Source organism: Engystomops pustulosus, chromosome 5, assembly GCF_040894005.1.
Source record: "Engystomops pustulosus chromosome 5, aEngPut4.maternal, whole genome shotgun sequence".
NCBI lineage: Eukaryota > Metazoa > Chordata > Amphibia > Anura > Leptodactylidae > Engystomops > Engystomops pustulosus.
The window spans coordinates 35,859,482-35,931,151 of record NC_092415.1 but is presented as its reverse complement, the minus strand read 5'-3'; the positions used below and the strand labels follow the sequence as shown (position 1 = coordinate 35,931,151).

The window sequence follows — 71,670 nt, the reverse complement described above, 5'->3', positions numbered from 1 at the left end:
ACACTCCCCGTCTGAAATCTTAAGATTTCATAATATACCAAAATTGAAAGAATGTCGTATGAGTCCAAAGGTTGTTCTTAAAACCTGTAAACAAGAGAAAAAACAACATGCAAACAATAACAATAAGTCCAAATCTTGGGGTTGAAGATTTGAAATCCTGATGCGAAACTGTGAAGAAGTTCAAGTAAACCCATCTTCGGATTGGGGAAGACGCAATCAGCAAAACTTCTACCAACCCACACTGTAATCCACAGGTGATATCATAGTCTATGGCGGTATGCTCCCCGCCATAAGCTAAGTGGGTATCCAAGTCACTCATGTAGCTTCTTCTTTTGGTAGCAGAAGCACTAGCTCATGGATAGGACGGAAGAAGACCCTTGCGGAACCTCCCTTTGTTACCTTGACTTCTACTTTGCGAATCTTTCCATCGTCGCTAGGCATGACTTTAGTGATGAGACCCATGGGCCATTCATTACGATGAGCTTCTTTATCCTTTAATAGAACAAGATCGCCTTCCTGGAGGTTAGGTTTTGGAGTCTGCCACTTTTGACGGCTTTGAAGCATATGTAGATACTCTCTCTTCCACCTATGCCAAAACACATTAGACAGATGTTGGACCTGTTTCCACTGGCGTCTGTAGATGTCACTGTGGTCAAAGGTGCCTGGAGGAATATCAGCAGTTCCGATCTTCTGAGTAAGAAGTGTTGCAGGAGTGAGAATGATTGGAGAATCAGGGTCTGAGGAAACTGGAACTAAAGGCCTTGCGTTGATTATAGCAGATACTTCAGCAAGGAAAGTGACCAATGTCTCATGAGTGAGCAAGGAAGACTTGTTGTCCATTAGCATTGATTCAAGTATCCTGCGTGCAATTCCAATCATGCGTTCCCAGGATCCTCCCATATGGGATGAATGTGGAGGGTTAAACACCCAAGTACATCTATTGTTGGTCAAGAAGTTTTCCAATTGTAGTTCCTTGCAAGCTCCCACAAAGTTGGAACCGCAGTCGGACCTCATCTGTTTGACAGGTCCACGAATGGAGAAGAATCTTCTAAGAGCATTGATGAAGCAAGAGGCATCCATGCATTCAATTACTTCAATGTGTACTGCTCGAATGCTGAGACAAGTAAACAGTACTGCCCATCGCTTGCTATTTGCAGCTCCACCACGGGTTCTACGAGTAACTACTGGCCATGGACCAAAGACATCGACCCCAACATAAGTAAATGGTGGATCAGCACTTAGACGGTCTGCTGGTAGGTTTGCCATTTGCTGCTGTTGCTGTCTTCCTCTTAACTTGTGACACTTAACACATTTGTGGAGTACAGAGGAAATACATCTCTTCATGCCCACAATCCAGAAACCAGCTGACCTGATGACACCTTCAGTAAACTGTCTGCCTTGGTGCTGTACTAGCTCATGATGGTGTCTGATCAGCAATGTAGCAATGTAATGTCCACCTGGTATGATGATAGGATTTTGTTCCTTGTTACACAGGTCAGATCTCTCTATCCGGCCGCCCACTCTCAGTAACTGGTGGTGATCGAGCACTGGATTGAGTTTGTAGAGTGCACTACTCTTGGACAAACTGATGTTTTTTGTGATAAAATTTATCTCCTGATGATACACTTCTTGTTGAACACAACAGATGATGACTTGTTCAGCATGTTCAAGGTCTGAAGCAGTAGGGTGTTCCTTACACATATGCCACCCATGACACTGTGATGGTGTGTCCTTAGCAAAGCAGCGAGAGATGTGAACCAATCTGGCAATAGCTCGCACAATGGATGACCAAGTTGAGAAACGCTCGAAGCGATGTGACTTCAGCTTGACCTTTGAAGTTACAGAAGTGTACAACGTGGAGGCTGTGGGCCTGATTTCCTTATCAGACTCAGGATCAATTAGCTCAAAGACATCATTGGATGGAGTCAGACAAGTTTCCTCACACAGAAACTTTGGAGGAGATAACCACATGTGATCTAAAAGACGTGCAATTGGTGCAGGTCTTGTTCCTCGATCAGCAGGGTTAAGTTCCGTGGAGATATACTGCCACTGTTCAGGCATAGAAAAGCTCCTGATGCGTTCTACTCGGTTGCTGACATACATGTAAAACTGTTTAGTCTGGTTATGTATATAACCGAGCACAACTTTGCTGTCAGTGTAAAATGTAAACGAATCAATTGAAATGTCTATTTCGTCTCGTATTACTTCAGCAATTTCAACTGCTAGTACGGCTGCACAAAGCTCAAGTCTCGGTATAGAGTGTGCAGGTTTTGGAGTAAGTTTTGCCTTACCTAAGACAAATCCGCAATGTGTCTCATTGCTGGCTCCTGTGGTTTTCAGATAGGCTACTGCAGCTATGGCTTCCACCGATGCATCAGAGAAGATGTGGACTTCCCTTCTGATGGCTGTTGAAAGGGAGCTGGTTGAATAACAACGTGGAACTTGGAGTTGCTCTAACACTTCCAGAGACCTTTTCCATTTTTCCCACCTTAGTTGTTTCTCAATAGGTAGAGGAGAGTCCCAGTCCGTATTTTCAGTGGTAAGTTGTCTTAGCAGTATCTTGCCTTGGATAGTGATGGGCGCAATGAACCCAAGAGGATCGTAAATACTGTTCACAACAGATAAAACTCCTCGCTTGGTGAAAGGTTTATCACAAGCAGACACTTGGAAAGTAAAAGTATCTTGTTCAATGTTCCAGAGCAACCCTAGGCTGCGCACAGGATTAGCATCAGATCCGAGATCAAGACTCTTCAAGTTGATGGCATGATCTTCTGAGGGAAAGGCTTTCATTACCTCATGGTTAGTGGAGATGATCTTGTGAAGTCTGAGATTCGCTGCAGACAGCATCTCTTGTGTTCTGGTAAGAAGATCGACTGCCTCTTCACTTGTGGGTAAAGACTTAAGTCCATCATCAACATAGAAATTTCTCTCAACAAACTGACGAGCATCAGAACCATACTCCTTCTCACCTTGTTGGGCTGTCCTTCTGAGTCCATAGATTGCTACAGCAGGAGATGGGCTGTTGCCGAAGACATGCACCTTCATTCGATAATCTATGACTTCCTTGTTGACGTCGTTGTCCTTGTGCCAAAGAAACCGAAGATAGTTTCTGTTGTCTTCTTTAACAATGAAGCAATGGAACATCTGTTGAATGTCGGCCATTATTGCAACAGGTTCTTGTCTGAAGCGCATTAGGACCCCTAGAAGACTGTTGTTGAGGTTAGGACCAGTGAGGAGCATATTGTTGAGAGACACTCCCTCAAACTGTGCGCTAGAATCAAACACCACTCTGATTTGGTCTGGTTTCCGAGGGTGATACACACCAAATGATGGCAGGTACCAACATTCTTCTCCTTCCTTTAGTGGTGGTGCAGGTTCTGCATGATCTCTATCAAACACCTTCTGCATAAAGTCTACAAAGTGTTTTTCCATCTCTGGCTTTCTCTTTAAGGTACGCTTTAAAGATGAAAATCTTGAGGCTGCTTGCTGCAGATTGTTTGGTAGTTTTGTTCTTGGAGTACGGAAGGGTAAAGGTGCTACCCAGCTGTTGGAATCATTTTGAGTAAATTCCTTATCCATTACTTTGAGAAATTCTTTATCTTCTCTAGCAGGTGCCAACTTATTGTCATCACTTGTGGTGTTAAAGACTGTAGATCCAAGGCTATCATCCCATGGAAGGCAAATGTTCATGTCATCTTGCTGATCATGCTGCCCCTTACAGTTACTCATCTTTTCTTTCACCTGGTAATGACATGGGCATGGCTGAAAATAAGTGCTGCGACCATTTGGCAATATATGAGTCTTAAATGAGGATATCTTGGTAGGCCTTTTCATTCGGTCAATGCAGACGTTGCCTATAATAACCCAGCCTAAGTCAAGGCGCTGGGCAAATGGTGCATCATGTGGACCATTGATTTGCTGACGTATTTTGTGCACTCTGAGAATGTCTCTTCCCAGTAAAAGCAGGATCTCTGCATTTTTGTCCAGAGCTGGTATTTCACTGGCTATGGTCCTTAGATGAGGATGATGGAGAGCAGCTTCTGGTGTAGGGATCTCCTGTCTGTTTGATGGTATCTGGTTGCATTCAACAAGTGTGGGCAAAGGTACCTCTAGATTTCCCATTAGAGAAGCTACCACAAGTCCACTGGCTCTTCTCCCTGAAACCTCTGTAATGCCACTACAAGTGCCCAAGGTATATGGGTAAGCATCCCCCTTTAGGTTAAACAGATCAAAAAGTTCTGACCTTGCAAGTGATCGGTTGCTCTGGTCGTCCAGGATGGCATACACCTTTAAAGTCTTTTCTGGCTGACCATTTGGGTACACCTTGACCAGGCATATCCTTGCGCAGGACTTGTCACAAAGATCTTCTCCGCAGACTTCTGTACATGAAGAGGATACTGTAATAGGCCTTGCTGCTTGATCTGTGTTCTCCCCGCCATGCTTTGCCGGAGGAGGGAGATCTGCAGGTGGTGTAGGGCTGGACTGAGAGGGGTGAAGAGCTTGTACGTGGTTCTCACTGTCACATTCTATGCACTTTATAGTGGATTTACAGTCCTTAGCAACATGTTCAGTAGAAGCACAACATCGGAAACATATTCCAAACTTCTTTAACAGCTCCTTGCGCTCTTGAAGTGGCTTCTTTCTGAAGCCAATACACTTCTTGAGAGGATGCGGCTTCTTATGAATAGGGCATAGGCGATTGGGGTTCTCAATCTTTTCACCTTGGTTGTTCTTGCAGCTGAGCTCCTCAGAAGCTGATGAGGTAGTGGGAAGAACATCAGTCTTTTTTACTGACACTGGACCTCTGTGTTTTCTGTACTCGGAGTGTGGGCTGTCATATTTAGAAGGTGGTGAACTGAGGCCGCTGGACTCACCGTAGAAAAAGCTTGGGTCATTCTTGGACTCTGCAATGTTGCTGACAAACTGACAGAAGTAGTCAAATGGAGGAAAACAGACTTCATTCTCTCTTTTGTATCTTGACCCAACTGTAGCCCATTTTTCTTGGATGTTAGGTGGCAGTTTGGCAACTATTTGGTTTACCCCACGAGAAGTATCCAGGTAGCTGAGACCAGGTAGGTGAGGGTCTGTCTTGGCTAGTTGGAGCTCTGAAAGTAGGTCACTAAGCTCTTGAAATTTTTGGTTGTCCTTGCCAGATAGCCTTGGGAAACTTTGCAACCGTTTGAAGAGAGCACTCTCAATTGCTTCAGGACTGCCATAGGTTCGCTCTAGTCTCTCCCAGGCAGCTGTAAGACCTGCTGCAGGATTACCAATGTGAACAGACCTGAGTCTCTTAATACGTTCTGTGGACTGTGGGCCTAGCCATCGGATCAACAGATCTAGCTCTTCAGCAGCAGTGATGCCGAGGTCACTAATTGCAGATTTGAAGGCATATTTCCAGCCTCTGTAGTTCTCAGGCTGGTCATCAAACCTTGTGAGTCCGGTCTTAGTAAGTTCACGGCGTAACATGTATCTTGCAAACTCTGACATGTCTGTTCGCTCTGAGCTTGGACAAGGAAATGCTGGCTGAGTAATGTTGGTCACGTTGTTCTCGGCGTTCTGGCTAAGAAACACGGGTGTAAATGAGGCTGCATAGGCGTTTAGCCCAGGAGGTGGCTTACTGTCCATAGGATTAGCTGTGGCTTGGTATGATGCAAGGCCATTGTTAGGGTTTGGCGTTTTAGCTTGTTGAGCGTGCTGGGGTGTAGGGCCGTGGTGATTTATGTAGAGTGAAGAATCAGGATGATGAACAGGCAGAGTGTTGTACTGACCTTGATTTTGGGATATTGCAGGAGGAATTATGTGTTGTCGCTGTGAAGACACATCTGCTTTGTCAGGGACGGTAATAGCAATCTGGGGTTCACTGCCTTGGCTTAACACATAGTCTCTAGTACGCTTGAGAGGATCCTCTGCATCCATTCCGCTCAAGGCAACACTGTCTCTTTCACTCCCACTGGCTGCTTCTTCCAGGACCTTCACCTTTGCGATGGCTACAGCATGCTCACATTGTTTCTGAAGAGCTTCCATTTCAGCTTTCCTTTGCGCGGCCTCTGCTTCCATTTCAGCCTTCCTCTGCGCTGCCTCTGCTTCCATTTCAGCTTTCTTTTGCGCGGCCTCTGCTTCCATTTCAGCTTTCTTTTGCGCTGCCTCTGCTTCCATTTCAGCTTTCTTTTGTGCAAAGGCGGCCTGAACCTTAGTCGCCTCGGCTTCTGCACGCGCCTTTATAAGCTGCTCACTGAGTGTTGAATATTTTGAAGATCGCGACCGAGACGTGCGTTTAGAACGTCTTGTGGACTCAGAAGTACAAGATGTTGTCTCTTGAAGTTGCACAATTCTTGCCCTTGTTTTTGACAAAGTTTCATATATTAAGCCGTCTCGTTCAGCATTAAGATGCTGGAAGTTTTGCAGTTCTTCTAGACTATCTTGTGTATTGATTCTTTTCAGAATGCTTTCATATTCTTGACACTTCAGCATGTAATGCTCATGCGTAGTGGACAGTGTCTCTAGGGCTCCCTCTAGAGGCAATACATTATGTTCAGGCAAGGAAATGGTGAAGACATGTGCCTGTAAATTTTTCCACAGTTTCATAATGTCTGATGAAAGTTCATGCTGGAGGCTTTCAAGGTTCTTTCTAACCTTCCATGTAGGCTTAACAGAGCGTTTGTCCTTATCACTGGACAGCAGACAGGGATCCATGCCTCCCTGTACTGAGTGTCCCTCAGCCATGATGATGCAATACACACAGGATGGATTACACTGAGGAGGGATGGCTGCTATGACTGTAGCTGTAGCTGAGTCTCTGTCCCCACGGCTGGGACTGGCAGTCTATGATCCTTTTCACTATTCTGACTCAATAACCTGGCTGTAAGCAGGTGTTTATAGATAGTCTTATATCTTTGCTTTAACCAGTACTTACACCGAAATCACTTTTTGTCAGACAGTGTCAACTCCATCGAAAAAAGCATGTGGGAAGATTCCAGCTTTATTTGGTGCAGAAATCTTGAAGAAATGCTGGTTACAACGGTGTGAAAAGGATATAATTTGCCAGGGTAGCAGAGACATTCAGATATACACTTTTCCTGACAAAGATGGCTGCATACATGAGGGAGAGGGGAGGAGTTACAATACTGCAGCTAGAGGACAGGAAGACAGGAGGGTCAAAAGGCAAAGCAGTATAACACACATACATGTCAATGAATAGAAACAAGTCCTGGGACATGACACCCAGCCAGGGCCGATTCTAGCATATTTGCTGCCTGAGGCAAATATTAAAATGCTGCCCTCCGCCCGCCCCCATGGCAGATGCGGCCCTGCCCCCAGCCATCACAAATTTGATGACACTGTCCTGGATTTCGTCTCTGTACCGGGCAGCAAGATTTATTTACTCCACTGGATGCCATTAGAGTTGAGTACAGTGATAATGCAGGCAGCTGTCAGCTCCCTTTCACTATCGCTGTGTCTCTGCTGTTGTGATGATAGGACATGATCCTGCTTCAGGGGGACACACAGCCGGGGAGAGGGGAGCTTCTGTGTCTATTATTTTTATCAAGCAGCAACAAGGAAATGAGGAAGTAAAGGGGGCACAAAATGATAGGGGGGGGGGGGGGAGTATAAAATTCAAGGTGGAGATGCTGTGGGTGGAGTACAATGTGAGGGGGAGCTTCTGGGGGCACAACATGAGCCACAGGCAAAATATGATGGCTGACACAGGCAAAATATGATGGGGACATGAGGGGGATTAAGGGGAGTAAGGAGCAGGGCAAAAGGGATAGAAACAGAGAGTTGAACTTAGATGTCACCATTGCACGGAGATCCAGAGCATCCAAAAAATTAGTTCTGCCCCTACTACACTTCTAGGTTGATTTGCATATCCATGAAATTATGAAAATATTTGTATTGCTTTATCAGTTTGTGGCCACAAAAAGATGTTTCTCCTTCTTTTAAAGTCCCCCAAAATAACATTATTGCCCTGGAAGGTATTTTGAGCCAAACAGACCCTTTAAATCTGAATTCATTACTATTGTTCAGATCTGCACAGGTACACAATGCGACCATAGCTTGCCCAAATAAAACAGCAAATTTTACAGAATAAATATTGTCATTGATGGAATTGCTTGCTCATCCATAATAATCTGTACAATTATCAGTCCCCATGTGGAGGTTTATTATTCCCCTCATGAGGTGTGGGCAGAATAGTGACATGACATTGGGGTAGATGGGGCTTTCATATACTCCTGAATTGCATTTCTTGTTGATTTCTAATCCTTTGCATGCATATTTTCCGCTTTTCTCTCCACAATACATGCCGCGCCATTTTGCGGCTATCAACAAAAGCTGATTTGTTTCAGGTTAGCAGCTAGCGGATGAATAACCTACTAGGAAACGTTGGCAGTGTCGCCGTCTCAGGGGATTGGGCTCCACATAGTGTAAAAATTCCTAAGTGCTGTCAAAAGGAAGATAAGGCGCTCGGTGGGAGCAGGAGGAGAAAAACAACAGGGAAATCAAATTAGTGTCTCCAAAGACAAATGTCTCCTGAATGAAATTACAATGGCTGCAGATTATGCGCAATGACGAACACAAGGGGCTTCACGCTGATGCAGAAGTGCAGAGATTGTATCTGGCGGCACTGATACAATGGATCTGGCGAGACGAAGAATACAACATCATGGTAGCTGAATTACAGCTTTTAGAATGTGCTTCTAATGGTTCAGAATACAATACATCATGGAAGGAAGATACTGATGAATCTCTAGTAGTGGATTATAATAAGGACAGTTTGGTAGGCAGCCTAGGGCCCAAGGCTTCTAGGGGGCCCAGAGCCACAAAGTTTGATATTGCCCTGTAGATATAATAAAGCCCCGAAATCCTCAAAACATGTTCTCCAGCTCTTGTTTACAAAAGTAAACAAGAGACCTTTCAGGACCTTTAGAGGTCCTCTACAGGTCCTTAAATTGCATAACTGAAAACGTTCTCCTTTCCATAGAAACCTGGTAGGATATGAGGGCAGTAAATGCCAAACCAAAAATAGACTTGTGGGAGGGAAGCTCTTAATTTCTGTATAGTCCAGGACCCATGGCAGTCTTAATCTGAGAAGGCAGTCTGATAACATTTCAGTGTTCCCAGAATAGCATTCTGTGAAATCTACTGGTAAGCTGGAAAAAAAATTCCAAATGCTTTGAAAATGTGTAGAAAATGCATTTGAGACGTTTCGTCAAGAGCATTGCTGTTACTGCTTTCATGGTGTGGTCCAATTGATACCTCTAACATAATTGTATATACCGTATTTTTCGGCCTTATAGGCCAGTGCGCCTTATATATGAACTTATACAGAAATGTACTACAGACAAGATGTACTGTACATTTACCAGTGTTTAATAGCTCCATCCCCAGAAATTTCCTGCACCTTCCCACACAGTATACAGGGTCCCTAGCTCCTGATGTGCCCTGGCACCACAACTAACATTGTGCCCATCCTGCCCTCCCCGAGCTGCCATAGTGCCGACCACAAGGCAATCATCATCATCAGTAACCAATCCCCCATACCTGACAGCCCTGTAACAGGGGAAAGAGAAGGAGCCACAGGGAACCCCACAGGAATAACACCCTGGCTGAGGAGGGAAGGAGAAGGAGCAGAGGGAGACCGCTTAACCCCTGCTGCATCACCCTGCATTAACCCCCAGCAGCCCATACCTCTGAGACCGGAGCTCTCTGACACGCTGAAGACAAGTTTCCCGGGAAGTGTAGCTGGCTAAAACTGTGCACAGGTCTGCCACCTGCTGGTCATTTTTAGGTACTGCATTTGATCCTGCGCCTTATACTCCAGTGTGCCTTATATATGAACCTAGATGTCTTAGCAGGCATTTATTAGAGGTTCGCCTTCTAGTCCGGTGCGCCTTTTATAGGCCGAAAAATACGGTACTTCGGTGTTATTAAGTAAGGCTGCATTCACACAGCTGTATGGGGGACATATATTCGGATTGGCGCACGGCATGTCCTATCTTTCCCTGGAATACGTCGCCATGTCCCATATTTCTCTATGGAGGGGGGCGGGGGTGAGCAGCTCCCCTCCTCCTCTCCCCAGTGCTGACGTGTGCCCGCCATGCTACGATTTGGCGGGCACATGTTAGTGTAAATGCAGCCTTAGGTGTCTTTTTTTTCTGCGGGACAAGCTGATGTTCTAATTGATCCTAAACTGAGAACCCTATGACCTTTTGATCACATTTTATTGAAATTTTATGGATTACAAAATGATGAAAAACATTGTTTTGGGCATTTAGATGAGTTTTTCAGTTCCGCAGTTCACTGTATGGGTGATCTATCAATCATCTCTCCATCTAATCAATCGATGAATCTTCTCTCTTCTACCCTATCTATAATCTTCTTTATATTTTTATGTTTCTTTATATTTCATCTTTCATATTTATCTTCTATCTCCTATAATATTTTCATACAGTCCCATATTATACATTGGGGGTCATTTACTAAGAACCCAAATTGCGTTTTTCCGACAGATTATCTGAATATTTTCGATTTGCGGCGATTTTCCCTGAATTGCCCCGGGATTTTGGCGCACGCTATCCGATTATGGCGCATTGGTGCCGGCATGCAAGCTACGGAAATCGGGGGCGTGGCCGTAAGAAAACCAGAGGGATTCGGAAAAACTGCCGCATTTTAAAAAAATAAAAAGTGTTGCTTGACACGTGCTTACCTGCACCCAGCGTAGGACGGTGAACTTCAGTGTACTCCGATGAACTTCAGTGCAGCAGCGACACCTGGTGGACATCAGACGCACTACCTTAGTGAATCGCCGGAAGACCTGAATCCTGCACAGAGAACGCGCCGCTGGATCGCGAATGAACTGGGTAAGTAAATCTGCCCCATTGTCTTACACTGCTTGTAAACTACAAAGTGTTATTATTGTGCAGGGCTAAAGAAGCCTCTTACTGACTGTGACTGTCCATAAAATAGATTGATTTTGAGGTCCAACATTTAGTTTTGCCCAGGGCCTCACTAAAACCGCCCCTGACTGCCGCTATTGGTGCCAGGCATCAGTTAACAGCAGGTGCCTCCTGTATAAGGCTGCAGACACCTGCCCTATAGCTGTAAGCCCTCTCTTTACATCCTGATTTTCTTTATTTTAGTATCTGCGGATGATTAAAGGGGATGTCATTTTGCTAAATCATTTAGACAGCAAGACCCATGGCCCAAGACAGAAATTGTCGAGGGATGATTCATTGACGTCTTTCAATGTATTAGTGTAGATAGCTGTGATATCATCTATTATTACATCACTACTGAAAATAGTGTTTTCTATGGAGGAATTATCGTCTATTGTTATCCTGTGGGTCTTGTATATTCAAAGAAATCCCCTCCAGAGTTAGCGAGTGTCCATCTCTTAGGCTTATTACTGGCAAGCCTGAAAAAGTCAAGATTTTAGGACAATTTTTTAAATATAGATCGTGACATAGAATTTTTTTGAAAATGAAACAAAATGTACAGTATGTTTCAAATAAAAGTATGTCTTCCAAATTAATTCCTTTATGCTCTTTACTTATATTATTGATGTATGTTAATGTATCAGGGGGTCCTGAGCCCACAAAACAATATCATACAATCTTGCAGAAAGGAGTTTGACAAATATTAGCTTTCCTTGCTTTTTGATCCCGTAACAAAGAGCGAGATATTGTTTGCTGTAGGTAGTGAAGGAGCCGGTGATATGTCAGTCAGTATGAGCTATTAGTAAGGTGTGAGATTATCTCCCAGGTATTCGGCTACGTAAGAAGTCACTTGACTGTGTTCTTGCTCGCCCCACCCATTACACCAGGTGATTGTTGGAAGTTGTCTTTCCAGTTTTACTTGACAGGAAGTGACAGGTGTCTGACTTGGATCTCCGATCTCTGTATTTTCTCCTGGCAGCTCACGGCTCTTCCTGAGGAATATCTTACAGCACTGGATGGATTTTGGTAACTGAAGCTTGTCAGAAAGTCAGAGACAACAATGAGTAAGATCACAAAGCTTTTCAAGCCCTCTGGAGGGTCTGGTTCCTCTTCTAAAAGTCGTAAGGGGGGTCCGAGTGCTCAGGAAGCTCTATTCAGACTCCGAGAAACTGAGGAAATGTTAAGCAAAAAACAGGAGTACTTGGAAAAGAAAATCGAACAGGAGCTGGCTACAGCGAGGAAGCATGGGACCAAGAACAAGAGGGGTAAGTGGTGAGGACATGGCTGGAGCCTAACCCTTCTCTTCTCAGAAATGATGTGTACGGCACAACAACATCTTGTATCCAGCTCTACTTCTCAAGACAACAAGTTTTACATTATTATATCCTTACTTGTATCTCATCTTCAGAACTTGGGCCAGTGTTTCCTCACACAATAGCTCAACTCCAAAAACTTTGATTGTAAAGTCCTTGTCCTTGAATTGTTTCCTTGCCTTTAGTGGTCAAAACATATACAGGCAGTCCCCGGGTTACATACAAGATAGGTTCTGTAGGTTTGTTTTTGGTCTCTGTAACAATTGGATTTTAAAAATGTTGGATTGTCATAAGAACCAGGATTAACAATAAAGCTTCATTACAGGCACCATTAATAACTGTTATAGCTGATTATTGTAGCCTAGGACTAAAGTACAGTAAATTATCAAAATCCAGAGGTCCATTTGTAACTAGGGGTTGTATGTAAGTCAGGTGTTCTTAAGTAGGGGACCGCCTGGACTTAGCAGTTTGCTTGAGGCACAATTTTATAGACCAACCATTGAACAAATTATCTTCTTTAGGAAAGGCTGTTCCGGGACCTTGTCATCATTGTTGTTGGTGGCACATCCCTCCATATGAACAGGGGATATGCTCCTATTTACCGACATGTCATAGTAATAGTCATTTGTCCCCATATTGGTCTTCCTTGGCCCTTTATTGAGACACCTTAGATCAGCTCTCATTCATCGGCCTGTGTAATGGGACCTTGAGTTATAACTGTTCCTGGATAAGACAGATGATAACCAATATGGCCGCCATTAAAGTTACCTCAGAATATCTTCTATAGCTTACTCTGGAATAGCATGTATGTAGTCAGAAAGAATTATTGTCTCATGTGCTTCCCTTGTAAAATGGAAAATACAGGGCTAAGAGAGTTCTCAGAAAAAGTAGATTTATGTTCCAGGTTTATTCTTAGGCTCCAGCCACAGGAAAGGCGTGACTGGTTTTCCTTCTATTATTATGTGACCATAGACATTGTATGATGTTTTCTATCATTACCTGCTCTGTGTGGAACATTGCCTTTAAGGTTAATGTTTTAAGTAGTTCAATTTGCGAATGTCTTCTAATGAATTATTAATGGACATAGTTTGCTCAAGGAGAGAATTGGGAAGTGAAATAGTATCCTCGACTGAGGCAGCTGATGTTTTGTCTAAGGAGGTCGAAACTTAAAACCACAGAAAGATCTGAGTGTTGATGAGAAAATAGTATCCCTATCATTGTACTCATTGGTTTAAGGCACACGCCTCTAGTCACACCTGAGGTACACATTCATACCATTGCCTCATCTAGAAAGCTGAGGGTCTAGATGACAAGAAATGTGAATAAAGCTACATTCACACGATGTATGCCCACAGTACCGTAGTACGGCGGGCATTAATCGGAGATGTGGAGAGCAGCAGCTTACCACCGCCCCTCTCCACAGGAATATATGGCGCACGGCGCTGTATTCAATAGAAAGATAGGACATGTCCTATTGTTCTACGGGCTACGCAGCGGTATGGTGCCGCAAGGCCATAGAAGTGTGCGGGGGGGGGGCGATATACGCTGTATATACGTTGGCCATATATACGTCCCCCATACATTCGTGTGAATGTAGCCTAAAACAGTATATCAACTGTAGGGTAATTATCCCCCGCAAAGTAGTATTTCTATCTGTTTTGAAAATGATTAACTCAACAATTAATCCTTCTCCACCAACAATCCTCCAAAAATAGTTTAGTTCTAAAGTGTACTGTGTTATCAGAGTCCTTATAACACATTTTAGGTGCAAGGACAAACTCCAATTTCATCCCTCCAGACAGGAAGCAGTAGAGACAGGAAGTGACATCACACTGACCTTAAACATTGGGTCAGATTTATCAAAAGTAGTGCAAACTACTCACAAGTGTGCAGGGTGTGCCAGATTATTGAATACTGGCGGACAGTCTTCAATTATCTAGCGCCCTCTGCACTGCTCTGTGCACCATGCAGCGTGTGACACAATTCTGTAGAGTCGCTGTATTAAATGTGTCTCAAATGCTGATCTAAGCCCCTTGCTGACTAAGCCCCTTTAGGTGCACATTTTTTCTGTCTTGTCAACACAGTGCAGCCGCGACACAAAACTGGCACAAACGCTTCTTAAATACATGTGCAAGTTCCAAAGACGTTCTTTTTAGTGCAAATTATGACAGAAAACTGGTGCTATTGATCTGGGCTATTATGTCAACATTTGGTCAACCTTCTACATGAATTTATTAGACGGTACCCAAAAACATCCCAGAGTAATATCTAAAGTTGGGTTGCTCTATTCCTAAATTACTTCGATTTTCTTGCAGTGTGTAAACAGTTTAATAGGTATTCCAATTTCTACAAGTAATGGATATTTAACCTATTGTGTCCACACTAGGTGAACAAACCAAAGCATAACACAGCCTAAACCGAAACAAGAATTGCTTTCTTACCCATATTTGGGTTTGGATTGGTGTCTGTGCCCGGGGTGACTCCAGCCCCGACGCGCGTTTCGGCCGGGCTGAGCCCCAGACGAAGGCTCAGTCGGGCCGAAACGCGCGTCGGGGCTGGAGTCACCCCGGGCACAGACACCAATCCAAACCCAAATATGGGTAAGAAAGCAATTCTTGTTTCGGTTTAGGCTGTCTACCATGTTATACTACACACAGCGAAGCTATTCCAGCTTCAATTGGCACATTGCATATTTGTAACATACACAGTAATAGCCTTCACTAAGATATGTATATGTATTGGTCTGGTGTTCTGTTATGCCCTGTGGGCTGACTCCCTTGTCCGCGTATTGATACCTGGTGGCTGCTTATCATTATTTTACGCTGTCCATTAATATTGTTTTTGGATGTTTAATTAATAAAGATTTTTTCATATTTTCTTATGTATGTGTTATGCTTTGGTTTGTTCACCTAGTGTGGACACAATAGGTTATGTATGATTTATTTTGAACCTTAGCACCCTTGGTGGTTATACTTAAGAGGCCATATTGAGTCCAAGGTGACCGATAGGTGAGACGTGTATACACGGTGTGCCTCAGCTAGCAGTTGCATTGTAAGCGTGTAAGTAATGGATATTGTTTGAATAATGAAAAGTTATACAAATTTCCAATATACTTTCTGTATAAATTCCTCACGGTTTTCTAGATCTCTGCTTGCTGTCTTGCTATAGGAAGCGGAAATAAATCTGTCCATGGTCGCACAGGTGCAAGAGCCGTTATATCACATGGTTCTGATTAGGGTGATGCCACACATGGCGCTTTGAATCCGTTTTTGGTCCGTTTTTAAGCAGTCCGTTAAAAAACGCATCCGTTTTTGACAGGTTTTACCTATTATCTTAATTAAAACTGGTCAAAAACGGATACGTTTTAAAAAAAAACATGGGTTTTATAATGCATGCGTTTTTGGACGGACTGCTTAAAAATGGACCAAAAACGGGTTCAAAACGCCATGTGTGGCATCACCCTTACCTTCTCTGATACTTACGATCCGTGCACCTGTGTGACCATGGTCAGATTTCTATCCACTGAAAGTAAACATATAGAAGCTTCCTATAGAATGACAGCAAGCAGAGATCTAAACCGTGAGGAATTGATACAAAAAGTATTTTGGAAAATTGTATTATTTTTGCATCATATAAACAATAATATTAATTTGACAAAGTGGGAACATTCCTTTAAGGAACTGGCATGGGAGAGGAAGGGGAAAAGATAAAGGATGGGATAGCAGAGCAGCAGAGTAAAGTTTGGATTGGAGGAGCACTAGAGTGTAAGATGGAAGCATGGGACATTGTAGAGAGACATGTTGGATAACTTTAGGTGACGGTGATGTATGAAGGTTTTTGACCAAAGGACAATTTTTTTAAGTGATTGTCCCACAAATTATCAAAAGAATAGAGAATAAGTTTCTGATTATTAAAGTACCAGCTGCTGTATTATCTGGCGTACACAAGAACTGAGCTCTCCGATCCGAGCATCTATGTAAATAGACATCCACTTCTATGACACTTGTATCAATATTTTGTCAGTCCCATAGACCAAACATCATATAAGGTGCTCCAGACCAGAGCCATTTCTACCACTAGTGAACACCTGGTGTCTAGTGTCTTCACCCTCCACCCTCTCCAAATAATGCAAGAATTAGTAGACGTAATACTGGATCTGGCCATGTATCAATGTAGTAATGTTCGTACTGGTAGTGGACCTATGTAGTAGATTGGTTCCAGCGCTGTATTTATGTAATAAGATTGGTTTTGGTACTGTCCCCATGTAATATAATTGTTTTTGGGCATGAAAAAGTGTCTTTGGAGCTTGCACATGTATTTGTTATATTTCAGTGCCACAACCGTGTTGAGGTTGCGTTTTTTGTCAGACACTTTTTAAAACTGTGCACCTAAAGGGACGTGGTAGTGTGAGTTGCTAGTGTGCGCCACATTTATTACTGAGATGCGCCACAATTCTGTTGCATTAGAATGGAGCAAATAGCACTAAAAAAAGTTGGTGCAACTGTTAACACATCCTGAACGCATCAAATAAGAGTGTGCAACACTATGGGGCAGATGTATTATCACCTCTGCGCCTAAAAAATGCCAGGAATTGGGCGCAGAATTGTTGTGGATCATCTTTAATGAGTTTGCGGCAGAAAGAACTATCCCAACTCCTCTGTCTTTTTTTGGCGCAAGTGGGCATGGCCTAACTTTTCCACCTCATCCATCACATTTCTGTATATTTTTATGCGCAATTTTTGGCGCACAATAGACCAGGAAAAAAATGGTCAGAGAGCAAAATTATCCATTGTCCATGTAAGATTTTGGTGCACATCTATTGATGTCGGTATTTTAATACCACTGCCACTTTAATACATCGGGCTGTGCTTTCCGGAGACTGATCTCCAATGCCGACAGTCGTGCTTGCGCCATAATTAGTTAACCCCCCCTCCCTATGTGGCATGTGCAAACAAAAACTAGACACACTGCACCAGTTTTTATATACAGTGGACCACATTTATTAAAACTCGTGTAGTCTGTGCTATGTGCAGTTGCCTGTGGAGTGTGCAGAGTGCGCCAGATTCATCAAAACTGGTGCATTGTGTTCATTAATCTGGCGCCCCTTTTATTAATCTGGCGCTGCTCAGGAAGTGTGCACCAAATTTTTTTTGGTGCACCATTAACATGGGGCGTGCGCCACAATTCTGTTACAGTTCTGTCCAGTTACAGTAATAAATTGTGGTGCATGGTCCAACATCGGAACACCACTTTAGGTGCAGAATTTTGTGGTGTGTCAGGCACAGTGGAGCCGCAACACAAAACTGACACTTTATAAATACATGTGCAAGCCCTATGCATGTTCTTTTCAGTGTAAAGTCTGACTGAAAACCGTGGACCAGTATCTGGATCATTGGGCACATTTACTAAGAGACATGCACCAGTTTTCTGTTGGACTTTGCACTTTCTTGTAAGTGCCAACTGCCTGCACAGGTATTTAAGAAGTGTCCGTGCCACATATGTGTCGCACCTGACTGTTTTGTGGTGCGGCTGCACTATGCTTCACAAATTTCTGTACTGAAGGGGCGTTCAGGTGCTCAGACGGCCCGCTCGGCAGATTGGCAGCCCCGGTTAGTACATGTCCTCTCAGAAGTCTAGGTGACTCTGACCACAGGGTTTATGTCTGTGCCGTTGATACTACTTCCATTTATCGATCAGTAGAGCAGCTATGAAGGTCTGGAGGAGCGGAGCACACCAAGCCTCAGTCTTATCACATTGTATAACCATGAAAAAAAAGTTATTAAAGAGCAATTTGTTTTATTCCTAATGTTTTAATGAATATATTTCCTGGGTGGAGTTACTGTGTTACTTATGTACAATGTCTACACCGTTATAGTTTTTCAGACCAATCGACTAATGGAATTATATTTGTGACTTTCTTCATAAGTAAGGCCTCATTCACACAAATTTTCCTTCGATAATGCGGCAGAGGTTTTGTGGATTTCTCACGGCTCCATATATTTCTATGGACTCATACACACAGTGAAGGATTCCTCAGCCCAGGGTCTCAGCCTATTGTCCCTGAGAAAAACTCTGAGCAGGTCCTACTTTGGGCCGTGTTTGCGGCACTGCTTTCCCATTCGGCTGACACACAAGTGTGGCATCTGTGTCGCATCCGTATTTGCAATTGTATGACACAAAAACGTATGGCACAAGGAATACACACGGGCTTACTTTGCAGCCACATGGCATAGACACTGGGCAATGACGGCCAAACTTTTGGAGCCTTAGGAAAAAAAAAACAATGGGGCAGATTTACTTACCCGGCCCATTCGCGATCCAGCGGCGCGTTCTCTGCGCTGGATTCGGGTCCGGACGGGACTTATTAAGGTAGTTCCTCCGCCGTCAACCAGGTGGCGCTACTGCGCTGAAAAGCATCGGAACGCACAGGAATACACCGAGCCGGGCTGAGTGAAGGTAAGTGCAAGCTCCGCAACAGATTTTTTATTTTTAAATGCGGCAGTTTTTCAGAATCCGTCGGGTTTTCGTTTGGCCACGCCCCCCCCCCCATTTTCCGTCGCGTGCATGCCAGCGCCGATGCGCCACAATCCGATCACGTGCTCCAAAATCCCGGGGCAATTCAGGGGAAATCAGCGCAAATCGAAAATATTCGGGTAACACGTAGGGAAAACACGAATTGGCCCCTTAGTAAATGACCCCCAATGTGTTTGGAAGACCTAACGTATACACATTTCACCCAGATCATAGAAACACAGTGTTTGGCTTTTGCATATTGATGCCTCATACATTGTCCCGGAAGTATTTTGGCTTCTTTGCAACATTTTGCTGTGTAATTTACGAATTTCTCTTGACAACTCTACCAAGCTTGCAGTACTTCCTTATATTCTAAATACTGTACTGGTCTGGGCAGTAGAATCAGAGGTGTGGTTTGTGTTTTTTTTTTTTTGACCTTGTGGTAAATGTGACAAATATATTGTGAACATTTTCAGCTAGTGATTATACTTTCACAGTGTAAAATGATACTTCACACTGTATGAAAATTCATATTTATAATCTTATAATCCTCTCCAGATTGATGGGCAGGAACAATGACTACTCGCCGATGATCAATTTCCTTTTAGTGTCCAGTTACAATTGTGAAATGCATTTTTTACAGTCCTGCTGCTACTAACAAAAACCTGATATATGATTACACAGAAATCCAGGTCCAGCGCCTAACACTGTCTACAGCATTATGAGATCAAAACTGCTGGTGAACTGCCTTTAAGTGGTTAATGTACCATCTCTTGCTTATGTTGAATATATTGGAAAAAAATGTAATTAAAAAATTAAATGTCCCTGCTTTGCTCCCTGAATATTTGCCCACACTGTTCCATCCATGCATACAAAATCTGCGACTGAGATCTCTTGTTTCTCCGAAAGCAAACCTGTCAAGAGATCTAAAAACAACTATGATTATGTTATGAAAGGGATGTTCTTATCTGGGCATTAGAATTGAAATGAATGCATTTACCATATACAGGCGGTCCCTTACTTAAAGGGAACCCGTCACCACTATTTTCACAAATACAGGTAGTGGCAGGTTCCTATAGAGCTCTAGTAACTATCTGACACCCTGCTTTTAGCTAAAAATTGTTCCCCTCAGATCCCCATAAAATCAGAGTTATAATCTTGCCTGGTATCTATGCAGCTTTGGAGCGAGTCCAAGGGGGGCGTGGCCTAATGTCATGTGACCAGGGTGACTTCATCAAAGGTCCTTGAACTACTTAATATGAAAACTATACCCCATGTACATATCTGACCACATAAAACCATCACAGCAGCCTCCATGGACTCCTAATCCTCTCCATGCAGCCTGCTGTGAGTTCATGTGATAAAATATGCTGTGATTTCATGACATATATGCTTAGTGTACAGTTCCTAATGCTACAAAAGCTATAGGACCTGTGATGATGTCACCCTGGTCAGCCTGAGGAGGCCACGCCCACCTTGACTCCATGTAGCCATGCTTAGTTACCAGATAAAACTATAAAGTTGAATATATGGGAATCTCAGGGGCATAATTTTTAGCTACAAGCAGGGTGTCAAATAGTTATTACAGCTCTATAGGAACCTTTCACTACCTGTATTTGTGAAAATAGTGGTGATGGGTTCCCTTTAAGGACACCCGACTTACAGAAAACCCATAGTTACAGACACACCCCTCTGACCTCTGGTGAAGTCTCTGGATGTTACTATAGTCCCAGACTGCAATGATCAGCTGTAAGGTGTCTATAATGAAGCTTTATTCATAATCCTTGGTCCCATTACAGCAAAAAATTTTAAACTCTAATTGTCTCTGGGGCAAAAAAATTTTTTGTCTGTATCTACAATTATAAAATATACAGTTTCGACTTACATACAAATTCAACATAAGAACAAACCTATGGACCCTATCTTGTACGTAACCCGGGGACTGCCTGTACATACATTTCTTCAATTGCATGTTATTGAAAACAATTTCTCATAAATGTAGTCATATTGTTCCTTAAAAATTTGATTGTTGTCCTTGGATATGACCAACACTGCTGCAATGATTGCACAAAGAAACAAATTGTTTTTGTAGATGAAATGTTATTACATGTCCTCACATTCTGAGGTGAGGAGAGCTTGACTTCAGTACTAAACACTCTGCCTCCATGAATTTATACAACTTTCACTTTAAAGTGGATTTTCTGGATGATACCACCGCACTGGGCCATGAAAGAAACATAATCTGGAAGGTGTTAAGCCACTTACTGGTAGTGGTATACAAGGTAAAATTTTGCTGACAGATTCCCTTTAAGGACACAGATGCAGTAGATTTCAAGAAAGTTACATGAGGCCTTGTCTGTTTCCTGGTGCAGACCCCCATGACTACATCGCCCAATTGTCATTCTCTCTCATTCTCTCGCCATTTTTTAACATTTACAAAACCTTTGCTTTGTTCGGCCTCAGAGCTCCGGTCTATTTTTCGGATTCTCTCATAGGTGATTTGTATTATTCTACCTGCACTTGCAGATATTTTGCTGGGGAATTTGATGAGGCAACTTATTATAGCTCAGCGGTCACACCCCGAGTGTGTCAATTATAGACATGACTTGTCAGTCTACTCTAAAATACATTACAAGGCTAGTTATGTGACGGTGATTCCTAATACAAGTACAAAAGTCGTGTATTATATTGGACTATAAAAAGACTTCTATTGTTTGCCGAAACATTGACATGTATTAAAAGACGATTGGACGTTATGTGCCTAAATGCCAATGGGGAGGAGTGTAGATCGGCAGCATCCGGCGATTGGCTGTTGCCGATGAACAGGGCGTTCCCCCAATGATGTCACTATCTTAATATGGACAGTGACATCACCAGGTCTCCGGGGCTGTGGGGTGAGATGCTCCCCATAGCCATCTGTTGCCTCTGCTAAGCGCATAAATTGCTTAGCCGCAGGTTTTTTTGGTGGACAGGATGTATGGGGAGACAGACGCATTGTCAATGTGTACACTAAGCGTATATGTTGGGTGCTTTCCCTATACAGTATTTTTTGGACTATAAGGCGCACCATAAATAAATGCGTGCTAAAATGTCTAGGTTCATATATAAGGCACACTGGATTTTAAGGAGCACCTGATTATAAGGATGAATGACCAGCAGGTGGCAAACCTGTGCACAGTTCAAGGCAGCTGTTGTCTGTAAGTACAGATAATGTATAAGGCGCATCTTTGATTTCTGAGAAAATCAAAGGATTTTTTGTGCGCCTTATAGTCCGAAATAATAAGGTACATGAAGTGTGGTGTGAACCCAGCCAAGTTTTCGCTGGTCTAAACTGTGCACGCCCCTCTCCGAAGAACACGTCTCATTGTCTAAAAGCCTTCATAAAATGTTGGAACACAGTTTTTGGACCACAATACACCAGAAGTGGTCAAAGTGGCTCCATAAATATCACCCGCTCTGTAATGCCTTAATATTTGACAAGCCGTGTCTGAAATGTTGAGTGTACTTCTCATCCTCAGCCGCGTTACAAGCATTAAAAAGAAAGAAGAGACTAGAGAAGCAGCTGACGCAGATCGATGGGACACTCTCCACCATTGAGTTCCAGAGAGAAGCTCTCGAGAATTCCCACACCAACACAGAGGTTCTGAAAAATATGGGATATGCTGCAAAAGCCATGAAAACAATCCACCAGAACTTGTAAGTAAGGCCTATACTTATGATGAATGGAAGATATTTATTAGGATTTTTAGAATTTACAGCATCTCAGAGCTCCATAATTTTTTTATGTTTTCATTCATACCATTTTGTCAGCTGTATAACCTTTTGATCCATCTGATTCAACCTGATTCATCATAAATCATCAGTCACTGTGATACACATGGCACTGTTAAAAGAAAATCTACCACCAGGATGAAGGATCGTAAACCAAGTACACTTACATACTGGTGTGTGCCCCCTCTGGCAGAATTTGCTCTTCCTTTAGCTTACTGGTCCTCGTTTTTACAAGAACAATATGCAAATGAGCACAAGGGGCTTCAGACACCAGACACTGTAAACTGAGCCCAGAGCTCCTTGGACTCATTTGTAAGCGTTTTTTTTAAAAAAACAAGGACATAACAAGCTAAAAGAAGAGCGGATTCTGCCATAAGGGGCACAGACCAGGATGTAAGTGCGCTTAGTTTACAATCCTTGTCCTTTTTAAATTTTCACCAGTAGTGGATTATAATATGGGCGGCTGGGATGGCAGTTTTGGAGGCCCAAGCCTTCTTAGGTATTTTATTCAAGTGAGATCGCAATCCACAAAATGCAACGTTTCGGTCCTACAAAATTAGACCTTCATCAGGCACGGATTGCAAGGTATAGTGGAGTAAAGGAAAGTGCGGTTCTGTGACTGCTGTGGCTCCCTTGCAGATGTAGGCGCACTACACTTGCCCTGAGCGCCACAGCGGTCATAGAACCGCACTTTCCTTTATTCCTCTATACCTTGCAATCCGTGCCTGATGAAGGCCTTATTTTGTAAGACTGAAATGTTGCATTTTGTGGATTGTTATCTCATTTGAATAAAATACATTCTGTAATTTCATCTATCAAGGAGTGCCAAGTTTCTTCAATAGATTCTACATGGGGTTGCAACCTACTTGAGCATTCGATGTTACTAAATGTTGATTGACGTGTACCCAAGCCTTCTAGGGGTCCCAAGCCTTCCCAAACCACCTGCCTTCTGCACACTGTTATAGATTGTTCCCAATGAAAGGTCCTGGAGTCACATACAGACTTCAGGCAGCCATGGGAATGGATTATCAATCCCCAATGACATGTTGATCCAGCCAAAGATGGCGGCGGTCACACAACTCCGGCACTTACCGACCACCGACGACTTTGTCGGATGTAGGTAAATGGTTAACACGTGCAATTGGTGCCAGTGGCGATCATGGGTTTCAGTATGGAGAAGCCTCAGCCCATGAGCCCTCTTCACACATCCTTTTTTATTAGGACATAAGATAAAAGCCACAGGTACAGACAGGAAGGAACTTGATGACCCACGCGTTTTGGCTTGACCTAACAAGCCGTTATTACCATGATTTAGTCCTAATAAAGAAGAGTTTGTCTGCTATAACCTTGCTGGTATACTGGAGGTTTTTCCAAGTTCGCCAAGTATTACCCTATTTTGGGGATAACTTTGTGCACAGAGATCTGGCCACAAATCTCTGTCCCAATAAATGCTGTCTCAACGTACCATGACCAAGCACGGAAAAATATGGGACATGTCATTTCCATTGGAGAGGGAAGGGGTAGCATTCATCTCTAAGGCCGGCGACACAAGTGGTGTTTTGAACCCATATTTGGGCCGTTTTTAGGCAGTCCATTAAACAATGTTCTTTTGAAAACGCATGCGTTTTTGACCGTTGTACCAATTATCTTAATTATAAAACGGGACACAAACTGATGCGTTTTCAAAAAACCGCATGGGTTTTTCAAAAACGGATGCATTTTAACGGACTGCTTAAAAACGGGCCAAAAACAGGTTCAAAACCCCACGTGTGCCGCTGGCCTAAGGGGCCTTATTATGCGCCAAAAATTTTGCCCAAAAAAGTGTTGCAAGAAAAATCTGTCGCACAAAATGAAAAAAGAACATGAAAGGATTCCAGCTCCAGAAAAGACACGTAAGGCACGTAGTAGGTTATTTGTATCCCGACTCTTTCCTCATTTCCAGGGACCTAGATATAAAAGTATAACAATATCCTTTGCGAACACAATATTCAATAAGCGCTTTGGATCGCCATGGCAATTCCAGAACCTTTTGTGGACATTTTTGATTGATTTTCGCTGCATTTTCAATCATCTCAGACTAGGAATGGGATTGTGATGTATCGGCTTTGGGTCCGCGCTGAACCTGATGCGCCATATTGATTATAGAGCGAGTACTCGGAGTCATCCAATAAAATATCTCTTAACCTGCTCATTGTTCTTTTTTGATCATTGTGCAGAATACAGGTAGCACAGGACTCACAGCAAAGTATTGATTCACGTCTGAGAGGTAAAAGCTCTCCATTGTGCTCTTACCAGCAACGATGATATAATTCATGGCGCCGCGATGACAGAATATTGCAGTTTAATTAAGGACACATTCATTCTCAATGGACTGTAGCGATAGAAGCTCGAACAGCGCCGTGAAGTTTCTTCTTTTATGTATTTTATTGCATTATATTTCTTCATAATACGTGAAATGCCGTTACCTGCAGGGATGTGGATAAGATCGATAACTTGATGCTGGACATCCGCGAACAACAGGATGTAGCGCAAGAAATTTCCGATGCCATTTCAACCCCCACTAGTTTCGGTGAAGAGTTTGATGAGGTAATTGTTGGTGACAGCGCTTCCAATTTGTCTCTTTTTTTTCTATACACATTGTAGATTCCTCTGAAAAGTTCTATTCCAAAAGATTAAGCTTCCTCCAGTCAGCCAGGATTTCATCACTTATTTGCACTATGACAAGCACACTGCTAGCACTGTTAAAGGGGTTTTCCCAAGTAAAATTCTAGCTAAAAGGGATCTCTAGAGGTAACAAATTAAAACTTTACTACTTGCTCCCCTAGTAGTCCTGCTTCTAGGCGCTGTCATAGTGCAGTGGAGCTAAGTGTCCTATCTGCAGGCAGCATGTTACACAGCAGAAGGAACTGAGCAGATTGTACATAGTGTCCTATCTGCACGCAGCATGTTATAGAGCAGAATGAGCTTAGCAGATCATACATAGTGTCCTATCTGCAGGCAGCATGCTATAGAACAGGAGGAGCTGAAAATATTATATATAGCATCCCATCTGCAGGTGGCATGTTATCGACCATTATGAGCTGAGCAGATTGAAAGTAGTGTCCAATCTGCAGGCAACATGTTATAGAGCAGGAGAAGCTGAGCAGATTGTACAAATTATTGTATCTAAAGGCAGTATGTTATAGAGCAAGAGGAGCTGAAAATATCCTATCTGCAGGTGGCATGTTATAGACCCTTATGAGCTAAGCAGATTGTACATATTATCTTATCTACAGGCAGCTTGTTATAGAGAAGGAGCAGCTGAGCAGATTTTACATAGTATGGTATCTACAGGCAGTATGTTATAGATCAGAAGGGGCTGAAAGTATTATACATAGTGTCCTATCTGCAGGCAGCATGTTATAGACCATTATGAGCATATGACATAGTAGCTCCTCCTACCCTAGATGTAAATATGCCATAATAAATCTTTGTGTAAAATCTGCTCAGCTCCTCCTGCTCTATGACATGCTGCCTACAGATATGACACAATGCACATCTGCTCAGCTCCTTCTCAGTGCACTGTTATAAGCATAGATGTAAGTTCACATCTTATCTTACAGGACCTTTGATCTGTATTGCCTGAGACCTGATTGTATACTTGGGTATTACACAACCATTTATGAGATACCTGATATTTATGGTGCGGTAGCTGCTTGCAAACTGCTGTGTAACGTCACACATACCATCTGCTTTACATAATCTGCCGCTGAAGACTGTCATTCTTGCAGGATGAGTTACTGGCAGAATTAGAAGAACTGGAACAGGAAGATCTCAACAAACATATGGCCAATGTCACGTTACCCAGCGTGCCATCAGGGAAGCTGCCATCCAGACCAGGTACCCAGCGTTCCCCACCACCTACCCATGTATCCACCTGTCAGTTGTATCCTACTAGTAGTCTTTCCAGACAGTCTGATCCTGGAATATTATATTATGTAGCAAATCTAGTCCTTACGTTGGATTCACACATTGGGCAGATTTACTAATGTAGCATAAATGTAGAATCGGCAGTCTAAATATGCACCAGATTTATCAATTCCTGATCTGGTGATTGTCTATTCTAAATTAACAGCACTTGGATTACTCGTGCCATGTTACTGTGCCCCCTCCTCTCATTGTGCCCCCCATCTTTCCTCCATACTGTATAATGCCCCCTGCCCCTACCTTGTGGCCCTCCTGTCAATGTGTCTTTTTTTTCTGCATCCCCTCTCATTTTGTCCCCTCATCTGTCTTCCATCCTTCTTCCCCTCTAATCCTGGCCCCACTTTCACTGTTGCCAGTCGTCTTTAATTCCCCTCCTTTTGTGCCCCCCATCTTTCCTCCATCCATATATAATGCCCCCTTCCCCTCTCATTGAGTGCTCCTTACATTGTGTCCCTCCTATCAATGTGTCCCCTTCTCTGCACCCCCTCTCTTTGTGCTCTTGCATCTTTCCTCCATCCTGTATAATGCCCCCCTCCCCTCTCTTCGTGGCCCTACTCTCCTTTTAAAACCCCTCTGTTTGTGCCCCCATCTTTCCTCTATCCATATATAATGTCCCCTTCCCTTCTCATTGTGACTACCTTCCTACCCCATGCTGTATTCTGCCCCCTTCCCCTCTTATTGTGCCCCCCTCTGCTCCACCTTACATTGTTGCCCTCCCCCTGTTCTCCCTCTCTTGATACTTACCTTGCCCCACTCCTGCACAGCAGTCCTGCTTCCACACCTGCTCTGTGCATCTGTGAAGCCGGCAGAGGCAATAACGCCACCACAGCACCATGCTGCGGTGCAGACGTTGCGGAGTCTAGGAGGTGTTGCAGAGACACATCAACACCCAGCATCACCACTGCATCCAAAAGATGCAGATGAGTTGCATTGTGGTACCGCACAGTTCAGCGTGAATGAACCCGAAATCCGGGAATGAGCCACATCTGAGTGAGTTGGTAGCTGTGTGTAGACAAATGTATCATCAGCATCAGCCACTGTGGTGTAGACATAGACACCAGGCCTGAATGATCACACAGGGTAAAGAGGTGTCTGTGCTCTGAGAATATCACTCTATGCTTGTATAAAGATATCATTTATACATTTATTTTACTAACACTTCATTATTTGTGTCAGCAGTATCGAGGAAGAGGGTGGAAGACGATGATGACATGCAGATGCTGGCGGCCTGGGCTAACTAGTCCAAAATTATTTATAGCACTAATTCCCCAACCACTGGTCAGGGAGCCACATAGGCCTACACCCCCTTTATGAATTGGACATGGTGCCTGGTGACATTGGTAGATGCTATTGCTATTATTATCAGTGACACCAGGGATGTCATAGCAGTTATGAGACCGCTCACCCGCCAGCTGACATCCAGGCTCAGAACCCGATCACTGTCTCTTGGCTTCTCGGCCTGGATGGTATTATGAACACTTGGCGGCACAGCGTGGACTGGATGATACACTGACACATGACATAATTTTCTGCCCCATTATTTCTTTTATTCTCAGTAACTGGATGTAAATGTATAATACATGTGCTAGTTATATAGTGGCACAGCACTTGTCGTGTCATGACTTGGCTCACCCCAGGACAGGTTGGGGACCTCTGCTATATACAGATTTGTACAGATATGTAAATGGTAGGTAACGATAATTATGTGTGGTATACTACTTCAGCTCAGGGATAGTGAATGTGAGATATGTCCAGACATCTATAAACATACATAGACCTACAGCGTGTATATATTACTCAGATTCATAAGCACTGCAACCAATCTATGACACTTTTTCTCATTCAAAAAAGAAAACTAGCATCATGTGTTGTAAATGTATAAAATTCTGTAAATTCTATTCCCTTTTATTCGTTCTGTTGTATCCGACTTCTATTGTTGGGTGCTCTTAATAAAATACTATTGTGCTTATAGGATATTACTCCTTCGTTCTCTTATTCGTCTTCATTCTTCATGTTCTCTACCTCTCAAACTATTAATCCCTTTAAAATCTTGGTCTCCCAATACATAATGCACCTTACTGAAATATCATATTACAGCTCTCCATAGAAAGCTATGGAAAGGGGAAAGTGGGAGGAGGAAGAAGGGTCTGGTAATGTACAAACACATTTACATCCCACTAACTAATGTCCCTCCTCGTGCACTTTCATGGCAGCTTATACTGATAAAAATATATAGAAGGTTAGGTACTCGTCATATATAGAATATAAATTTAAGGTATTTAGCATATGCTAAATACATGAGAATATTTTTTGGGTTAGTCTGACTAATCTACTCAGCCTATAATTTTATGTAGACAAACTTTTACAGCTTTTCAGTTTACAAAAATGCAACAACTCTTTTTATAATTATATGTTATATCTGGATAAAGTACATTTATTCCCAAAAGTACAACCTGAATGCAGGTAACTATAAACTATTTGTCCATGTTACACTCCTTGTGACCACCAGATGGCGTTATCATCATGGGGTGTGAATGCTCTTGTACATCAACTCCTTATTAAAAAGTATGAATAGGTAATATCACCCAAATAATAATCTAATAATAATCATTTTTATATATACAGCGCCCGCAAATAGCACTTTTTTTTTTTTAAATCAGCAAAGTGCATGTGACTTGCCTTGTAAATGGGTAATAACTCCCCAAAACGTTTAGTATCATAAACGTATCTTTAAGTAAACAATATTCTCGATAGAACTTCACAATTGATGATTCTGTCTGAAATCCTGGACTTTGTATTCTCCAACACAAAGGGTATCTGCATATGTAGGGTTTACGCTGTGATCCCGCAGCTTTTCTACAAGCATCAGAAAGCAGCTGCAGCAGGAAGCACCATAACCACTAGGGGGGATGCAGGACTAGTACAGTGGCTTAAAGAAAATCTGTCAGGTCAATTTGGGGTCCCAAAATTTCCTGTATGAGGCATATCAAACTCCCATCCATGGGCTTAACTACAGGGGTAGCAGCCACAGCAGCTACTATGGGGCCCGTAGTGTCAGGGGGCCCTGGCATCCGACCTGACACACTAAACAATAGTGTGTCAACATTGTACAGCATAATATGTATATACAGGTCACATCTTCCGAAGCATGAATCAGCAGCTCTGATAAGAAATGTCAGCGGAGAGGTAGGGGACAGCAGGACAACAGGACTAGGGATCTCCCATCTATAATCTATAAATTGCACTGACAAATGAAATAATAATATATCATTAACTGCCAGTGAGGTCTTATTCACTTTGGTTTAGATTATTCTTACTGGGGTCCTAATTAAAGGACTAAAACGAATAATAGTGGCATCTGATTGGATTTTAAGTTGAAAATAACACTACAGTAATATGGGACAACTGAATGATACTAGATCCTTATTTTCCACTTAAAGGGATATTCGGGCCCCACATAGGACAGATATATGGAGTAAATGTCAATCATGGCCTCTTTTCCCAACCAGGGATCCATGGAGGGATTGGAGCTTCTTGTAACCTGTTTCTAGGTAGAGAGGAGGTCCATGAAATTTCACTGTTGTGTCAGGGATGGGGTCATGGTGGGAAAAGTTTTCATGGTGCTCCTATCTCATTTCTTTAAATGTTTACAATTTTATTTAAAGGAAAATCTACAATCAAAATGCATCATGATAAACCAGGGACACTTACTCATAGGTCCAGGCACCGTGACTGTGGTAATCTTCTTATATGTGTTATCCACGGCCTACTTCTTCTAAAAAATCAACTTTTAAAATCATGTGGAGACAGAAGGGCTGTGGGGTGCACCAGAGTGCTGTGCCGGCAGTTGCTCAGGCACAGTGTAACAGTCTGTGAAGCTGAAGCACAGGGGGGCTATGGTAACACCCCCGGAGCCCTTCTGGCTCTTTAGCATGATTATATAAGTTGATTTTAGAAGGAAGGAGGCCATAGATAACAAATATAAGAAGATTACCACAGTCACGGTGCCTGGATCTATGAGTAGGTGTCCCTGGTTTATCATGATGGATTTTTTATGGTAGACTTTTAGTAAAGCAGCAAATCGGTAAAGTTTCAGATTTGATTTGGTGCAGGAAAAATAACATTTGTACCGAATCTACAAACCAATACATTGATCTGCTCATTTCTATGCCTCAATTATGAAATAATTGTGATTAATTGTATTAGGATATTTTTACAGAAGCACCATATGGCGCCACATTTATAAGGACAACGCACATGATTCTATGCAGAGATTTGGTGCCATGTTCTAGATCAGACACATACAAAACCGTATGTAGAACACACGAGGTGGTAACGTCTTCCCCATAAGACACCCGGTGTCTGATATGTGTAACACGGTTGTAGCTCAATAGCCGAATAATAAGATATAAAACATGTGACAAGTAATAAACCATCAGTTTAATATTAGTGTCTCAATAACACAGTACAGACAGTACAAAATATTCCGGATTGTATCATAAACCTGACTGATCCAGATGAAGCCGCATCCGCCTGCCCATAGAAATTATACGTTACCCAGATCGGATTGCGTTTTCACAGATTATCCGAAACATGAATCTCTCTGGCAGAGGAGACGTTTGTGTGGAACTAATAAGCAGTGAAAAAGAGATCTCAGGATCCTAGTGTGAGGCTACAACATACTTTGGTATAGTCAGACACAGCTGACCTCCACCCTGTTAATGTCTTCTTACCCGGGGCGTAACTTGAGGGGGTGCAGAGGTTGCAGTTCCACAGGGCCCAAGAGGTTTAGGGGACCCTTATATTGTCACTTTCCCATATGAGAAGAATATTACTATAGACCATACATTATAGTTGGGGGGCCTGGCACAGACTGCACTGGGGCCCATAAGCTTCTAGTTACACCACTGCTTCTTACATAATAGATAAGGAGATTGGGGAGATTTATCATAAGTCTCTTAGAGCAGAACTGTTCTAGTTGCCTCCACCCGGAGCTCAGCTTTCACTTTCCCACAGATATTTATAAAATGAAAGCTGAGCTCTGATTGGTTTCCATGAGCAACTAGAGCATCAATGGCTATAAGTCTCCACACGCCTGCAAGGCAGACTTAGTTGGCAAAGTCTCCATAAGGAGAACTCCTACTCAGGGACGTAACTTGAGGGGCTGCAGAGGGTGCGGTCGCAACCGGACACAAGAGGTTTAGGGGGCCCATAAGGTGTCAATTTCCCATTTGAGAAGAAACTATAAACCATATATTATAGTCAGGGGGCCTGGCCCAGACTTTGCACTGAGGCCCATCAGCTTCAAGTTACGCCCCTGCTCTTACTCCGTGACACGAGGCACAAAGTAAGGCTGGTTTCATATTGGTGTTTTTTTGTTCCCACATCAGCGATTTTTTCACTGAACCCAATTTGGCTTATGGCGACACATAGCTTTCTCTTAATGACCCATTCCTTTCAATGGGCTTTTTCATACTTCAGTTTTTTTCCACTGATCTAATGTTGTCAGTGAACACAAAATTAACAGGTTTTCAACTGATGACTAATAAGTGAAAAGACCTGAAGTGGGGAAAAAGCCCATTGAAAGGAATGGGTCAGAAAGGCATCAGTGACAAATCACTGAGTCCAGGAAGAGAAAACCAATCTGTGTGTGTCCATAGGGCAAAATGGGTTCAGTGAAAAATCACTGATGTGAAGAAAAACACCAGTGTGAACTCATCCTAAGGAGGAGGATAAATTGGTGTATCAGGAGGAAGTAGAGACCCAGACACATTACAGAAATAATAGATCACAGACAGACACGAATGTACTGGAATGTAATGAATGTGCACAACATGGGCTGATCAGACCGTACGGGATGTGTCACTTCTATAGCAGAATCTATTCCTATCTCATTGTGTTGTTTCTGCTTATGGACTATGTGATATGTAGTGCAGATGCATCGAGCCGACCAGTGACCAATAGGAGAGCACGGATTGTAGAGTTAACGTGCCTTGGTGCAGGTGCTCACATGACAATACCAGAACCGGAGCTGCACCCAGTGGAAGAGGTCATGGAAGTTTATTTCACTTATTCAACCGCTGGGCTACATTTGAACAGCTTTAACTTTGAGGACAACCCCTTTAAATATTTTGCTAAGATTTTAGATAAGATTAATATGGCCCTCAAAGTCAAACTGCTTAGTGATATAGAAATGTCAAAATAAGTTTTGTCATCCTTTATCTACATGATTGGGGATAACAATGTGATTGTTACAAGGGCTCGTTTACTGGAGTGTAAATTTTGGACCTGTATTAGTCCTTGTTTCAGCCATAGGCTCATCATTATTAACTTCTAAGGACTCGTGCAGGTGAGTCTTGGATTGTACAGCCCTGTCCCCTGCCTGAACCCAAAAAAAGATAGAGCAGGTCCTATTCCTGACTACTTTGAGGCCCATGCGGTCTATTATTATTGCCTCACCCATTGTTGCAAAAAAACAAACTGAAATAAAAGGCTTAGCGCATTTATAGTGCCAGAAATAATAATTCCTTTATTTATATAGTGCACACAGAGATTGCCAAATCAGTCCCTGTCCCCATGGCGCTCACAATCTAATCAACCTACCAGTATGTTTAGGAGTATTGGAACGAAACCGGAGGACCCATAGGAAACTCACACAAACACAAAGAGAACATACAAACTCTTTGCAGATGTTGACCTGGATGGGACTTGAACCCAGGACCCCAGCAATGCAAGGCTGTAGGGCTAACCACCCGGGTGCTTCAATTATGCTGAATGGAGCAGAAGACCCAGGCGATTCCTGTCCGGCAGCAGCTCTACGGACCCAGGCGATTCCTGTCCGGCAGCAGCTCTACGGACCCAGGCGATTCCTGTCCGGCAGCAGCTCTACGGACCCAGGCGATTCCTGTCCGGCAGCAGCTCTACGGACCCAGGCGATTCCTGTCCGGCAGCAGCTCTACGGACCCAGGCGATTCCTGTCCGGCAGCAGCTCTACGGACCCAAGCGATTCCTGTCCGGCAGCAGCTCTACGGACCCAGGCGATTCCTGTCCGGCAGCAGCTCTACAGACAAGATAAGCTCCGAATCTGAGGGTAGGGGGGCATAGTAGAGATGACGGTGTTTTATAGGTGAGGCAGCAGAGCTGAGTGTCATTGGGTCTCTGGGAGTGGGAGGGGGTGCACAAAGAGTACATTTCAGATTAATCTGGAGTTCACCCTATTGGACCCTAACCTCAATCAAGTGTCATTTCATTTCTTCTTGCTCCAACAAAGACATTTCTGCACCCGGGAGGTCACAGCTTTGCCAGCGATTGTCATGTTTTCACAATCAACAGAAGAGCATTTCTTTTTCTTACTTTATTCCTTTGGTTTTGTCATGGTATTGGACATCCCCTTTTAAACTCAATTAAAAAGGTTGTTTGTGTGTATATTTTACATCTGTCTGTCTAGCTGTATGCCACCTACTTTGCAGTGGTAGCATAGGGTACTGCAGATTGATCTCATGAATGGGAGAGAGGTGCAGTACCACTTACAGCCATAACACAACATATGGTGCTGTGCCTGTTTCAGAGTGTTGCTTCCCCTTTATTCACCCTGATCAAGGAGGGGATACAATGGAATATTAATAGCCAATCCTACCAATAGGTAATCAGCATTATAGAGCCGGATTTCCCCTTGAAGGACATGTACCACCAGAATGAAAGGCTATATACACATGAGCATGAGGGGCTCCAAAAACACCTATGGAGCCTGGAGCCCCTCAGGCTTATTTGCATACAGTCCTTCATGCTGGTGGTAGATGCCCTTTAAGTAGCTATGGATGAAGACGACAGTGTACATAACAATCCACACATTCAGATGCTAAAGTAAAACCATCATTTCCTCCGTTATACAAAGATTTTAATGAATGAGAAATGGATAAAAACCAGGGATGAAAGGATAATAACACGGCAGAGAAGCAGTCATGATCATGTAATGTAAGAACACTTAGATTTTAATGGTAGAGTAGAAGAGGGGAGGGGGATTTTTAGGCTTTTGTTACAAACAGGTATAGATGACGGTTGAGGGCAAGGTGTCTCCCATACAATTTGGGTCTTTTTGAAGAAAAAACAAAAAAACAAAAACATAATAGGCACAAAATTTCTTAAAAGAGGCCTCAGAAGAAAATATCCTCTATACATTAATGGCAGAGGATGAATAAGACAGTTCTAGTAATCTTATTGTTGGCACTTTCTCACTAGACTCATTGATTACAACGTTGAATGGTCATGTGACCGCTGCAGCCATTAGCAGCTGCACGTGATCACAGATACTTCAGACCTAGCAATCATTGTAAACAAAGAGTCCGCAGCAGAGTGGGTAAGTTTTATTTAATCAGTTTTCCTTCCAGCAGATGGGTAACAGAAGACTGGAACAATAAACAGACAACCTATCATTATTAGACAAGTGGGGGTCAATCTCTTGGCGCTCAGTGGTCCGATGCGGCTGAGCCCTACATTTTATGCTGACTATGCCAACAGTAGGAACCCCACCACCCCAATACTAATGCCGAATCCAGAGATAAGCCGTAACTATTATAATCTTGGAAAGCGCCTAAAAGGATAGGCCATAATCCTCTGTTTGGTGGAGATTTGAGCAATTCTCCCAAGTAAAGTGTAGCAGATAAAAAGGCGTCTACAGTGTCCCCTCCGCCTATCATGGTAGTTAAAAGGGTTTTCTGGATAATCGATTTAACCCGCCCTCCTCCTGGAGCAAGGAGTAAAAAATAAAATTACACTTGCCTTGCTCCTGGTTTCAGCATGGCTGCTCCCATTGGTTGGCCAGGGAATTTCTGTGCAGCCAATCAGATGCCACTTGTGGTCTGCTGAGGTCAGTGATTGGCAGTGGCGCCATAACCTCCGACACTTCCCACCCAGACGGGAGCATTAGCCAACCGACAGGAGTTACAAACCGAAAGCCAGGGCAGATATATATTTCATTTTATTCTTTTGATCCTTGCCCTGGGCAACCAGGTGGTTTTCCAGAGTTCCCCCCCAAAAAACCTGTTAAAGAAACATTCCCTTTTCTAATATATGGAGACCCTTGTTCTGGCAATGCAAATATTCCTTTAAAGTGAACTTGTCACCAGGAATGACATTATCAGCTGGTGACAGGTTCCAGATATGTCGATTTTAAAAATGCCTTTGTCAGCACAAACATTTCAGTACTTTATACAAGTTTATTTAACATTACCTGTCTCCCTGCCAGCAGCATGTAGTGAGTGTCTGGGAAAGGGGGAGTGCAGCTGCAGCCTGTGTATCCGTCTTCTCTCTCTCACACACACACACATTAATTCAGCTCCTTTCCCTATACCTGCCATGTGTATTGAGCAGGGGAGGGAGGGGGATGATGTGGATGAAAGGAAGAATACATGAGACACAGGCACAAACAGGCTGCAGCTGCCGCTCCCCCAGGACTCACCGCATGGTGCTGGCAGGGAGCCGGGTAATGTAAATTAAACTTTTATAACCTACTGAAATTATTCAGAATGCTGACAAATGCATTAAAAAAAACAGCATAGCATAAGATACTGGTTCCTGGTGATCGTTTCCCTTTAATACCTAAAAGAACATGATAGAAAGAAAACTGATATATAAGGTATGAACACGCACCAGAAGCTGCAATGGCACCATAAAAGACCAGCTAACTATGGTGCAGATCCATCGACGTAGTGAAGGCAATTCTTTATATCTGCAATCTAAAAGGCCGACCCCGGTGTTACATGAGATTATACACATATATATATTTCCCATCTTCTGAGAGTGCAAAAAAACCTAAATTACAAGTCCCCCCCCCCCCCATGGTGTAAAATATACATGACCAGTCACTTTCTCTCACTTTATAAATTACATGACTCTTACATTTGGTACATCTAGTCTTCGATTGCTTTTGCTAAAATATCGGAAATTCATACAGTCTTTCGATAAAATTCGGTGTCACTCGGAGATACGCGGGTTGCGATTGTGCGGACAGACAACATCCAGCCGCTCTTACGGGTGTTGCCAGAGGTCGGGTGTAACTTCCGTGAATCATTGCCTAATAATACAACCTGTATTTTTGCTCAGTCACTCGAATGATTTTCTTTCCCCGAGCTGAGGTTGATAAAAATAACTGGGCTGGGAACGTCCTCGGCACTGAACAATTGATTCTTTGTGCATGAAAATACAGAAATATGGTCTTGGCAAAGCAGCACATCCCCGGGTGGCACCGATGAGAACTGTTATCGATCCTACAAAAAGTGCTTGAAGTAGCGCCACCATCAGGTACAGCCAAGCCATTCCGGACATATCATTAGTGTAGGCACAAGCCCATTACAGCCTTAGACCGGTGGGCCGTCTCCTTCGGGCCAGTGGGTTAGCAGCAAGGACCACCCGACCTTCTCTGTCTGTGTAAACTACAAGTGTGGTCCTCTTATAGGACCAGGTACAGGAGGATCCACAGGACGCACCCTACACGACAGGCACATTAGACTTCTTCATCGGGATCTGCCACCTCTGCTACTTCAATCTCCGGCAGGGACTCATTCCAGCAGTTCTCATGGCTCTCTTTAAGGGAACTGGAAACCAGGAGAGGTCAGGGGTTATACACACACAAACACTAGTACAGGAAACATGCAATAGAAACGCACCACAATCATAACATAATACAGAACTTTACAATGTAAATACCATATATAAATGTACAGCTGTATTATGGGTTAAAGGACTTGACCCAACTTGGAGGACAACCTCCTAATCATTGATGGTCCGATAGATGGTATCCCCAGCGATCATGAGAACAAGGATCCTGCAGGTCGAGCATGAAGATAAAGGGGATGTCCCAATTTTGGACGTTATCTCCATGCTCGACCTGCAGGATCCCTGTTCTTTCCTGCCACTTTATCCAATATCGGAAATTGCAGAGCTCATCACCCAGGCATCTCTAGTACTCACACAGACAGTGAATTAGAGTGCTGGAGATACCCCAGCGCTGTTCTTGGCAATTTCCAACACTGCAAAACGACTTAATGGAGTGGCATGATGTCTGCACATCCTAATGCTCTTAGTGAGAACCTGCATCCAGCCATTACATTCAACATCAGAAATTGCCGAGCACAGCGCTCAAGTATCCCTAGCACTCACATAGAGTGTGAATGAGAGTGCTGGAGTTAGCCCAGGCTTTACTTGGAAATTTCCAACATTCACAGACTACTGAATGCAGCAAGAAGGCACATGCTGGTCCTGATTAGTGAGAACCTATTATGTGGATCCCTTGTGATTGGTGTAGGTGTGACGGCTTGTACCACCAACAATAAGCTTGCTCTCCCCTATACTAGGGGCTAACGTGGCACAATCCCTAACTCCTACATAAATAAATTACATTCCCCAATATAATAAATCTCATCCACTTTCTGTGAATTTTTTTTTTTCTTCTACAGTGAAACAGAACATTGGCTGTTGGTATATGTTTATTTGTCTGGTCCTGTGTTAACATGCACCATGCAAAATCCTTATGCAATCACTCCAATACTCCGGGCACATGATGTTTACCTGGTACGGAGCCAACCTAATAGAGGAGTTATATTCAGTAGCTGATAAACAGGGAATGGACCAGGTAGCAGACAGCTCTGTGCTCGGTGTAAAGGTCAAACCAGGTTACTGCAGGTTAATCAGTTCATAAATATTTGATTGGGGGTGAAGCTGCAGTATCTCCCTTTAACCACTACACTGTAAATGGTGCAGTCTGCTTCCAGATATGGAGAGCAGCTAATCTGTGGGGGCGCTGGGCTCCATCAATATCACATAAACATCTTATTCGGACAGTTCCTCAGGACAATATTTTTAGCCCAGACATCCCCTTTAAGGCTACATCCACAGGGCCATTATATGGCTGTGATCTGGCTAGAAGTCTGAGGCACTTTGTCTCATTGCACAATGACCGGCAGCAAAAGATATGACTGGGCTGGGCGAGGAGAGCTCCCTCCCCTCTTCTGCACCCGGCCACGTGCTCGCCCGGGATCCAGTGCGGATGAGCACAAAATCGTGTGCATATACAATGCTCAGAAGTTTACATATCCTTGAAGAATTTTTTGGCTATAGAATATGAATGATTCCCAACAACTTCCTTGGATGCATAATATCTCTGCCGATAACAATCCCTTGTACTCATCATCACATCTCACCCGTTCTCCGCAGAAGCCGCCTGATCCGCCTCTATGGCCGATGACTCCACCTCTCCGCTGCACTCACTCTCCTCCCTGGAGGGTCGGCGCGCCTTCCCATGCTCTGTGCTCAGCTCGCTGGGGGGATGAATACTCTATCATTATTTTGTACAGCTTTCCATATAAACCAATAAAGAATTACAATACTGGGCAAAGAGTAAAAACTATTTTTTTTAATGTAGTGACAGCATTAAGTGGGGTAAATCTAGTTAAATAAATCAGATTATCATTTAAACAAGGACGATACCCTGAGCCATCGATTTTTATGAAATTCAGGAGCATCTTTGCTCATAGCTTCATGTTGTACAGTTCCTTTGTTATTCCTCCTAGAAATGTATGAAGAATGTGACAAACAAGTGTTACTTATTGGAGACTTGTCCCGACTTATAATTGATTGGGGCCATACACTTGTTTTAACAAGGGGATCGCTAGCACCCAATTGTCACTTTGTTTTTCCTCCTGGCAATACATGAATAGAGGAACTGCATTGTGCCGAGCTAATCTGTGGCCTCAGATGTCAAGTGTCATTCATGTATATGTGACTGCTGAGTCTTTGCTTCCATTTACCTTATGGCTGACAATAAAAGGGTTGTACAGTCATATTATGTCCTGTAGACAGCAGATAACTCGCTGAGTGCTGGGGGTCCCAGACAAGATCCGTTGTACCCCTAAATGAACAGAGCAGCTGGTTGCACATGCGCCCTCTTGTCTACTCATCTCTATGGCACTGGCTTGGATAATGGGCACATCCAGCACCATAGACATATTACCTTGAGCCCCATTCACACAACTGCAATAAAAGTCTATGGCAGCCGGTCACGGAGCCATAGACGTCACAGAACGACCAAAGAAGGTGGCCGTCAGCTTTCAATGGAGAGAGAAGGGGTGAGGAGCGTCTGGGTGAGCACACGCCTGTCTGAATGAGGCCTTACACATATAAAATTTCCAGTTCCAGTGGAACCGTCCAGAGCCAAACCGTAGGAATGAGATTTACTCACTGGATCCGGCTCTCGAGCGTCCGGATGTGCAATTGCTTTTCGTTTACCAGCTTCTTCAAGGCTTCGAGCTCCTTCTGTTTCTCGGCAAGATCCCTTTGAAGTCTGTAATTTGTTTCTTCTAAAGTCTCACAAAAAGCCTAGAAAACACAAACACATGGTCGGAGCCTGCGGCCAGGCTGAGGAAGATAAAGGCCATGTGCTTGGAGGAACTTACTGATAATATCTGAGAAGTAAAAATCCTAAAAGGTAACAAAGCAGCAACAATAACAAAGGCACTCGGATTTCCTTACCCTGCTCTCTTCCAGACTATCGAAAGGACCCGGTGGATCGTCCAGACACAGGAATAATCTCACTGAGGCACTGCAAACAGAGGGCACCATTCAGTATAGTTTCCAGGAAGTCATGTTTAATTTTGAAGAACATTTCCATAAACTTTGTATAAATATTTATACAAACAGGGGTAACAATATTTCTAGCAGTGATCCCACTGGTAGGTAAAGACTAGCGGCTCAGCACTGGGCCCCCCCCGGTGGGTGGAGACTAGCGGCTCAGCACTGGGCCCCCCCCGGTGGGTGGAGACTAGCGGCTCAGCACTGGGCCCCCCCCGGTGGGTGGAGACTAGCGGCTCAGCACTGGGCCCCCCCCGGTGGGTGGAGACTAGCGGCTCAGCACTGGGCCCCCCCCGGTGGGTGGAGACTAGCGGCTCAGCACTGGGGCCCCCCCCGTGGGTGGAGACTAGCGGCTCAGCACTGGGGCCCCCCCCGTGGGTGGAGACTAGCGGCTCAGCACTGGGGCCCCCCCCGTGGGTGGAGACTAGCGGCTCAGCACTGGGGCCCCCCCCGTGGGTGGAGACTAGCGGCTCAGCACTGGGGCCCCCCCTGTGGGTGGAGACTAGCGGCTCAGCACTGGGGCCCCCCCTGTGGGTGGAGACTAGCGGCTCAGCACTGGGGCCCCCCCTGTGGGTGGAGACTAGCGGCTCAGCACTGGGGCCCCCCCTGTGGGTGGAGACTAGCGGCTCAGCACTGGGGCCCCCCCTGTGGGTGGAGACTAGCGGCTCAGCACTGGGGCCCCCCCTGTGGGTGGAGACTAGCGGCTCAGCACTGGGGCCCCCCCTGTGGGTGGAGACTAGCGGCTCAGCACTGGGGCCCCCCCTGTGGGTGGAGACTAGCGGCTCAGCACTGGGGCCCCCCCTGTGGGTGGAGACTAGCGGCTCAGCACTGGGGCCCCCCCTGTGGGTGGAGACTAGCGGCTCAGCACTGGGGCCCCCCCTGTGGGTGGAGACTAGCGGCTCAGCACTGGGGCCCCCCCTGTGGGTGGAGACTAGCGGCTCAGCACTGGGGCCCCCCCTGGTGGGTGGAGACTAGCGGCTCAGCACTGGGCCCCCCCCGGTGGGTGGAGACTAGCGGCTCAGCACTGGGCCCCCCCCGGTGGGTGGAGACTAGCGGCTCAGCACTGGGGCCCCCCCTGTGGGTGGAGACTAGCGGCTCAGCACTGGGGCCCCCCCTGTGGGTGGAGACTAGCGGCTCAGCACTGAGGCCCCCCCTGTGGGTGGAGACTAGCGGCTCAGCACTGGGGCCCCCCCTGTGGGTGGAGACTAGCGGCTCAGCACTGGGGCCCCCCCTGTGGGTGGAGACTAGCGGCTCAGCACTGGGGCCCCCCCTGTGGGTGGAGACTAGCGGCTCAGCACTGGGGCCCCCCCTGTGGGTGGAGACTAGCGGCTCAGCACTGGGGCCCCCCCTGTGGGTGGAGACTAGCGGCTCAGCACTGTACCCCCCCTGTGGGTGGAGACTAGCGGCTCAGCACTGTACCCCCCCTGTGGGTGGAGACTAGCGGCTCAGCACTGTACCCCCCCGGTGGGTGGAGACTAGCGGCTCAGCACTAGCCCCCCCCCCGGTGGGTGGAGACTAGCGGCTCAGCACTAGCCCCCCCCCCCCGGTGGGTGGAGACTAGCGGCTCAGCACTAGCCCCCCCCCGGTGGGTGGAGACTAGCGGCTCAGCACTGGGCGCCCCCCGGTGGGTGGAGACTAGCGGCTCAGCACTGGGCGCCCCCCGGTGGGTGGAGACTAGCGGCTCAGCACTGTACCCCCCTGGTGGGTGGAGACTAGCGGCTCAGCACTACCCCCCCCCCCCCGGTGGGTGGAGATTAGCGGCTCAGCACTGGGCCACCCCCGGTGGGTGGAGACTAGCGGCTCAGCACTGTACCCCCCTGGTGGGTGGAGACTAGCTGCTATGAGGTCTCCCATACACTGTAATAGGATCTGCTGCCTAACTGTTACCCAACGCTGGTCTAACTCGGCAGGATCATTCATAGGACAATGATAAGTAACAGTACTTTGTAGTTAACAGAACCTCGATGCAGTCTAGTAAGTCTTGCAAGATACATTATAAAGTTTCTTTTATTGATTCTAATTTTTTTTTCACTTTAAAAATATATGTATTGAGTATTTTTATACTACTCATGTATAATAAAAACATTTAAGGAAAAAAAATTTCTGCGCTGGCAATTCTGACTTAATTTTTGTTCTGGTGAAGCCTTATGGAGTCTTGTTTTGTGTGGGGTGAGCTGTAGCTTCTAGTGGTTTCTCTTGGACACATATGACTTTTGAATGCTTTTTATTGCCTTCATTTTTCCAAGGCACAGTGACCAAAAAGCAACAATTCTGAGATTTCTCATTGAGTTCACTTAACAGGTAAAATGATGTGTTGTATAGTATGTAGGAAAGAAGTGTACAAGCTCATGGCTGCCAAGCCTCTGGAGTCCGCCCTTCTCTGCCACGTTCTGAGGACTATTTACACCCATTTCTCAGTCCTTTGTAGTCGCTGTGACAGCTGAGTACCCGCAGCAGCTACCGGTACATTCTCCATTTGGTACATTGCAGTAAATCCAGGTCTCGTTCTGTGTTCAGTTCTGGACTCCCCCCTGACCTCCACCTGTTTCCAGTGCTACAAAAACTACTGGACTAGCAATAAAAATTCCAGCTCTAAAAATATACAAAAAAAATCGTAAACGAAAAAATTACAGAGAACACGGGAACGGCTGCGAGTGATGGAGACACCAGGCTCTCCTACTGTACACACATTGTTCAGGGGGAGCCATTCCCACAGAAATCTGCATTTTATACAATATACACAGCCAAATGTGACCTGCACGCATCCTGCCCAGTCACGAGGGGGACGCTAACCCACATAGTCACAACAGCCGGGAGAGCAGAATAAGCAATTATCTCTGATATAAAGCTCCATTATATCAAAAGGACCACATTGTTCTCCTCCCAGACAATTCCAAGTGACCTCCTTCACCCTCGATGACGGGGGCAATGCTCCAAACATGAAGAGTCCTGTGGTGCGGGACTGAAAATGACAGCTTCAGGGCTGAAGTACATTACCAAACACAACCTTTGTACAAGTGTGGCGCTGGTTATGGAAGACAGCAGCCATGTTTTTCCAATCCCAAAGGATTCCTGTTACTGATCCTCACCTACTTGGCTTGGGTCATCAGCAGCGACATGTGTTAGGTGCAGGAGGAGAGCAACGGGCATCCAATGCACCCCCTCAACAAGTAGTCAGGAGGAATCTTGCACCCCTATGTCCCCATTTCTCATGTTTGTTCATTGTAATAGCATAAAACTCATGGAAAAAGTGTGTTTCTATTTTAAAAAAAGGAGCAATAACCAGCACAGCAATGGTTAAGACTGAGTAATCTGTCTGTGGGTGGATAGGGTTACACATATGTGTATTACACAAGCAGTAATTATCATTAACAACTGAATAAGAACTTGTCTGACAACTCCTTTATAACCGGATATTCTATTCCAAGCATTTATATGTAGAGGGAATACAGATGCAATTAATAAGGTTTAAAGTAAAAATCCTGACAGGACTCCATGAGAGACAGAAAGAGTCCCGATTGCCACGTCCACACATAGGGATCGTTAGCGAGTCTCGATTACCCCCCCACACTGTACTTATAAGATTGCCAATCACTGTGTGAGTGTGGGCAGGGTCCTCGGGCCTCTCCCTGCCAATCACTGTGCGAGTGTGGGCAGGGTCCTCGGGCCTCTCCCTGCCAATCACTGTGCGAGTGTGGGCAGGGTCCTCGGGCCTCTCCCTGCCAATCACTGTGCGAGTGTGGGCAGGGTCCTCGGGCCTCTCCCTGCCAATCACTGTGCGAGTGTGGGCAGGGTCCTCGGGCCTCTCCCTGCCAATCACTGTGCGAGTGTGGGCAGGGTCCTCGGGCCTCTCCCTGCCAATCACTGTGCGAGTGTGGGCAGGGTCCTCGGGCCTCTCCCTGCCAATCACTGTGCGAGTGTGGGCAGGGTCCTCGGGCCTCTCCCTGCCAATCACTGTGCGAGTGTGGGCAGGGTCCTCGGGCCTCTCCCTGCCAATCACTGTGCGAGTGTGGGCAGGGTCCTCGGGCCTCTCCCTGCCAATCACTGTGCGAGTGTGGGCAGGGTCCTCGGGCCTCTCCCTGCCAATCACTGTGCGAGTGTGGGCAGGGTCCTCGGGCCTCTCCCTGCCAATCACTGTGCGAGTGTGGGCAGGGTCCTCGGGCCTCTCCCTGCCAATCACTGTGCGAGTGTGGGCAGGGTCCTCGGGCCTCTCCCTGCCAATCACTGTGCGAGTGTGGGCAGGGTCCTCGGGCCTCTCCCTGCCAATCACTGTGCGAGTGTGGGCAGGGTCCTCGGGCCTCTCCCTGCCAATCACTGTGCGAGTGTGGGCAGGGTCCTCGGGCCTCTCCCTGCCAATCACTGTGCGAGTGTGGGCAGGGTCCTCGGGCCTCTCCCTGCCAATCACTGTGCGAGTGTGGGCAGGGTCCTCGGGCCTCTCCCTGCCAATCACTGTGCGAGTGTGGGCAGGGTCCTCGGGCCTCTCCCTGCCAATCACTGTGCGAGTGTGGGCAGGGTCCTCGGGCCTCTCCCTGCCAATCACTGTGCGAGTGTGGGCAGGGTCCTCGGGCCTCTCCCTGCCAATCACTGTGCGAGTGTGGGCAGGGTCCTCGGGCCTCTCCCTGCCAATCACTGTGCGAGTGTGGGCAGGGTCCTCGGGCCTCTCCCTGCCAATCACTGTGCGAGTGTGGGCAGGGTCCTCGGGCCTCTCCCTGCCAATCACTGTGTGACTGTGGGCAGGGTCCTCGGGCCTTTTAGTGCCAATCACTGTGTGTGGAATAATCAGGTGCTCTCGCTGAGGAGTCCTATATATGGTATAGCTCAGTTTCTCTCCCTGTGTCATATGGTGATCTCAGACAAGGCAGCAGGACCCTCCAGACTGGTCCCCTTTTAATAAATTCCCTGGCTTTCTCCTAGTCCTCAGAAAGACTTTCCTATATAGACTATACATAATCGATACATCCGTCTAGACGGGACAGTTCACCATACATTTGCAGCATTAATAATGGACACAGCCCATAATATTTGAACAAAATATATTCCATCTAAAGAAACATAAGTACATAAATGAATATTAAACTGGCAAGTAAAATAAATGTATCTCTAGGAGGGAAATCAGCATATGACATAATGCATCAGGGGCAGAGCGCCATTCATTATACAGAACCTGACACCCCGCAGTTCCTGGAATACAGTCCCATAAGGATTCTCTTATAGGAAGTGATGGCTTCGGTTTCGGAGATGCCTCCTCATCCTTCAGATAATGCACTTTAATAGAGATCACAGGCAACACTGGCCGACTTACCAGTTTGCAATGTCCTTGTGGGCCACCAGATTCTGCAGGAAAGCCTGCAGGCCCAATTGTCTTTCTTCCAGGAAATCGTAGTCATAATTGTCCTTAAACCAGCGTTTAGGTGGAAGTGCGAGGCGGAAACCGGGAAACATTTCTTTAAGCTGTCAGAGATTTATAGGTTTATTTTAGTAGGGGTCTATAAATTCACATATACTGATCAATATTTTACAGTTGCCAAAAACATAAGTGTAGAACGAAACCAGAAAAAGTATAGGGGATATTCAAGTGGCTTGTTATATGCGTGACCTCTGTATAGGCTTAATGGCACAACACTTGTACTATTTTGGCTAGTAGAAGGGCAGACCCACCCCCTTACACAGGGTATGATAGACCCCCTTAGTCCATAGCTAGAACTTACCTTGTCATTAAGCCTTGAAAAATCTGTGTACCTCCGAAACACCACCCAGCTCTCCTCCGGACTCCTCCGCACCAGAATCTTGTATACCTGTCACGGTAAAAGAAAAATCACTTCTGTCACTTATCCAGAACCGTTTAGAACGTTCCAGGTTTAAGCACGGCAGAAAAAAGGAAGAAAACAAAGAAGAAAAAAAGTGTTTGGATTGTAAATTCTGATCTGATCACACAAAGCCCGAGTCACGATGGTGGAAATCACCTGGAAGCAACGTTTTGTAGAGACAGAAGAATAGTCATCCTGTTCACACCATCCGCCAATAGGGAAGTTTAGAGGAACTTTACAAATAAAAGGAATGACAGTTCTTGGGCTATGGCCAAAAAGTGAGGTGATCCCTGGCTACGCAGTTATGCGAGTATCACAGTATTATGTGGTACTGTGTACCTCAGGACACCCCCCAGATCTCTAACTACATGGATCAGAGTCCACATCTCCCTGTGCACTGCAAAATCATCATGATAAACCAGGGACATTCACCCAGATCCAGGCACCGTGCCTGTGGAAATCTTATATTTATTAACCATGGTCTCCTTCATTCAAAAATCAACTTTTAAAATTATGCTTGCTCAGATTGCGTTACCAGAGCCCCTCTGGGCTACAGATACATAGGCTGCTACACTGTGGTTCCAAGGGGCAACAGAATAACAACTCGTGAAGCTGCAGAAATGAGGGGCACCCCCAGAGCCTGTACGTCTCTATAGCATAATCTTAAAAGTTGATTTTAAAAACAAGGAGGCCATGGATAATAAATTTAAGGGTTAATACAAGGGTTCATGCGGTTTCCCTACCAGAAAACTGGTGGAGAAGCCATAATAAATATTCCCCAATGACCCGAATCATATAGAATATCCCCCATACAGGAAACACGATTGGTCACAGGTCCAAGATGACAAAAAGATCTACAAGTACAACTATTCATTATATTCTACATTGTTCTATTCATTTATAACAATAATTATACATTATGTGATACAATGTATCTAACCAGCAGTGAAATAAAAGGGGAATGTACTTCCTATGACCCTGGGCCTGGCTGGCGTCCTCATACGTATTATCTGTAGTGTGGAAATAATAGATGGATACAAGGGAGATGTTACTCTCTAGAACCAGGAACAGACATCTACAAACACAGACGCCATTGTTACATCAATAACCACCCGAGTCATGTGCAGTCGCTAGAACTCTACTGCCCACGGGCAAGTGCAGCCAGTAACCACCTGACACGAACCTCTGATCATTGGACCGAACTCAGCTTGTCGATTGAATCCAGTGATCAGAGGTTTGGGTGGGGAATCCCTTCAGCACCCAGAGGGATTTTTACGGCCTTTATTTGCTAATGGATAAATGTACTTAATATCACTGGAAATCCATTGTGCTCCCCCCCCCCGAAAAACAAACACCCTGAACAATCTACATTATAATAAGGACGGGACGCAGACACATAGCAATGCATTTTGGGGCGGTCAGTAGTGATAGTGTTAAAGGGCTCGAACCAAGTTTTTAGGTTATTCTGCGGATAGGGGACAGACTAAGCAATGTGGAGAATGGGGGTCCTGTTCTCACTAATTGGTGGAGAGGCAGTTTGAGCAGGTGTAGTACTGCTCCATTCAATTGTAAGGGAATGGTGGAAATTTCCAAGCACGGCGCTCAGCTTACGCCCATACTGTTGAATTGAGTAGCAGGACACATGTTCCACATGCTAATCCACCCATAAGAGAGGCCCCAGAGCAGGCACTGAGGGGGAGCAGAACTGGAGACACCATGATATCCATGTACCTGCCTAACACAGGTTCTCTTAAAAGGTGGTAAATATTTCCATGTAAAATAGCGAATACACCATCTCCATGCCATGTAGGTGTGGAGGGGGCGTAGAGGAGAGCGGTCGCTGATGGAGGGCACAGGGCGTTACCACTCCGTGCCTGCGTTCTTTTGAAAGAGCAGACAAAAGTTTTTACTCAAAGCTACGCCAGGTAGGACCAGCAGCTCCACCGCCAGAAAAATAAGCCCAGGCTTCTTGATGTATCCGGGGTAATAAGGGGCGGTCATGGCCGCTATCATATACCGGCATATGATAAATCTCCCGGTATGAATATGTGTATAAGCAGTAGGTTAGAACATGTAGTAGATACTCAGTAGGTTGTCCTTACCGTAAACTTTGCCCGTTCCTCCATCACTTCATACCCCAGGATGGTTGGGGTAGAAGGCCTCTCTTCCAGCTCTGCAGAGCTGGGGATATGTTCATGCGGCCCCGGGCGAGAGCTGAACTCCACAGAGGAGTCAAATTTAGTCCTTACGAGGGGGCTGCTGCACACGGAGGAGGTACAGCTGAGCTGGTCGGGGACGCTGAGCTTCTTTCGGCTCCGGGGGTTGCCATCTTCTGGAGGCTCTTTAGAGGAGGTGGAACTGGTGGAGCTGCTTCCAAGGGATGAGCTTCTTTGGCTTCGAGTTGTTCTGTTGCTAGAAGATGGGTTTCCTATTGGCACTGGTACGCAAGGTGTCGCCATCTTGCCTGCTGCGGGTCAGCACTGCCGAAAATCTTTACCCATTTATCCAATCATGGAGTGGCACCTGGATAAAACACACAGGAAAAAAAACATAAATCAGATTCTGTGTACAAATCTCCATTCACACACGACGCCAGGGGTTTTGTGCGGACGTTGGTAGTGCCGCCTCACCTGACCGGGAACAATAACCACATATAGTACTGAAAGAGAGGAAAATAAAATCACTAAGAAAGATCCTTTCATCTAGTCCATAAACCAGTGAAAATACACAATGTACCTCTAGAGGTCACCATGCTGGCTCCCCATAGGTCAGAGGGTACCTTGCACTATTGATATGAAGGTCACATTGCAGGTAATGACTACTAATGTCACCAGGTTACAACACACAACACCACACAGGGGTAACAAAACAGCTACGAACACCCAACCTGCCCTGATCAAAGATCACAAAGATCTTAGCACCAGTTCCCATCTGCATTTTGGCTTCGGTTTTGCAGTTTCCATTAAAAAAAAAATAAATAAATGGATTCTAATTCAAACACATAAGGTAAATGAATAACAAAGTATCAGTGTTTATTTAATGGATACCTTTAACGGAGACGTTCAAAACCTAATACTTTGGGTGAATTCAGGACTCGCTTACACGCTGCGTTTGAGAATATGTCCCGATCGCACTTGTGATCAGGAAAGAGCATCACGTAAACATTGCCAAACATGTGTTTCTCATTCCCAATCGCATGCGTTTATATGCGTTTGGGTTCAGTTCCTCAACGTATATAAAGGCAATACAAATGTGACGTGAGAACGTGGCCTCAATACGTGGGCCCCTTAGTCACCACAGGTGCCATTATATTATACATGGAAACAACTGTATCCCCTACATCAGAAGGGAAGAGGACGGACAAGTATACAGAAAGATCTGTTGTCTCTTATGTGTTTCATAAAGTAAATACCAACTTATGGACACCCGACTTACAGACAACCCCTAGTTTGCCCACTGTGACCTCTAGTGAAGATCTCTGGATGCTTTACCATAGTCCCAGACTGCAATGATCAGCTGGAAGGTGTCTGTAAGGAAGCTTTATAGATAATTCTGGTTCCCATTACAGCAAAAACTTTAGAAAATCAATAAAAAAAATTATAAAATATACATATTCATTTAGACTTGAATACAAATTCAACTTAAGTACAAAGTTAAATAACCTATCCTGTACATAACCCTGTACCTGTATTCCCCATTGAACAGGTATAATGTCTCACTATTCTATGTTGTAGTGTTCCTCTGTTATTCCTCTTGGAAATATTATTATTCTCCAAGTCAGAGTTGTCACTACCAGGCTATGTAGGACAACAAAAGCTGTCACTCTCATTCTAGAGATGAGCGATTCATCCGAGATTTGCCAATTTAAAAAATATATATTCAGTTTGCATCCGATGTTGTTCTAATTGTCCAGGGTATTGGTATATATCCGCTTCTAGTCCTCTGAAAGGTGTTGTCCACTTTCAGCAATCAATTGACTTTTTTTGTGTAATGAAAAGTTAGACAATTTTCCAATATACTATATCAATTCCTCACATTTTTCTAGATCTCTGCTTGCTGTCCTGCTGTGATGTTCCAGGACAATGCACAGGTTTCTGAAAGAAAACATTGAAGCCTTCTATAGCAGGACAGCAAGCAGAGATGTAGAAAACTGATGAATTAACACAAAAAGTATATTGGAAAAATCAAATAACTTCTCACTACACAAACAATACCAATTAGTTGCTGAAAGTGGACAACCCCTTTAAACACATTTTTTTTTGTAGTCTTGTTAATTTTTTTTTTCTAAATTTGTTTTATTTGCCCTTCCTGAGAGAAGGGATGGATGTCATCAGCTAGTCCTCATCTTAAAAGAAAATAAATAAAATATCGGATTTGTTTTAGTTTCTGAAAAACACAACAGTCAAATCGAATCTATGAACAGATTTGCTTCTCTATCAATTTCCAGGTGGAATTACAGAGGGAAAATGCTCTAGAAATGGTATTGTGCCCAGTGACCCTGGATCCCAGTTTCTGACCAGTCACGTTAGCTATAAGTAGAGCTCCTTGGTGACCCGGGTACCTCTGCAGCTGCTACGTATGATCCTACATGCTGCTCCCTGTACACAGGGTCAGGGATAGGGTGACACAACCCAACACCCTGATAAACAAGACCATGTGCTGTGACATTGTACAGAGCAGATGTGGAGCCTGCAGGCTGTACCTGCAGAGCAGTCATGGACTACAACCCCCAGGATGGGGCATGATGAGAGTGATGAGTGCACAGTATAGAAGTGCAGCATGTCTGGGGCTCTTTAAACCAGGACTCAGCTGCAAAAATCCATCTCCATGACTGATGTCACCCACACACTAGTGCAGCCTGTAGCACCCAGCATGGGCAGGAATAGCCGCACCCTACAGGTGCCATGTACAGCGTCATCATACATATACACACCGGGTCACATGACCCGCGCCCCCCGCCACACACACAGAGCACGTGCCCGCACTCACCGGCCGCTCCGCGCCCTCATACCGCTCACTCCCGGCCAGAGCCCGGCCAGCGCACAGACCAATGCTGACGTCACGGTCATGTGATCAGTCACATGTCAGGGCGGGGTCAGCTGATGTTGTTATAGGAAGTGTGGAGTGTGAGCGGGGAGGAAGGTGTGCACGGGGGAGGCCGATCACATGTGTCATAGATCCAACCAATCAGGGAATAGTTTTCATGTTATACCTCAGTGGCACTGATGAGTAACATACTGCTGTACTGTAGTGTGGCACTGTATGGTAGGATCAGACAACCTAGGGTTAAAATACCCAAGGGAGGGGGGGTAGTAAAAAAAAAGATAGTAAAAAAAAGTTTTAAAAAATCCCTAAACGTTCTAATCACCCCCTTTCCTTAGCAAATAAAATCATAAAAATGTCAGCTCTATCGAAACATAGAAACGGATATTCCCGGATTTGAACCCCTGTAATGTCCGAAACGCCACTTTTCTGCGTAATAAATACAAATTTTATAAAAAGTGATCAAAAAGTAAATACAATCCTTAAAAGATTAGCAAAGAAACCGTCAGCTCACGCAGCTCTATACATTGAATAATGGAAAGGTTATTAGCGCCAGAAAGTGGGGAAACAAATTTTTTATTTTTTTACAGGTTTTAATTTTACTTTTTAATGTTTTAAAATTAAATACAACCTATATAAATTTGTATCCCCGTGATCATACTGACCCAAAGAATAAAGGAGACGTCATTTGGGGTGCACAGAGAAACCCGTAAAAACCAAACCCACAAGAAAATCGTGCAAATGCGTTTTTCCCCAAACCGCATCACAATCAGCTTTGAGGTGGTTTTATGTGCAGTTTTGTCGATTGAACAGGTGAAAGACGTGAACATGACATTTGTGGAGTAGGTTTCCCCTTCAAAATCAAATTCACTTCAGTTCATGTCTTTCACCTGTTCAATTGACAAAACTGCAACTAAAAACACCTCAAAGCTGATTGCGATGCAGTTTTAACTGCAACGTGTGAACGCACCCAGAGTATTGATATATGGTGATATAACAAGCTGTGCACCTGAGTGACATCACATGACCAGGGATATAACGAGCCGTGCCCCTGAGTGACATCACATGACCGGGGATATAACAAGCTTTGCACCTGAGTGACATCACATGACCAGGGATATACCGTATATACTCGAGTATAAGCCAACCCGAGTATAAGCCGAGACCCCTCATTTTACCACCAAAAACTGGGAAAACCTATTGACTCGAGTATAAGCCGAGGGTGTAGTATACAGCTAGCCAGCCCCCATGTAGTATACAGCCAGCCCCCATGTAGTATACAGCCAGCCCCCATGTGGTATACAGCCAGTCCTCATGTGGTATACAGCCTGCCCCCATAAAGTATGCAGCCTGCCCCCATAATGTATGCAGCCTGCCCCCATAAAGTATGCAGCCTGCCCCCATAATGTATGCAGCCTGCCCCCATAATGTATGCAGCCTGCCCCCATAATGTATGCAGCCTGCCCCCTGCCAAGCATATAAAAAAATAAAAAACTTAGTACTCAACCTCCGGTGTCCGGATCGATGGCGCGGGTCCCGATCTTCAGCGCGCGGGTCCCGATCTATAGCGCGCTGTACCAGGTGGCGGCGGCTGCTCTTCTCTCTTCTTTCTTCTGTAGCCGGCAGATCGCGTCCATGTGATCTGCCAGCGGGCGCGCACTATGATACCGCGGTGTCGCGGCTGATGACGTCATCAGCCGCGACACCGCTGCATCTTATTGTGCGGCCGCCAGCAGATCGCATGGACGCAATCTGCCGGCCATAGAAGAAAGAAGAGAGAAGAGCAGCCGCCGCCACCTGGTACCGCGCGCTATAGATCGGGACCCGCGCGCTGAAGATCGGGACCCGCGCCATCGATCCGGACACCGGAGGTTGAGTACTAAGTTTTTTTATTTTTACTTGACTCGTGTATAAGCCGAGGTGAGGTTTTTCAGCACATTTTTTGTTCTGAAAAACACGGCTTATACTCAAGTATATACGGTAACAAGCCGTGCACCAGAGTGACATCACATGACTGGGGATATAACGAGCCGTGCATCTGTGTGACATCACATGACCAGGCACCAGTTTTATCCATAGGAAGGAATAAAGCTTCCTATAGAATGACAACAAGCAGAGATCTAAAAAAAAACCTTGAGGAATTGATACAGAAAGTATATTGGAAAATTGTATAACTTTTTATATTGCAAACTATATCAATTATTTGCTGAAAGTGGACAACCCCTTTAATAAAAATCCACATTATCTCGGATGCAGAAACTTTCTGCGGATGACAAAATCTGCACAAAATGTAATAATAATAATCTTTATGTAGAGGCATCAAATTCCGTAGCACTTTACAACTCATACAAATTACAAGATGTAATTTATTGTGCAGAAAATAAGATCAACGCTGTTCACATTTTATATGACATTGCTGTGATATCTTTGGCTCCATTCAACACATCATTGTCACAGATAAATATGAACTTATCTTATGGCATTTCCCATACCTCCCAACTTTTGTGGAGGAGAAAGAGGGACAAAATGGCGGCGCGCGAAGCGCGCCGCGGCGATTTTTTTACCCACAGAAGCCACACCCTAGCCACGCCCCCTAACCACACCCCCTGGCCACGCCACTGCTCATACCTTCAACGCATCCACTGGCACCAATGTATATTTATGTATATAATTGGGGGGCATATTCCACTCCCCCTAGACAACGAGCATGCCCTCCTAGACAACGAGCATGTCCTCCCCTAGACAACGAGCATGCCCCCCCCAGACAACGAGCATGTCCTCCCCTAGACAACGAGCATGTCCCCCCCTAGACAACGAGCATGTCCCCCCCAGACAACGGGCATGTCCGCCCCCAGACAACGAGCATGCCCCCCCCTAGACAACGAGCATGTCCCCCCCAGACAACGAGCATGTCCCCCCCAGACAACGGGCATGTCCGCCCCCAGACAACGAGCATGCCCCCCCCTAGACAACGAGCATGTCCCCCCCAGACAACGAGCATGCCCCCCCTAGACAACAAGCATGCCCCCCCTAGACAACGAGCATGTCCCCTAGACAACGAGCATGCCCCCCCCTAGACAACGAGCATGTACCCCCCCCTAGACAACGAGCATGTACCCCCACCTAGACAACGAGAATGTACCCCCACCTAGACAACGACCATGTCCCCCCCTAGACAACGAGCATGTCCCCCCCCCCTAGACAACGAGCATGTCCCCCACCTAGACAACGAGCCTGTCCCCCCCTGTGGCTGCGTGCCCTTTTTTGTGTGTTTGTGTTATTTTTGTCTTCCAGGACCGTGCCTGCTGTGGACTGCTTCCGATTCGAAGGATTACATCGATGACCGACAGTTCTAACAAATAAAATGGTCAACGAGGGTGTGTCTGCGTTTTTTGTTCAATAAAATTTTCTGAAAACGGTGTGATTATTTATTTTTTTGCGACACTCTTCATAGTTTGCCGTAGTAGTGGTGCCGGCTAGATGACGGTGCTCATTACTAAGGGCTGGCCTTAGTGTTTGCCTTAATTTTTTTGGCAAATTCACACTAACGCCCATACCATTACCCCGGTACCCACCGCCACCAGGGGTGCCGGGAAGAGCCGGGTACAAACCAGTACCTGACCGTCTATAGATGGTCAGGTAGTGGGGCGGCTGCAGGCTGTTATTGTTGCGCTGGAATAGCCCCCTAACAGTGACCTATCCCAGCTCAGTAATGGCAGGCTGCTGCTGCTTTTTTGTATCAGGCTGATTTGAAAAATAGGGGCACCCCATGCCGTTTTTTCTTCAAATTTTTGACAAAAATATGCGTGGGGTCCCCCCTTTAAAGGGGGCTCCCAGGCTGTTTCCCCCATTTTTACAAAAAAATGGGGGGGAAAAACGGCATGGGGTGCCCCCTATTGTTCAAATCAGCCAGATACAAAAAAGCAGCAGCAGCCTGCTATTACTGAGCTGGGATAGGCCACTGTTAGGGGGCTATCCCAGCGCAACAATAACAGCCTGCAGCCGCCCCAACACCTGACCATCTATAGACGGTCAGGTACTGGTTTGTACCCGGCTCTTCCCGGCACCCCTGGTGGCGGTGGGTACCGGGGTAATGGTATGGGCGTTAGTGTAAATTTGCCAAAAAAATTAAGGCAAACACTAAGGCCAGCCCTTAGTAATGAGCACCGTCATCTAGCCGGCACCACTACTACGGCAAACTATGAAGAGTGTCGCAAAAAAATAAATAATCACACCGTTTTCAGAAAATTTTATTGAACAAAAGACGCAGACACACCCTCGTTGACCATTTTATTTGTTAGAAATGTCGGTCATAGACGTAATCCTTCGAATCCGAAGCAGTCCACAGCAGGCACGGTCCTGGAAGACAAAAATAACACAAACACACAAAAAAGGGCACGCAGCCACAGGGGAGGACATGCTCGTTGTCTAGGGGTCAGGGGTAGACATGCTCGTTGTCTAGGGGGGGGGGGAATGCTAGTTGTCTAGGGGGGGGACATGCTCGTTGTCTAGGAGTCGGGGGGAGACATGCTCGTTGTCTAGGGGGGGGAATGCTCGTTGTCTGGGGGGGGGGACATGCTCGTTGTCTAGGGGGGGGGCATGCTCGTTGTCTTGGGGGGGGACATGCTCGTTGTCTAGGGGTCAGGGGGAGACATGCTCGTTGTCTAGCAGGGGGAAATGCTCGTTGTCTAGGGGGGGAAATCCTCGTTGTCTAGGGGGGGGACATGCTCGTTGTCGCAGTAAAGGGGAGGGGTCCTATGGAGCGCAGTAAAGGGGAGGGGTCCTATGGAGCGCAGTAAAGGGGAGGAGTCCTATGGAGCGCAGTAAAGGGGAGGGGTCCTATGGAGCGCAGTAAAGGGGAGGGGTCCTATGGAGCGCAGTAAAGGGGAGGGGTCCTATGGAGCGCAGTAAAGGGGAGGAGTCCTATTGAGCGCGCAGTGAAAGCCATAAAAAACACATTTGATATTTTCCTTCCCGCTTCCCAGTACAGGGCCTGGAATATTTAATACTGTCACTAGGAAGTATAATTTGTTACGCAGAAACAGGCCGCACACAGCTCTGTACGTGGAAAAATAAAAAAGTTATTGATTTTTGAAAGTGGGGAGTGAAATATGGAAACGCAAAAATTGTTCCGTCAGAGTAATGGAGCAGGCGGCCGTGTATGACCATTCTGCTCCATTACCGTCATAGAGCGATGACATGGACCTTATGTGGACCCCAACAGACCCCTTGTTTTCATGATCTATGGGGGTCACATCACTGAAACCCCCACACATCAGCAGGTTAAGCCCTGTCCTATGGATAGGGCCTAACTTGTATTTGTGGGAAAACCCCTTTAACCCCTTAACGCTCTGCGCCGTAGCTCTACGACGCAGAGAGTATAAGGAGTGTATGAAGAGGGCTCACGGGCTGAGTCTTCTTCATACAAGGTGGGGGGTTTTGCATGTTGCAGAAAACCCCCACCGCTAATAACCGCAGTCGGTCATTGTCGCCGGCAAAGTCTTTTTTACGATCGCTGTGCCCCCGAACGTCATCGGGGGCGGCGATCGTTTGCCGTGGTAGCCTTGGGTCTTCTTTTGACACGAGGCTACATGGCTTCTGCAGGTTCGTTACAATGAGCCAGAAGTATTGCAGTATATGGTAGGAGCGATCTGACCATCTAGGGTTAATGTACCGTAGATGGTCTAAGAAATAGTGGAAAAAAAAGAAAAAACAGGTTTTAAAAATAAAAAAAATTTATAAAATATTAAAAATTCTAATCACCTCCCTTTCCCTAGAACGGATATAAAACATAATAAACAGTAAAGATCACAGACATATTAGGTATCGCCGCGTCCCAAAATGCCCGATCTATCAAAATATAAAAACGGTTACGGGCGGCGGTGACCTCCGAGGCGGGAAATGGCGCCCAAATGTCCGAAATGCGACTTTTACACCTTTTTACATCACATAAAAAATGAAATTAAAAATGATCAAAATGTCGCACAGACCTCAAAATGGTAGCAATGAAAACGTCGGCTCATTTCGCCAAAAATGACCCCACCCCCAGCTCCGTGCACCGAAATATGAAAAAGTTATTAGCGTCAGAAGATGGCAAAAATTTTTTTTTTTTTTTGCACACATGCGTTTAATTTTTGAAAATGTATTAAAACACAATAAAACCTATAAATCCGGTATCACCGCGATCGCACCAAACCAAAGAATAAAGCTGAGGTGTTATTTTGAGTGCACAGTCAAAGTCGAAAAAACTGAGCCCACAAGAACGTGACATGTGCGGTTTTTTAAAAATTTTTTTCCACATTTGGAATTTTTTGCAGCTTCGCAGTACACGGCATGTTAAAATAAATAACATTACGGGAAAGTAAAATTTGTTACGCACAAAATAAGCCCTCACACAGCTCTGTACACGGAAAAATGAAAAAGTTATGGATTTTTGAAGTTGGAGAGCGAGAAATGAGAGAAAAACCCTGCGTCCTTAAGGGGTTAAGGGATTAAGTATATGGTACAATAAAAGCAGAATAGAAGGGCACTGGGGGGGTTAGGGATGGGGGCAGGGGGTCTATGGAGGAAAGTGTTTAACCCTTTAGCTGCTGCCTGCAGTCACTGTAGAGTACCTGTTATCACACTGCAGCAGCTGCACACACTCGGCTCTGCTTCATCAGACGAACTTCAGTGAGGAGCAGGAGGAGGTGGGGGCAGGGAGCCATTGATGTAGCAGTGCTGGAGAGTTCCTGCCTGCACGGAGGATGATCCCCTGGGGCTGCTGTGCAGGGGCAGTGCAGAGAACATGACACTCTGCACTGCTCCATCCATCCATCCATCCATGTGCCTGCAAGTGGCAGCCTGAGGACAGGGAGGGCTCTGCCTCCCAGGGGAGGGGATGGGGGAGGTGCCGGCTCTGCAGCAGACAGCCCGGGAGCTGGAGAGGAGGAGGACGCTGTACCCCGCCCCCTGGCTTCTCTGTATCCTGAGCAGGACGGGGGCGGGACTCGGGGGCGGGACTCGGGGGGGGCGGGACTCGGGGGCGGGACAAAACGGAAAAATCCGTGAAACCGCAAAAAAACCGGGACTTTCACTTAACGGTCCGTGCAGGCGGGACAAGGGTTAAAAAACGGGACTGTCCCGCCCAAAACGGGACGGTTGGGAGGTATGCATTTCCCACTGTGTCTCTCTTCTCACAGTCCATCTATACTGACAGAGATGGGGAAAGGGGAGGGAGCAAGATGAGTCATAATCTGCTACTGCAGCTCCTCCTATTCAGCAGACCTGATAGATGTAAACAAAGAATCATGGAGACTCTGCACACAGCTCAAAGGTAAATTATCAGGGATTATCCACAAGGCAGTAAGGTCACATGGGCAGTTTATGTAAAAGAATGGCCAGCCCAATGTTTAATACATTGCCATCATTTTTCCCGTTGCTACAACCATCTGTCAATCTTGAGGTGCTTTCCCTTTAGCATAGACTATATTGTACATGTGTAGGGTAAGAGTTAATGGTGGAGGCAAGAGATTGTACCGAGGTGCAGAGTGACATTGCCATCAGCGCGCAGTGGAGTCATTAGGCAGGGCACTTGCCAGGACTTGACTGCTCTCCTGTGACACTTTGCATAATGGATTGGAGTTAATCAGTAATGATTTATCAGTATGGAGGATACAATCAACAGCAGCCAAAACCTTTGAAGTTGATTTAAAGGCACAGATATTTATAATGTGTCATATGTGTGTTATAAATATTATGGTTATGCATCCAAAAAAAAAATCTGAAATAATTGTGACATATGTTGAATAAAGTTCAGGAAATGTTATTATTATTTGTACCTCGATAGGGGTTCACCACAATTACCAACGTTAATCAGGTACAATTCCCTAGGTAATTGTGGCCAACCCCTTTAAGATTTGAGGCAGCTTGCCCAGGACTTCTGTAAGATGAGCACAGTAGATATTGTTGATTGTAGATAATGTTTTTTTTATTCTTCTGGTTACGGCTTGGGAAGGCTTATTCTCCTTTTTGAAGAATTTTTCTTTGAGCTTCTTCAAGGACTCTTTTGGGGTCAGCCATTTCCACCTTTAAAAAAAAAAAAACCCTTGAGATAAAGATGTTTTAAGACTATTTCTGTTATTAAAGACGTATTTCAATTTTAGACATTCAATTCAGATACAAAAATTCATCTGTCTCTATACCTTAGGAATGGGACATTTCCTGGTGCCCATTGCTTCATAGCCGATGTCCTCTAGAGTCCCACACTTGGGGACATCTTTAATCCAAAACCCATCATAGACTCTGTCTGTGTCCATGTAATAAAACTTCCCGGGTCCATGCTTCATTCCGTCCTCGAAGGAACCTTCATAGCAATTCTTGTTTGCTGTTAACACAGACCAGGGATGTGGAGTCAGTAAACCAAACGTCCAACTCTGACTCCTCAACTTCCCTAATTGTGACTCCAACTCCACAGTCCTGTTTTCCGGCTCCTGTTTACCTGCGGCCAACAGGCAAATCATGACCGATTAACCCCATTGTGACCAGCACCTTGGTGACAATCAGACTAATGAGTGCAGCTGAGACGTCCCTGGAGCCAGTTCCTCTCCTGCAGGTCTACTCTGACTTCTGATATTGGAGGTATGCACCACTCAGTGAAGTGCGGGTAAGAAAAGCAGGAGAGGAACCAGGAGTGGTAAATACTTGTCATCAGGGCTGCACTGCTCTAGGTCCTCTACCTTTCCTGGTGCAGGTAAGCTCAAGGTCCTGAATAAGGCTCATAAAGCCAGCACAGGATACAGAGTGACACATGGAGAGAAGCAGCTGCTGTGTGGTGCAGGGAACAGAAGAGGAGCCAGGAAGGCAAGTATTTATTTTTTGTCTCCTCCGGTTCTCTAGTATTTATCTTCTCTGGGTGTCTTCAGTATTTGTCTGCTAAGGGTCTCCAGTATTATCTTTGTGTGCTCTGGGGTGTCCACTGTTATTATCTGCTCTGGGGTCTCCATTATTTTTGTCTGCTTTGTATGCAATATTTGGTTGCTGTTGTGGTATTTATTGCTGTTCTGTACTATTTAAAATGTCTGTGTGTGTGTGTGTGGGGGGGGGGGGTATTCTGTGCTGTACTGTGGTTGTTTGTGCATCTAGGCTGCTGGTTACGGGTGCAGCGGCAGCCCCTTTACATTGAGCAGTATGACAATGTGGCCCTCATGTGACCAATAAAGGTTGTTCACCCCTGCCCTAAATCCTTAAATCAGGAATAGAAAAGACATTTCCCAAATTCCTATGAAAAAATATTCAGCACATACTGCATTAATCAAACTTTAAATGACTTCTACAACTAGGACTGTAAGCCAAGCACATTGACATACTGGTATGTGCCCTCTCTGGCAAGATCCACAGCTTCTTATCCCCTGGTTTTTCCCCCAAAAAAGATAAAAATTATGCAAATGAGCTTGAGGTGCTCTGGGCTCCATCAGTGTTAATGAAGCCCAAAGCCCCTCAGGCTCATTTCCATATTTTTAAAGCCTTAACCCCTTAAGGACGGAGGGTTTTTCGCCTCATTTCTCGCTCTCCAACTTCAAAAATCCATAACTTTTTCATTTTTACGTGTACAGACCTGTGTGAGGGCTTATTTTGTGCGTAACAAATTTTACTTTCCCGTAATGTTATTCATTTTAACATGCCGTGTACTGTGAAGCTGAAAAAAAATTCCAAACGTGGAAAAATTGAAAAAAAACCGCACGTGCGTCATGTTCTTGTGGGCTCAGTTTTTACGACTTTCACTCTTCGCTTCAAATAACATGCCTACTTTATTCTTTGGTTCGGTGCGATCGCGGTGATACCAAATTTATATAGGTTTTATTGTGTTTTAATACATTTTCAAAAATAAAACGAATGTGTACAAAAAAGAAAAAAATTTTTTTGCCATCTTCTGACGCTAATAACTTTTTCATACTTTGGCGCACGGAGATGTGTGAGGGGTCATTTTTTTGCGAAATGAAGCGACGTTTTCATTGCTACCATTTTGAGGTCTGTGCGACATTTTGATCATTTTTTATTTCATTTTTTATGTTATGTAAAAAGGTGTAAAAGTCGCATTTCGGACATTTGGGCGCCATTTCCCGCCTCGGAGGTCACCGCCGCCCATAACCGTTTTTATATTTTGATAGATCGGACATTTTGGGACGCGGCGATACCTAATATGTTTGTGATTTTTACTGTTTATCATGTTTTATATCAGTTCTAGGGAAAGGGGGGTGATTTGAATTTTTAATATTTTATTAATTTTTTTTATTTTTTAAACTTTTTTTTTTCTTTTTTTTTTCACTATCTTTTAGACCATCTAGGGTACATTAACCCTAGATGGTCAGATCACTGCTACCATATACTGCAATACTTCTGTATTGCAATATATGGCATTTTTGCAGCACATTCATTACAACGAGCCACTGGCTCATTGTAACGAATCTGCAGCTGCCATGTAGCCTCGTGTCAAGAGAAGACACGAGGCTACCATGGCAACCGATCGCCGCCCCCCGATGACGTTCGGGGGCGTGGCGATCGAAAAAAAGATGGCGGCGCCCGCGCACCGCCGTCTTTTAAACGCCGCCGGCGACTTTGCCGGCGGCAAAGAAGGTGTTAATAGCCACGTTCGGTGCAAGCACCGACCGCGGTTATTAGCGGTGGGGGTTTTGTGCAAAATGCAAAAATCCCCACCTTTGTATGAAGAGGACTCAGCCCGTGAGCCCTCTTCACACATCCCTTATACCTCTGCGCCGTAGAGCTACGGCGCAGAGCGTTAAGGGGTTAAAGAAGAGCAGATCCTGCCAGAAGGAGAACACACTTGTGTGTCAGTGTCCTTGTTTTACAATCCTTCATCCTGGTGGTAGATTTCCTTTAACAGTGTATTATATATTTTGTGGACTCCAACTCCACAGAGACAAAGTGTTTAAATAGGTTAAAATTTTCTTCATAGGTGGGACTCATACAGTAAAGCAGAAGTCCCAAATTATGCCTGTTGTGATACTGCACCCCCCCCCCCCCCAGCATTTACTACGATACTGGGAGCTTTAATTTCAGGGATCCACAGATTGGGGGCCACTATTCTAATTGATGCAATAGAAAAGAAGTGAATTTATGTATAATATTCAGGAAATACCTAAGAATAGAATCCCTTGTCCGCAGTGCTTGTCATTGCGCCATTCTCCTTCATACATGTCCCCATTACCGTATGTCATCTTGCCCCATCCGCTTCTTTTACCACACTCCCAGCCTCCTTCATAACATTCATCCTTTATGTAATAGTAAGTTCCAGTTCCCTAGAAAGACACAACCAATAGTGAACATGTCATATTCCACTTATTACATCCCTGTATTCACATGATTTATTGTATCTGGGTCTTGTTGAAGAGATTGTACAGTGGCAGTGCTTGGTACTGCAGTGACATTGAAGGGGTTTTCCATTCTAGACTGTTTATGACATGATGATGATGGAAGCTGCTCCCACCTCTTGAACCTGGACCTATTTTGGGAACGGCTAAATAGAGAGCATATGCAACATCCCCAGCTGTATGCCAGGAACTGAATGGCTGGCTGGGTTATGGCCTAGTCGCAGATGTCATAATAGCACAGTCCTAACGTAGGCCTCGTCTACACCCGTTGGGGCCAGCAGAGTGAAGCAAGAAGAGGGGGGCTGCGTGGTAACAAGGTACCTCATTTGGCACTTTTGGAATAGGTGATAATAGGTCCTGGCTGATGGTACAGGGGAGGCCTGTGATGCCATTACAGTTCCTTTATTAGGACATGAGGCAAACAGGTGAGCAGCAGTAAGAGGCTGTGTAATGCTCCACTCTGATGACATACAAAAGGCTGACCAATGGCTAGCTGAAGTGCCATAAATCTTCCCTTGTTGCAGGTGTAACAATTAGGGCTAAATCAATCTCCTTTGGGAGTGACGTCAAAAAACCACTCCGGAAAGTAGTGATGGGTCATTCACGAAACTCTCTTCACCGAGAGCTGACAGCTCATTAGATAGCCCCACCTCTACCCCATCACCAGGCCCTCTTTTAATCTGTAAATTTTATTTTTAAAAGTGGAGTGGAGATGGGTGGCTGGCTGCATGAAAACATCTCCCTATGTAATAACATAGGAAGCCATTCAGGAGCCACAAGAGCCGGCTTTTTAAAGTGAGTTTAACCTAATGATCCAGCTCACTATAAAGAGCCAGACTGCCTGTCGCTACTGGAAATACTAAAAATCCTGAGCCTAGGTCTGAGCCTATACTTAAATATTTTATGTCTCAGCTTCTGGAAAATTCCAGTGGGCAACCTGTAGCATCACCACAATGCAGCCTAAGACAGGAGGATTTTCATAGGGAATAGATTGGAAAAGCTGAGTTACCTAGAAAGCTGGATGCCTGAGTTACAAAGTCCAAGGGCACTCCACCAAGAATTCCAGACTACACATTTTGTAGTGACCCAACTCTAGGACATTATAGTCCCAGTTGAATGATGAGTGGGGTGCGTCAGATGCATACCCATTTCTCGGTCAGCAGACCCTTGTTCCCAAGATAGTTGCAGGTCCCAGAGATGGGAGCAGTTTCTATCATCTATATTTGGCATATTTTGTAAGTGGCCTTTAAGTGGCCTATCGGCAGGGTGTCGGCCCTCCGGCCGGCAGTTCACCTTAGAGGAGATTTTCTGTCCTGCATCTGATAGATGCTCTCCCCCAGTCACATTACATTGAACTCACATGTTTCTTGTCGTTCATCCATTCTCCAGCGTAAACCCTGATGTATTCTCCAGTGTCGGCATCTTTCACGTCATACGTCCCATATCCGTCCCTCTTCCCACGGATCCAGTCTCCTTGGTATATGGCATTGTCATTTTTGTAGATATATTTGCCTTTTCCTGAAATAGCAGTTACAAGAAAAAGTGGAGCTGGGTACATACTGTATAACATAATATACAACACTAGAGGAGTGTTTCATGTTATATTAGCTACACAGCCCCAGATACTGCAGCATCAGAGATCATAAGATCTACAGTATTACTTACATCAGCTGTCTATGGAAGGAATGGGAATATTAGAGCAGTGTAGTAACGTAGTTTTGGATTGTTTAGGATATGTGCTTATCTGTATTTTTGAGAACAATCAGGGGCGGATGAGTCCTGGGATGTATGAATATTATAGCCCCTACAAGCCTGGAACTACTTCCTACATCTGTATCTATACCTGAATCGCGCTTCTAGGGGAATGGAGGATGTGTATCTTCTATCGGCTTTTAATCTGTGGTTTCAGGACCTTTGCAGGACATACAAAGGTCCTGAAATGACTGTTGTATACACGTATATTGAGAGCAGGAACAGATGTAAGGATTTCATGGGTTAGGCGTCTTCTGAGTATAAAATTTGGTGGGTGGTTTGAGTGCCCATGGGCCCCCAAGATGGCTTGGGCCCCGGGCTACCGCCCAAACACCTACTTCATAATCCACTACTGAACACAATGGGGCAAATTTACTTACCGGGTCCTGTCGCGATCCCCGATCCGGGAATTCCGACGAAGATGAAGTCCGGCACGTTTCACGTAGCTCGTGCGTCCGATTTCCTGCATGTGTCGCTTCCCTGCTGTGGTCCGACAGAGTTCACCTTGTTTTTCTGGGTGTATTGCGACACAATTTGAATTTTAAATCCGCACGTAGTTCGAATCCGTCGAGTTGTCCGATGGCTACGTCCCCCGATTCTTGTCGCATGAATCGCGTGCGCCAAAAAACCCTGTTAAATGCGGCGCAAATCGGAAATCGTAGGGAAACCCGGCGAAAATGTGGCCCGCGGACCCTTAGTAAATGAGCGCCAATATGCACATATACCCAGCCTCACCATGCATCAGATTATTCATCCATTCCCCTGTGTACTCGTCTCCATTCACACTGTACACAGTGCATCTGAGTCCAGATTTTTGGGCTTTTCTATCCCAGTCCCTCCAAAGGGGTTCAGGGCCCCTATTGGCCTTTAGAAGTGACATGTCAGCAGCTCCTGGGATCACATATATATTGATTGTGGGCAGCTTTAAGAAATGGTGTAAAAAAAACTGTCTTTCTGACTTTGTTGCCATGGGTGACCAATCAGAATACAGCTTTCATTTTTAAAATTCAAAATCTGAAATTAAAGCAGCAATGTGATTGACCAAGCAATGTCCTTTATAAATCGCCCGTGAAATGTATATACATATACAGTATCTCTTATGTACATTGTGACACTAACTTGTGCAGAGTAGTCTTTCACCTGAGCGTGACCCATTGGCTTTGATCCTCTCTATTTAGTGGGTTTATTCACCTTTTTTTACGTTTATCTCACTTTCTGTGCCTCCTGGATCCCCTGCATGCAGGGAGTGTCTGTAAAACAATAATTAGACGACCCTGCTTACCCCTTCCAGGGTCCGAAACATCTCACTTCTAGTAATCCAGGGTGCTGTAGGATTAGGGTACTCAACCTCTCATACTACTCATCAGGTAGAAAATCCCTTTAAAGGGCACCTACCCCGCTAACTTTTAATAAACTTTATTCCCCTAATATGTAAATTTACTTATGCGGCTACTGGGGCGTGGAGTAGCCGGGCACGAGGCTACACAGCACGGTTACTCCACGTCCCAGTAGCCACGTTACTCCTCCTACCCTGTGTGTTCGACGCCCAGAACGCAGGTCCGCGGCTGAGCAGCCACAGCTACGAGGCCGGAGCTACTGCGCATGGGGCAGAACTCCGGCTTGTCGGATGCTGCGCTCCGCACACACAGAGTAGGAGGAGTAACGTGGCTACTAGAGCGTGGAGTAGCCGCGCTGTGTAGCCTCGTGCCCGGCTACTCCACGCTCCAGTAGCCGCATAAGTAAATTTACATATTAGGGGAATAAAGTTTATTAAAAGTTAGCCGGGACGTGAGGATTAGCTCTAAAAAGGGCTATCCTCACGTCCCTTACATCCACCTACCACCCGATCTACCTTTATAGGTAGAATTGTGGTGGTAGGTTCCCTTTAAGGGATATCTGGCAATAATGGATGAATAGACCACGTATTTGGTAATATTTTTTTTTTATTTTTTATATATTTATTTTCTGTTTGTTTGTCGACTTTATATAATTTTGCTTAAATTTTTATTATTTTTATCTTATTATTTTATTATCTTTTTTTTCTCCCTGGGGTTGTATGGGTGGGGGGTTATATGGAAGTATATTAATGTGTATTGAATTTGATGCATTATTATAGAGTTTCTTTTGCACTTTGTACATATTAATTAGGGTTTGTAATATATTGCATCGTTATTGTTATATTTTTTTTGTATTGTGAAAAAAATTCATAAATCTAAGCACTCCTTTATAGATAAAGTCCAAGTAAGTCCAAGTTTTTGATACAAATAAAAGTTTTTGATACAAGCAAGCAAGAGTGCGAACCTCGTCTTTATCAATGTCCATTACTCCTTTATAGAAGCAGCAAGCCTAATTTAGGCCTTTATCAAACACTATGGAAAACAGAACAGGGTTCTCCCTAAAGTCCAACCCAACAATCCAAACCCCAACCCTCTCTGCATTTTAATATTTTTCAATGTATTTTATATTTGTAATATCTGTCTTTCTCTTACATATATCTTATCTTACTAAAATTGCAAGTTTCTCTCTCTAATCAGCTAACTTGATATCTAATAATAATTCTTTATTTATATAGCGCACACAGATTACGCAGCACTGCTCAAAGCATGACAAATTGGTCCTTGTCCCCATGGGGCTCACAATCTAAACAACCTACCGGTATGTTTTGGAGTGTGGGAGGAACCGGAGGACCCGGAGGAAACAGACACAAACACGGAGAGAACATACAAACTCTTTGCAGATGTTGACCTGGGTCGGATTCGAACCCAGGACCCCAGTGCTGCAAGGCACAAGTGCTACCCACTTGATATATATAATATTCCTACCTGTCCAATATGAGCCAGCAGTATACTGGAGAGACATGCACATACTGTATCATCATTAGTGGTCTAATAAAGTAATAGGAGAATCTCATCATTGTCCAAGAAAACAAAACAATCATCAATCATAATCGTCTGCTGTGGTCAGCAGACTAGTAAAAAGCCTTAAATGTTACCACACAGAAGATTCAGTTTAACCCCTTTATCATCTACCTTGGCAAAATTTTGTTTTAATTTTCTGTGACCTTTTTATATTACTTTAATATTTGGGTACATTTAATAGGCGCTGTCAAAGGTTTGTTCAGCTCTGCTTCACTTCACAGGTACCCAAAATATGGCACATATGGACTAAATCCACGGTGTACCACTCTGGCTTAACTGTGCATGTGATAAGAAATCAGGTAATTATAAGGCCTCATTCACACAGCCGGGTGGAGAAGGGTGGGGGAGTGAGCACTTCTCACCCTCCCTTCTTCCCTTCTCCATGGAAAGCTGAGCTGTGTGCTTGCCGCATTGTGTTTATGTACCATAGATCTCTATGGGGCTTGTTATCAGGTGCCCAATTTCCCATATTGTTGTGTGCGTGTACATTTTTATAGGGCTGCTAGTAATGCTAAACCCGTCCATATAGACATGTAAGTGGTTTACTGTCCCAAATAACTGCATATCTCCTTAATATAGTGGCCACAAGGTCATCCCCTCATCCTGTGGGCCCCCATAATCTACAGAGGGCCTCCTCTCTTCCCTCTCCTTTTTGTTTCAGCTTAATCAAAAAATAATAAACAGTAGATACTCACCTCTCCCCATTCTCCAGTTGCTCTCATCTTCCAATCTTTTCTGCTGCTACTATGTGCTGTGATACCAGCAAATGAGATTACTGAGATTATTCTAGCGACTATGCCACCTCCACGCCATGTGAGCGTGGAGGAGGCATGACGCTGCACTGTTGAGTCTGGTCTCTTCGTCTTCTTCTTCTTCTCTACCTCTCCTTTTCCCGCAAAACCTGTATTGTCTTCTATTAAAAAGACTCACACACTCTTCTTGGATTAAATTGGCCACAGCAGCCTTTTATTAACAATACAACAATAAAAACACAGTCAAACTGCTAAATAATTTAACACCCCCCCCCCCCTTTTAATCAAAGAGGAAGTGAGGTCCTTGGAGTTACCAAAATTGAGTAACAGCCATTCTGCACCCCTACTTTTCTCTTTACCCCAAACCGCCACCTCCGATTCAAGGGCACCATAGAGTGCAGTAATGGTCGTCTCTACTCCTTTTTCCACTCCCCGGGACACCACCCAGTGGGAGCCCAAACCGCCATCCCCCAGGTGGCCCACCAAATTAAATAGATGAATCCTATCCACCAGGTCTCTTTTCTACCCCCTCACTCCACCAACTCCAAGGACCTTGCTCCTCCCTCACCGCCCCCTTTTAGCTGCTATGACAAATTGACACCCTCCCCATGTTGAAAATAGGGTGGATGGGTGGGTGGGACCTATTTTCCTCGTAACAGATGCCTGACTGACTTTCCCTAACGGTCCCTACTAACACGCCCCCTAACAACTCCCGCTCTTCACTGTTATGCCCCTTGACTACTAGCCCTCCCACCAGGCTGCGTCATGGCGACCTCCCCTCACTTCGGCGGTCCGGCCTCTTCTTGACGCTGCACTGTTGAGTCTGGTCTCTTCGTCTTCTTCTTCTTCTCTACCTCTCCTTTTTCCGCAAAACCTGTATTGCCGTCTATTAAAAAGACTTGTAACAAGGGGCTGCAGTGTGGATCTTTGTCCAGTAGATGGCACCAGGGTACAGAAGAGGAGATTCTGCAAGGAGCAGGAACAGGAAGTGATTGAGTGTGAGAGGTCAGAGGAGCTGATAAGAGGCAGAAGTGGTGGTGTGCCTGTGTGCTCCTGCTAAGATATAAGCCCCTACTTAGTACTAAGGAGAGAAAGTACTGTGCCCAGAACTCTGGTGGTGAGCACCAGAAAAGGACTGTCTGCAGGTGAGGTCTTAGGACAGCGTGGACGGAGAGGGAGTCTCCCGTCCCGCAGGCGTGCGGCTGAAGAAAGACCCACATTCCTGCAGTGAGGCTAAAGGAAATCCATCTGCATTATTATCTGCATTACATGGACATTTTCTGTATTCATTTTTAGTTCAGTAAAGTTTATTGTTATATTCAGCACGTTGTCTGTCGTCTCCCCTGCTACATTACATCTGGCGCAGTCGGCAGGATGGAGACAGACATGGCGAATGACAGAGTTACTTCCGCCCCACACACAGTCCCAGTGAGAGCACTATTTAGCCACCTGCCCAAGTTCAATGGGGAAAACATTTCTCTGGAAGACTGGAAGGAAAGACTTGAAGGAGCGGCTCGACTGTGTAATATAGCCCCACATCTAAAAGCAGAATTGGCGCTAAGTACACTGGAGGGAGAGGCCCGAAAAACAGTGATGTTGCGTCCAGCGCGCCAAAGAGAAAGGTTTGAGCAGATTCTGTCTCTTCTTGAGGATGTATATGGGGATGTGACTTCAGAAGCAGTATTAAGGAAAAGATTCTTCTCATGTTACCAGAAAGAGAATGAGACACTATCTCAGTATGCAAATAGTCTGCGGGAGCTTATGGCTGCTTTGGAAAAGAAAGAAGTAGCGGGAGCAGCGTCCTTCACAAACACAGAGCTAGTGATGCGAGATCAATTCCTACTGGGCATGAGGAGCCAGCCACTGCGGAGAACTCTGAGAGAGCGTGTAAAGCTAGATACTCACCTCACCCTTCAACAAGTAGTGAAAGAAGCCATCACGCTTGAGAGAGAGGAAGAGTGTGAAGCAACTCCTGGTGTAACGCAGATCCAGGTAGCACCCGTTCGAAAGAGAACATTGGAGTTCAGGCTGAATTCTCTGGAGGAAGCACTTCAAGACCTCAAAGAGACACTGTGTACCCAAAATGGCGGGCTGATGCAGCATAACCAGGAAAGTGGTAGAAATAGAGCTACAAGAGAACGAGGTACCGTAAACAGGAACGAAAGCAGACGGAAGTGTTGGGAGTGTGGTGAAGTAGGCCATATGGCCAGAAACTGTCCGCGACGTGGTGCTGTTGCCAACTCCGGGGATTTAAACTAGATCCGCCTGCGGTTGTGGGGCAAACCGCAGGAGGCAGCATGAAGTTATGCCCCCTGTTAGAAGTCCAGGACTTAGTTGGTGAGAGTCCTGTGGTCAGAGCCAAGTTAAACGGAGTAGAGTTGCCATGTTTAGTGGACACGGGCTCCCAAGTTACAACCCTGGCCCGGGCAGCATTTGAAAGACATTTCTCAACTAATATGTATAAAGACAGCGCATCGTGGGTGAACTTAAAAGCAGCCAATAACCTTCCAATCCAAACCCTGGGAGTCATGCAAGCTGACATCGAGATCTGGGGTCGTATGGTGAAAGGAAAAGGTGTAGTGGTAGTGCAGAACACCATGGACTCTCAAGTGCCAGTTATCCTTGGCATGAATGTGTTGCAAGCCCTTGATGGACTCATGGCTCGTGAGTTGGGGCCAAAGTATTGGAAACATGTTCCTGATAATCGTCCACCCCACAGTGCTTTACAGAGAGCTTTTAGACAGTGCCGGATCAAGGCAGAGCTGGAAGGAGTCACTGGCCGACTGGGAAGCATAAGAGTACCCCATTCCAGAGCATTACGTGTGCCGGCAAGACATGAGTTGCTGGTTCCACTGCCTGTAGGCACGGGACTAAAGTTACAAGGTACTACAGTGATGGTGGAACCCAGTCTTCAAATGGAAGGAGTAGCTGTGGGCCGCACCTTGTGCGATGTGCAAGATGGCCGTGTCCTGGTTCGGGTAATGAACGTGAATGACCATGTAGTGACGTTGCCACCCCGAGAACACATGGCAGAAGTGTATCCAGTACAGGAAGTACAGACCTCAGGTCAGTTTTCATGGGAACTGGAGGTCAGTGGGACAGAAGCGGGAGCAGTCACCCTGTGCCAAGTGAGGGCAGAGAACCACCCCCTCTCGGCTGAGAAAATCCTGAATGAAGTGTGCTCAGAGGGGACGGGGTTAACCACAGCAGAGAAGTCCAAACTATCCTCAGTCCTAGCCGCCCACCTGGGTGCTTTCTCCCTACATGAGGCAGACTTTGGCCTTACACAGACACTACAACATGAGATCCCAACTGGGGATGCTCACCCAATCAGGCAGCGTTACAGACAGATTCCTCCAGCCCTGTATCAAGAGGTCAAGGCCATGTTAAAACAAATGCAAGAGAAGGAGGTCATCCGTCCCAGCAAGAGCCCATGGGCTTCTCCAATTGTGTTAGTGAAGAAAAAAGGATGGGACCCTCCGGTTCTGTGTGGATTACAGATGTCTTAATGCTTGCACAGTAAGAGATGCTTACCCACTTCCCCGCATTGAGGATTCGTTGGCAGCACTGGGGCGTGCTCAATACTTTTCTACACTGGACTTGGCTAGTGGGTACTGGCAGGTGCCAATCGCTGAGAAGGATCGGGAGAAAACAGCCTTTGTTACCCCCATGGGGCTGTTTGAGTTCCTGCGCATGCCATTTGGACTAAACAATGCACCTGCCACGTTCCAGAGACTGATGGAGCTATGCCTGGGGGACTTAAACTATGAGTGTCTGCTCATCTACCTTGATGACATTATCATATTTTCCTCCTCATTCACGGAGCACCTGAAGCAGCTTGACCAGGTGTTAGCAAGACTGGAGGTCCACGGTTTGAAGTTGAAGCCCCACAAATGTCATTTGTTCCGG

General features: G+C 45.2%; 3 protein-coding genes across 5 annotated transcripts; 1 reads left to right on the top strand and 2 right to left on the bottom strand.

Moving 5' to 3' along the window:
- Positions 1-11,833: 11,833 nt before the first annotated feature.
- Positions 11,834-28,471, top strand: CHMP4C (charged multivesicular body protein 4C). Of its 2 annotated transcripts, none has more exons than XM_072151634.1 (5): positions 11,834-12,199; positions 22,279-22,456; positions 25,003-25,117; positions 26,302-26,410; positions 27,677-28,471. In XM_072151634.1, the coding sequence occupies exons 1-5, from the start codon at positions 11,995-11,997 to the stop codon at positions 27,736-27,738; spliced, it is 669 nt and encodes a 222-aa protein (XP_072007735.1). In that variant the 5' UTR covers positions 11,834-11,994; the 3' UTR covers positions 27,739-28,471. The 2 variants fall into 2 exon arrangements, with proteins under 2 accessions (XP_072007735.1, XP_072007734.1); XM_072151633.1 differs by having other exon boundaries at positions 27,674-28,471.
- A 5,901-nt stretch (positions 28,472-34,372) lies between these two features.
- SNX16 (sorting nexin 16) lies at positions 34,373-51,071 on the bottom strand. 2 transcript variants are annotated; one of them, XM_072151630.1, is made up of 8 exons: positions 50,917-51,071; positions 48,030-48,450; positions 45,829-45,915; positions 45,423-45,571; positions 40,022-40,091; positions 39,732-39,868; positions 38,695-38,811; positions 34,373-37,089 (listed from the first exon to the last, which is right to left on the bottom strand). In XM_072151630.1, exons 2-8 carry the CDS (start codon positions 48,384-48,386, stop codon positions 36,999-37,001), a joined length of 1,008 nt encoding a protein of 335 aa, XP_072007731.1. In that variant the 5' UTR covers positions 48,387-48,450; positions 50,917-51,071; the 3' UTR covers positions 34,373-36,998. The 2 variants fall into 2 exon arrangements, with proteins under 2 accessions (XP_072007731.1, XP_072007732.1); XM_072151631.1 differs by lacking the exon at positions 50,917-51,071 and adding an exon at positions 50,630-50,792.
- A 7,859-nt stretch (positions 51,072-58,930) lies between these two features.
- On the bottom strand, positions 58,931-65,050 carry LOC140133979 (MORN repeat-containing protein 3-like). The gene is made up of 5 exons (XM_072154651.1): positions 64,827-65,050; positions 63,700-63,857; positions 62,108-62,267; positions 59,154-59,335; positions 58,931-59,037 (listed from the first exon to the last, which is right to left on the bottom strand). The coding sequence occupies exons 1-5, from the start codon at positions 64,969-64,971 to the stop codon at positions 58,969-58,971; spliced, it is 714 nt and encodes a 237-aa protein (XP_072010752.1). The 5' UTR covers positions 64,972-65,050; the 3' UTR covers positions 58,931-58,968.
- Positions 65,051-71,670: the final 6,620 nt, after the last annotated feature.

Excerpts from the sequence above, each read along its gene's own strand:
- CHMP4C (XM_072151633.1), top strand. The coding sequence starts at position 11,995 with ATGAGTAAGATCACAAAGCTTTTCAAGCCCTCTGGAGGGTCTGGTTCC. Across the intron at positions 25,118-26,301 it reads TCGGTGAAGAGTTTGATGAG|GATGAGTTACTGGCAGAATT; the intron begins GTAATTGTTGGT and ends TCATTCTTGCAG. Across the intron at positions 26,411-27,673 it reads GAAGCTGCCATCCAGACCAG|CAGTATCGAGGAAGAGGGTG; the intron begins GTACCCAGCGTT and ends TATTTGTGTCAG.
- SNX16 (XM_072151630.1), bottom strand. The coding sequence starts at position 48,386 with ATGGCGACACCTTGCGTACCAGTGCCAATAGGAAACCCATCTTCTAGC. Across the intron at positions 45,916-48,029 it reads AGGAACGGGCAAAGTTTACG|GTATACAAGATTCTGGTGCG; the intron begins GTAAGGACAACC and ends TTACCGTGACAG. Across the intron at positions 38,812-39,731 it reads ACGCTCGAGAGCCGGATCCA|CGAGCTGAGCACAGAGCATG; the intron begins GTGAGTAAATCT and ends TCATCCCCCCAG.
- LOC140133979 (XM_072154651.1), bottom strand. The coding sequence starts at position 64,971 with ATGTCACTTCTAAAGGCCAATAGGGGCCCTGAACCCCTTTGGAGGGAC. Across the intron at positions 59,336-62,107 it reads ACAAGGGATTCTATTCTTAG|CAAACAAGAATTGCTATGAA; the intron begins GTATTTCCTGAA and ends CTGTGTTAACAG. Across the intron at positions 59,038-59,153 it reads GGAAATGTCCCATTCCTAAG|GTGGAAATGGCTGACCCCAA; the intron begins GTATAGAGACAG and ends TTTTTTTTAAAG.